Genomic DNA, 63555 nt, shown 5'->3' with positions numbered 1-63555 from the left:
GGGAGAAAAGGCCAAGAGAAATTTTGGCCAAGATCAAACCTCATCAGAGAAAGCTAGAGCTGTGAGAACTGGAGAGGAAGAAAGAATTTGGAAGGAAGTCAAGAGAAATAAGAAAAGTCACTTTAGAAAGTGAATCAGGCCTCAAGGTTTAACACCAAAACTCTGAAGCTTTTGTTGAGAACGAGGGGTAAAATTCTGAAAAGATAAAGAAGGATGAGATGGGAAATTCTGCCTTAACATCTTTAATTTCTATTGGCTGCTTCACATACACTTTCAATAGCCATCTCCCTATCCCAAAATATATTTGCATCAGAGAGACTGAAATAATTCTCAGGGAAGAAGGTTCAAAACTATGGTGTTTTAAGAAACAAGGATCAGCATCGTCCTTACAAAGAGGTCAGGGTGGTTTCTAGTCAAGCTTTCTTTCTAATATTTATATTGTTAATTGTTTTCTGCAAAGCGACATTAAAATTTCCCTTAATTTTCTTCTCCTTTATTTCCAATCAACTCCACAGTTTTTGATCCCCAGCTTATCCCATTATCACTATCCTGTTCTAATTATCTTCCTTACTACCTAAATTACCATACATGAATTCTTTTTCCCCTCCAGGACTTGGCTTCTCATACTTTGATCTGCTAATTGGCTTTTCAATCATCTCACTTTGTTTTCTTTTCTTTTTGATACTTAAAAAGGAATTATTGACTGTAATGACCTGAAAGGTACCAGTTTGATAACACTGGCTCCTGAGACCTGACAGTCAGCCCCATATATGCTGATTCTAAGACAACTAGTATGTCTTCACAGCCAAGAGACAGAACATCTCTACTTCTGGGTATGTGGTTTAGACTCCTTTTCCATAGTTTCTTGCTTCACCGTTGAGCCCTGGTAATTTAAACATCTGTCCCAAAAGACCTCGCCTGAGACTGTCAGCCCACTGCAACCTCTGCACACATTTTTGTGGCTACTGCCTGGACATACTGACTTGAACACGAAACACCATGGAGTCGCATATCACTCAAAACATTCATTGAAAGTAAGCTCCCTGTTTTCTTTCTAAGTGTGGGCTAGGCTCTTCATCTTCCTACTTTTTTTTTTTTTTTTTGTCCTGTTTCTCTCCTTCCTTTAGTCCTTCTTTCAGTTCTGTTTAATCTCCATGCCGGTCTTTCATTCCTTTTAATAATTCATGTTAAACTCCGCAAAGCTCCAGTTTTCTTATTTTACTGACCCTTTTCATTGACCCCTGCTTTCCTTTTTTACAGTTATGTCTACACATTGTCAAAGCAAGTAGGACCACAATACACAGGGTTGTGGGCTAAAGATCAAACCAGTCACTGAGCAGAGAAGTTCATGGTCTTTGGGTAACAAATACCCATACGCACCGCCCTGCTGTACCAGCATTTCAGAATCTAATAATCTTCACTTAACATTCCTGGATTTGCCTAGTGATGACAGTCTCTGTATATTAAGGCTAGTGAATGTCTCTATTGCAAATCACATTTATGATTTTTTTAATGTCTTGAAGACTGTCAGAGGCAGACATCTGAAGGGTGCGATTTCTTGACAGACTGTTTATGTACTAATGTGTAAAATTTCCCTAAAATCTGCTCTGCCATTTCTGTTGCCCGTAGGGTTGAGAAATTCAGTAGTGCCTTATGTTAGTGGTTGTCTAATCGCCTTGAATACAAGTTCTTCCCGTTGCACTGTCATCATGCCATAAAACGGTTCATTGAAGATTCCTAGAAATAGAAAATGAGTTTAAAAAGTAAAAATCACCGCTGGGTTTCCCTCTGCAAAATAAGGATTTAATTTAACAAATTTCAGTGCTTATGTGGAAAATAAAACGTGTGTGTTTGAGGGGCTGTTTTCAAGTGGGAGAAAATTTTGAATCAAAGTCATACGGAAAATGAAGTTTAAAGAATTACTTTGTGAATGTAAAGGTAAAATGTTGCCTTCCCTGCACGAGAGACAGGCTGCCTGGGGAAAAAGAGGAACTATGCTTATCTTTGTGTTGGGTAAGCCTTTTGATAAAGGTGGTACCAAAGGAAGGGGCAGATAAACCCATATGGGAATCCATACGATTACTTTGTGTAATATCTCTAACAAACATTTCTGTTACCCTGACCACTATGAATCCAAGCAAGCTACCTCTAAGAAGCTAATCAAGCAGGGAGAAAGGTGGAATTGAGTAGGCTTGGGTATAATTAAAAATCCTTAGAATAATTATGCTTAATATTTTATTGTGTTCAAATCCTGATGAATTCTGATCACATCAATGTATTATCGTGGAGAAGGCTTTATTTCCAGAAGGGTCCTGTAGGTATTCATGTGTGAGATATGAGCTAACAAATTTCTTATAACCCATTATTGTTCCCTAATGTGAGATTTCAGGGTCTATGGATCTGAACATCTCCTACTAAGGAGATGAGGACTTCCAAAAGTATATGCTGAAGTATTCATTTCAAAACATATTGAAATAGAGCATCAAAACACCAAAATCTTTCATCAAACAGAATGACCATACATCTCTCTCTTGCTGCAACATGGAAAACAAATCCTCTTCTTCCCACCCCTGCACTACATATGTAAGACATATAAACCACTATTTACACATATTCACAGTAATTCATTTCCATGTTATTTTAACCTTACCAAATGCTTGCCTTGAAATATTGGTACAACAACAACAACAACAAAGAGGTATTTAATGAAACGGGTGCATTTTAAAACAAACAAATAAACAAAGGAACAAAAACATGTACAAAGAAGAGCACTGCCGCAGAGGGAATTAGAGATGCGGTGTGCTAAGGAATGGCTTGGAATGGCTTAGAATATCAGAGATATGCCACATTGAAATCAGTCTCATACACCCAGTCAATTAAGTCTAAAGATGTATCAAATTATAGCAAAAAAGATTATTTCTATGTAAAGTACAAACAGATATATTGAAACAGATAAAGTAGCAACCATATCCATAATAGGTGCCTTAAAAATAAAGCTTTCAACACTCACATAACATTGTATGTATATTACATACTGGATATTTTATCACATTAATAACACAGTAATAACTGCTGAACACAGCTCCATGTGAGGAAAAGCAATACAAAAGAAATACATCTACTTATTGTCTCAACAACTTCATATTTTTATCAAAATAAATATTTAAATTTCCTTGAGTAAAAGGTGGCAAATTCTCTTTTAAATTAATTTGCGCATTTAAAAATAAATCCTTACTTTGAAATACATATTTTCCATCACAAAAGAAAAGAGACAATCAAATTAAAACCTGATTATATCATTTCATTGCTATAAAGTCTGAAGAGTACTTAAGATAAACACTAAAGATATCGTTATCAGTATATATTTATGCCATAAGCATAGATGAACAACTACTTCAATTAAACTTAGTTTAGTTAATTTCCTGCAGGCTTATAAAGGGCTCTGAAAGTGCTAAGATTTATTATTTTTTAAATGTAATACAACAAGAAGTAAAACTATATTTTTATACCCCTTAATATACTTTTTTTTTCCTTTTTTTTGTTTTCTCTTCCACTTAACATAGGAAATACTACGAATTAACTGTTTTGGCTGAAGAAACAAATCAGCAAAACAAAATCAATTTTGTGTCTGATACTAGAAGTGTATGTCAGGACCTCTCTATCCTTGAATGTCTTCTTATTCTGTAAATTGAAAGACATGCAGCAACACAGTTTATCTGAAAAGTCAATGGATTTAAGGCAGGAAGACATTTCTAGTCAGTACAGCAAAACATATACTGTGAAACTGAAGACAGATTTTTTTTTTTTTCTGAGTAAAACTACTGTCCTCTGGTTTCAAGAAAGATGTTCTTCAGAGGAAATAGATGGCATGCTATATCTATCAATCAATCAATCATTTGGCTGATCGATGTCTTTCACTCCTTGAAGAAATGACAATACACAAGACTTAGCTGAAGTGGAACAAATGTTCACTTGCTCATCTTTAATGTAAATGTACCTTATGGATTGTTGAACTTTCCAGAGACTACTGCTGTGTTGATTAATTGCTAATGAATGCTAATGAAGGAGTGAGGTGAATATACACAGTGATGTATTTAAGTGATGATTGATTGGATTTAACACTAGCTGTCAGGAGAGTACTTACCACATGCACAACAAGTCCATAAATATGCACAGAACTGTTAGTTGTCTTCCTGAGTGTCTCTCTGGTCTTTTAAGTCGAGCTGTGACAGGGAGACAACTGCCCCCCTAGACTTTTATTGCTGAAGGAAATTCATTCCTTAGGAAGGACATCACCTTTCTATGACAGGTTTTAATTAAGGATTGAAGATCAGCGTGGAGTTGCATGACACAATATCACTTTATACATTCACTTTTAAAGGCAAAAGTCAATTTTTTAGAAAATTTTAATAATAAAGAAAATGCTTAGAGACTGACAAGAGACTCTGTTCATTAAAGCTATGAAATACAGAGGGGACATTAGGATAGACAAAAGAAAGAAATGTCATTTCGAATTTCAGAAAAGCAACATTGTTATTCCTTTATGAGATGGAGGAAAATAAATTGAAGCCGCAAACTTTTTCTGGCAAGTGCCATGCAGCTGGTTAGAAAACTCAGTGGCTAAGAAAAAACAGTGATTGACCAAATAAAGAAAAGTAAGAGATGTGTGTGCCTGACTCAAGTGCACAGGAGGAGAGATTCGGAAATGGAAGGCGTAGCAGAGCAGACCCAGGACCCAGGATGGGGTGAGTCTGTGGGGCTTGTTGCCAGCTTAGAATAAATTGCCCGTGTGGGAAGCAGGAGATATTTGTGTCATTTGGATGACAAATGCTCGGTGTTCAGCTATCAATATCCAAATTTCTATTGTGCTAGGGTCTTTTGAAACACCTTGCATAGCTGAATGTGAATATCTCCCAAACACTAGTCTCTGGTGAATTCAGTACAATGAAAATGACCATTTAAAAAGACCTTTCAAAGTTAAAATTCCTTTCTTTGAAATGATTTGTTTTTCAAAAATAAATATATTCTTCAGACAGTCAAACTGTAAGCTAATCAAACTATTTTCTATAGTCCACAAAAAATAGAATAGATAGGAACAGCTATTTCTAAACACTTTGGAGGCACTCATATATTACCATGGTTATAATTTTCAACCCCCTTTGATTTTCAAGTCCTTAAGTGCTTCCCAGTAGGTATGTAGACCCTCATACAGAGAAATTAAACCTGCTAGTAAACAGTTGACTATTGAAGGTAGTTGCAATATGTTATGATGCAGGAATAAGAGCTGAAATTCTGACATTGTCAGGAGCAATGAAGCAAATTCAAGCATTTCTAATGATTCAGACAGTTAACTTTATATTCAACTTTTCCACTGATGATAATATTCACTGAAATTTGCTTATACGAGGTTGAACTGGAGTGCAAGTTGAGGAGATTGGCCAATACTGATGTTTGCCAAATGGCAAGGGTGATGGTGATGGTGAATTTCCACCTGGATGTCTCTGGAGGTAACCACAGTTCCTCGCTGTGACCTTATTCTAGGGAGGTGTTGTTTGGCAATAGACCACTGAAAAGGCAGACCCAGACCTTTTGCTAACTGAAGGAAAGGAGAGCATCAACTGCCCTTGTATCAGTGCAGAGCTCATTCAGAAAGAGTAAATACATTTCAGTGGTATTTCTATAGGAAAATCTGTGTAGCTGATATGTTAAAATAGTTGGTTTTACCTATTTAGGCAAAATGGACAAATGAGGAAGAGAAAGGCTGTGTATGGCAATATTTGCTTCCAAGTTACTGGCATCTCAAAAGCAGATGACTCAGATCAGCTTGGATAAAAGAATTTAAACAAACAAATGTGAAAGAGAATTGAATTGGAAACTGGTTTAAAAATATCGTCTGGTCACGATCTTGCAATTTGACAAGACAGCCACATGGGAAAAAGCACATACACACACACACACACACAAATTGTCTTAGAGGGAATGTTAAAATATAAATAAATAAATAAAAAATTACAGAGTAATATAAAACAGTTGAGAAAAACAAACAAAAAAAAGCATCTTCATAGTGATTAATGTAAATTAGAAAATATGAATTATATAAAAAATAAGGAAGAATAAAGAACAGAAGTTGTCTAGGGTCACCTAATAAGACCATACAAAGGAGAATTTTAAATATGTTAGGATCAAAACAAATGCTCAAAACTACTGGAAGTGGGGAATTTCTGAATACTGAAATACATTGGGCACATTTCTGTCCCGTATTTGTTAAAAGAGGTGGTCTTACCATATACTGACAGCGAAGTGATTTATGCACCAATGAAAATATGAAAAAAGGAAAATACTAGAGAGCAGCTATTAAAGGTAGATTTTTCAACAGTGACAAACACAACCCATTTGCATGCTAGAGTCCATGTTAGTTAGGCTAGGAGTAGTCTGAATCATCCAGCATATTTTTCAGCATGTTTTGAATACTGAGAAGGACCCCAAGGAATGGAAGAAAGTTTCTGGGATAAAAGGAAAAGAAAGAATATGATGAGATAGACAAATGTAGCTTCTTAGTGAACTGTCAATTCCAAGCAAAAATGCACACATCCATCATTGATACAACTTGGTTAATAAAGGATAACACTAGAACTACTCAGTATAGGTTTAGAAAGACAAAGAAAAAAAAAGAAAAAAAGAAAAAAGGAACTCATCTGCTATTTTTAAATGAGATTACCTAATTGCTTTAAATATATCACATAAACACACTTTTGTAGTGTATTTGTCTGTTTACTGTTACTGTACAACTATTCCAATAAGAACATAGAAAAAGAAAAAAAAGCCCTTAAAAGTTTCAATGATTACGTAGCTTGGAATTTTCCTTACTCATGTGCTTCAAAACACAATTAGGAATGGATACTTGTAGAACAGGTAAACTTGTTAAAGAAATCAAAATCTTTCATTGTAGTACCACTCTACTCATGCATCAGAAAAGGTTTCTGGCATATTCCTGAAGAAATTTCCACGGGCAGAAAAGAAAGTTGAACTTTTGTTGTTGTTTTGTTTTGGAGGCTTTCGCTTTTTTGTTTGTTTGTTTGTTTGTTTTTGATTTTTAATATTGACCCAGGTGGCATCTGCTGAACTCCTGAAGCAAATGTGAGCAGAGACAGCATTTTGTTCTCAGTTCAGTCTTGTCATCAACAGAGCATGTTTTGCTCTGTTCCTGTGCCAGGATTTTGTAGGGACTCTTGCACTTCACCTCTTTCTCCTTCATGATCCTGTCAAACACACCTAACCCAGATTCGCTCAAACACTATGATTGCCCAAGTCATTGTGCAAAAAATATAATGACTAATGGAGGATGGTATGCCTTATGAAGCATTTCATCAAGTAACAGATTTTTTTTTAGACTTTGTTTAGAATTTTTACCTCTTTTTTATTTTTTTCAGTGGCTAAACAAAGACTCTAAAATAGAAAGGACACTTCCTTTGAAACAATTTGTCAAGAACAAGATAGAAAGATGTCTGTATTTGAAATTTTGAGGTTATTCAATGTCCCTAGATTGAAGGTCTAGGTCTGAAAAAGTGAACACAGCACCTGTGATTGGAGGGGGTCATTCAGGCAAGCCTAGGTATCCATGATGCTTTTCCTTGAAATGGGCGGATTTTCAGAGGTACTAATCACATTGGTGCCTGCAGAGTTTCCTCCAGGAGCTGCTAGATACCACCCCTCTGTGAGAACATTGCTCTAAATCTGAAGCATCAAACTGAATAAATAGGATGTCCTGTTTGGACAGGAGACCGTATTTATCTTTACACACACACTCACAGAGACTAATTCCAGCAGTTCAAGAAAAGCACTTGATTGGCTTTCCTTGTTTTATTAATCTTCTCTCAACTTACATGATCACCACCCATGATAGACTCTTCAGGAAATGCCGTTCATGTATTCAGTATAAGCCAGCCTGTGCTGCCGTATATTATTATTATTTTTTTAAATTTTATGCTAACTATACGAAACCAAAGATTTCTCCTGAGCATAATGTGTTTTGGATTTGTGATAGACCCATGTGTCTCATTATTTCACTGATATCTGCCGGAAAGTTGCCAGGCTGCTCTGTCTGGGCCTTGTGTCCATGTCTGGATCTACATGCTGTCAGGTTCTCTGGTTTTAAACATCTCTGTGATACAGCACTTTTCTTAGCTTCTCTGGCATATCTCCAGGAGACAGGCACTGTATTTGAAGGTGAGAAGAATACACACTCCTGAATAATCCTTCAAATGAGCACTCAGGAACAGGAAGAATGAGTCCATCCCACCCACTGTCTTCAGAGAAGTCTGTGTAGGAAGGAACAAAAGCATGTCTAAATTTATTTATTAAAAAAAAAATCAGCCATGTGATGAATTATTTCAAAATCAACTGATGTGACAGCATCAGTAAGGCATTTTCCCTGTACTCATCATTTAGGTGAGATACTCAGCAATATCTCTGTACTAGGGCATAGCTGGGGTTGAAGGACAACTTGAATCATGAATGGACCTTCCCTGGCCTCAGTGATCACACCGGTCCACCAGGAACTGGGTGCAAATGGCCAAGCCATGACATGGGCCTCACCAAGCCACATGACAGCATTTCTCTGCAGTGGTTACCGTCCACATGAAGAATTGCTTTACCATAGCAATCACTTAGGGATGCTGCAGCAGTAGTTGTGCACTGATAATCACTCAAATGGCGTAGCACATTGCCCAGCAATGGCAGAGGGCTCCCTGGTGGCCACCAGCACATCAAGACTGCTTGGAAGGAGGGGAATAGGAGAAGAAAAATGTGTGTGGCACTTCTGCTCTTGACTTGGTATTCCGTCTTCTTCCATAAAATCATTAACAGAAAACTAAGAGCCCAGCAGTCACCCAAGACAGTTTCAACAAAAGGAAAGGGGAAATGTGGAACATTTGCATCCCTACAGCTGGTTGTGATGTTATCTGTTTGATATTAGAGGAAGGTGGACAACCATTTGCAATCTCTGGGTCTGTTAATAAAGATCTGTAGTCATAGAATTCTAAGCATGACAAATCTCCGTTGACTGTCCCCGATTTTGTCAGATGATGTTTTGTATTTACCTAGTGCACATGTCACGATAAGCACTATAGCTACTGTCAAGGACGCAGGACTACCTACTTCTATACTCCCTTTACACTCGTTACCTAATGTACTTTTGACATTGATAGTCCAGTCACAGTACACAGTTCTTGGTAAAAACCCTGAAAATGTCTATATTCACTAGTCTCTGAAGGGAGTCACTGGTTGGAAAAATGGACTAAAATAAATGGAAGAAGATTTCTACTAGAAATAGTCCTCTGATATCTCTTTCCCCAACATGCCCTCTATCACCAAGAATTTGAATGTACCACTGGAGATGTGTTGGCTGGTAACAACACTCAGTGCCTAACTTCTGTTAAATCCACTCACATCATTCACCTGGATCAATAAAGAAATCCTTACGAGGTCTGGCAAAAATAAATAAATAAATAAATAGATAAATAGATAGATAAATATATAAATAAAATGCAAACATGATTGGGAGACAAATATTACTCTTGGCCTGCAGCAGTTCCACCTCAGGATGTGCTCACACAGACTCAGACTGGTCATAACAGATCAGTTTCTAGGTGGATATTTCTGGGAAAAATTCAGGAACTGAAGGAAGCTTTGTATCCAAAATTATCCACATATTAAACCTATGTGTTAAATAATACCTTCATGTGTGAACTTTAGGATGATTTTGTAAAGTAGTTTCTATACATTCAGGCATACTAATTCACTATGTACAGAAATTATTCTATCTTATCCTTCAGGAAGACTCACAGAAGAGGAGGAACAACAGTGTCTTTGTGTCATCTAAGCTCCAAGCTACTAAAGGAATTTGGAAGCTTCTCCCCTAAGTTAGGTGATGTATTCTGATGAGTCTCCTTACTTAGTACCCGTATATTTTGGCCCCAGATTTCTACATCCAATTTAAAAGGAGACAAACCTTTCATTACATCCCTTAAAAAATTAAATATTAAAAGCTGTAGAAATGAGAAGCTGAAATAAATCCCTAAAACATACACTAACAAACAAACATAACTAAACATATATATATATATATATATATTTGTTTCCCTCAACTCACACTTTGACTTCAGTTTCCAAATCAGTGTTCATTGTCAAAATGAATTCATTAGATAACAATGCCTTTAATTTCAGTAGAGCTCTAAGGCGATTAAATTCCAAGTGGTCTGGTGATTATGGAAACCCACACCGTGGTAGTGAAAATGGTTTTAAAGGTGCTAAATATGTGTCATTAAAACATTTAAAATGTCTTAAACTTAGTATCCAAGACTTGAAATACCAGCAATTATCAGTCCTACTTCCAGTTCCTTTAGCCTTTCAATGTACGAATCTGAAGTTTGTCTGTGATCACTGAAAGCCCAGACTTAATACCAAGTTGGGTGACGAACACTTGGCATCTCCATGAAAAATAACCCTTGGTATTTGCCCAGACTCTTGCCCACTGCCCTCCTTTTTTCCATGTTCTGAGACCAACCTTAAAAACTGCCTTCAGCTAGCTCCTGCAGCCTCACTTAATGGTATAGCTAAACCCAAGTAAATGGCCCTTTACGATGATGGGGCTAAATCTGAAGATTTAGAGTCAGCAGCCCCCATTCCCCATTCCCCTGCACTGCTTGGGGGAAGGACTTAGAAGAGGGAGAATGGAGGTAGGTGTTTTTGGTTTCTTTCCTCTGTTTCTCACTTCTCTAGCTTTCTAGTAATAGGCAATACATTTACTGATCTCCCAACTCTGAGTCTGCTTTGTCTGTCACAATAATTTTTGAGTGATCTGCCTGTATTTATCTCAACCCTTGAGCCCTTCTCATTACATTTTCTCTCCATTTCCCTTTGAGGAGGGGGAGTGAGAGAGCGGTTGTGGTGGAGCTCAGCTGCCTACCTGAGTAAAACCACCATATTATCATCTTGCCTTTCTCCACCATGCCAAACTCTTATCTGACTCCTATCCCAAGCCCTAATTCTTGTTTTACTGTGAGAAAACAAACATCTGAGGATAAGACTAAGCATCTGCTCCTGTCTGGAGCCAGTCCCAACATTAGCCCAGTGATCACTGCTGGGTTTTGCTCCTCCAGCCCCTCATTCTGAAAAGTAATCTGAGGTTTAGACTGAATTCATAAGTCTCTGTTAACCCTAAATGTTTAATTTATCTGAGCAACTGCTGCTCTAACCATTGATGACTTTTAAATACAAATTGCTCTCCTTCGTTTTTTGCAGAAAAATAAATAAATAAATAAATCCTTAAATTTTAATTGGACAACCATAATTTGAAACCATACAAGATGTGAGTTACAATATGCGCACAAATGAATCTCAGCTCTTATGCCAGGTTGCACAACTGTGTTGGTCACATTGCAAATGAGGACTGTTTATTTCCTAATATTGATCAATATTGATCACACAGAAGAAACCAAGCCTACTTAAAATGTTAACCAAGTATATTATGTCCAATTCCTTTTTCAAAAGGTTCCCTATCCATTAAAGTTAAATGAGACTTCATCATTAACTTAAAGGAAAACCGATCTCTGACTTAAATTAAAATTGCAGGGCAGAATCAACCACGTTCTGGTACTGTCTTTAATAGTGCTCATCTAATATTTATGTTAGTGCTTCTTTGCTTAGTTTTAGAATTTGGTTTAGTTTAATGACATGTTTCATGTGGGTAAATCAGCTCCTACAGAGCTCAAGGCTGTCTAAAATCCCTCCAGTCTCCAAAACGGGCTGGTTAGAGTGAGCTGTGCTACTGCTGTGCTACATCAGAAACATGCTAGATTTTCAGAATTTGTCCCAAACCCTTAGATTCTTTTTTTTTTTTTTTTCCCTGACATTTCCTAATTCCATTGGATATTGGCCAGCTGTCAGGACTCTTGTAGTCTTCTGGCAATGTGGATTATAAAAAAGTTTTTGCACTACTTGCAGGCTTTAACCCAACCTTACTGGCAGTGTGCAGACCCTGAGGCCTTGTCCCCTCTTTTTAACCCTATTCATGAACCCATCTTTCTACTCACTTTGTACATATGTGACATCTTTTTAAGCTAGATGTTACAACATCAGGTTTGAATCACATGGTTTACTGCTCTTACGGTGATTGTAACCTACTGCCTCTTTCCAATGGATTATGCCTTTTTAGGGATATTGGTGAATCTGAGTATCTCCAAGCTTTAAGGGAGCTTTGGGTCTGGCGATGACTCTGGATCCATCATTGGTGGAAATGAACCATACCTTAATCTCATGGACATAGTGTCACCACAGATTAAGCTTTCCAGATATTTCTGAAGTAAACCAGAAATCCTGTACAGTTTCAATATTTCCTGTTAGAGTACAAAGAATACATACCTGCAGCCACTTCAAAAATTAATTTCAGTCTTTCCTTTAGCTGAGAAAAAAAAATCTTTAACTCTTTTGTAGCAATGCTATTCTTCTTTTGATGATCTTTACAGAGGCCATCACATTATTAATATTTAATCTTGTTCTTAATGTTAATCATATGTTTACTTACCTTTAATTTAATGGAACTATACCTGTACTTAAGCTGCAGAGACACAAAAGAGTTTACAGGATCCGTTGTAGACCTTGGAAATGGAGAACTCAGTGAAACTGAATATAGAAAACTGATGTGATTCAAGCTATTTTTTTTTTTCCCTGCAGCTCAAAACTTGAGATTTCTGCTCTGTTTCAATTACTTCATAATTTATTCCACATTATTTTAAAAACAAAATGGAGCAGGTGAGTCACAAGTAGATGGCATGATATACTTCAGTAGCTTATTCACCCCTGGTCGTGTGAGCCAATCTTACAATGGAAATATCTGTTAAGTTGTGAGAACATTTTGTCTCATCCAAAGAACAGCATGTCTCCTATTAAGGCTTGTTATCCAAAATCAGAGCGGTAAAGAGAAGTCACCAACAATAGTACTTCAAGTGAGTGAGGTTACTGAGATAAAAAAAATGTCGACAGCTGTTCATGAAAAATAATCTAAAATGCATTCAGACCATAATTAATAAAAGGATGAACAGGCACTCTTTCATCACCATGTAAGACTGCACCTTAAAAGGAATATCAGTCTTAAAAATACTCTTCCCAACATGTTATAGGGAAATTGTCTGGCTTTTCTGAGGTTGATAGTTTCTGTCATCATAAAATTTTCTGGCTTGTTAAAGTCAGTCCTTCTGTCCTGCTTCTCACCTACTGTGTCCCTGCTTGTGTTTCAAACCTCGTTGACCACAGTATCAATGGCAAGCTACATTTCCTGTCCTGTAGCTCCACTCCATTTTTCCCTCTTATGGTTTAAAGTATACTTACAAGACAAATTTAAGGTACATTTACAAGACAAAGGCTATCATCTGGCTCTGCAGTTTCCTAGGCTGATTCAATATGTAGCAATACAGACAGGACATTGAGGTGTGCAATAGGTACTCTGCCTTCAGACTAACTTAGCATCATTCACTTCATGCAATTTTAATGTCTGTTATACACAGATGGTCTTTCTAGACCAGTTATTAAGTCCGTTTCAATAGGAGAAACATTATTTGGGAGTACTTTGGATCCTACCATACAGAACCACTATAAATAATGCTATATACTTTTCAAAAAAATCCTCCTAGTAATTAAAGACACAGAGAACAAAACTTTCTCTTTTGACTGGTGTACCTATTCAGGACCAGTTATTCAATATGTTTCTCTCTGTTCTTTTGATCTTCATTTACTTAATCAAAGCCAGCTGTTTTCTCCAAAGAACAGCACAAGAAAGAAATATTGGTTTATTAATCTTTTCCCAAGCTGATGCATTCTTGAGCTGAGCACTGTCTGAACTCGGAATGATTTACATTCTTGTTTATTCCAAAAAGGCTTTGTATTTTCCCATCATTTCCCTCCTACTAGTCCAAAAGATATTCAGAATGGTAAAGGCTTCGTCTACCAAACAGGTGAAGGTAAGCATATTCCTATTCCATTTTCATGATTAGGCTCATTATTTTAACAGCTCTTTTTTTTTTTTTTTGATGAATTCCACAAAGGAAAGAACACAGCAATAAATGTACTGTATTATACTTTTTCCCTACATACATTTTTTTTTAATCACTGAACATAAATCCATTCGCCAGAAGATATAGGACCTAAGTCTGAGATCTTGTAACTTCAAGTAATATCACTGAATTTAGAAAGTTTATGTAATTTAGCAGTTCAGTACCAGAGAGCAGCTTGGCTTAAAATCTATACACAATATGCTGACTTTTCTGCAGCCAGCAATTTTGATGCTTGGTAAAGAGAGAGAGTTTAAGAGCACCAGATATTGCATCACATACTGTAAAATAATTAGGGTATAAAAGGCACTTTTGTGTGCTGATGCTTCTGCAGTAGTTAATCTCCTGGTAGGCTGAGTACTTTTCCTGGAACTCAGGACAGACAGACTTTACACTGACGACTGTTTGATTGCGTGTGTTTTGCTGCTGTAGTCCTCTGGCTCAGCAGGAGTTTTGGATCCAGAGTAAGTGCAGACGAAGTGCAGGGAGCACTGCATCTCTGATGCATCATTCACTGGCATCCTCCTTCTAGATTAGTGTGCAGCTTTGATGTCTGTGAGACAGGACATGACGCATCATCAGCATGGGACAACCATGTGTGGATGATCAGGAGGCTGATCAGGACACATACACATATAGAGGGCTTACACTGAATTTTAACTAGCCAAAGGAAGTTTGTTATATTTAATTCACTGAAAGAGCTGCCTCTCTAGCCTTCCCCCTCATCCCATAGTTGTGCATTTGAAGGAACTCAGTGAGGAGCTGTATGGCCTAACACAGTGTAGCCAAGGAAACTGAGCTGACTTCCTTCAAATCACTGCCACGTGCTCGTTTCTCCCGTTTGAGGAAACAAAACAGTGATGCTTGAGAGGTCTAAAGTCCACTGGTGCAATGGCACATTTCTTGCTTTTGTTTTGTTTTAGCCACTGCCCATATTGCAGGGAGCTCATTTAAAAAATGAGCTTTAAATTCCCAATTTAAGAAATGTCTTTCACTCATCTTATTCTAGATCAGGGTGATCACATCCAGTAAGTCAGTGATGTTCCCCACCTGTACTTCCACTCTGACCCTGACAGGAAGCAACATATATTGCACAGGAGGACCACAGCAGACTGAAAGAGGATACTTCAGTGCTTACAATGGCAAAAACCACCAGTGGTGATTTAGAAATTACCCAGTGGTGTAGATTGTGTGTTCCAGTATAGGGCAGTAAAAATAGGGATTTATCCAGGTAATAATAACACAAGTGGTGTTTCTATTCACTGGTAGATAGTAAGGGTGCAGATTTTCTCCTCGACTGCTAGAAGATCATGAGTCAAGGTGCAGGCTTTCTCCCTTGTACCTGAAGGATTCTTTGTTTACTAACAAATACTTTGGGAAACTTCTGGGCTAAGCTGTCACAACTTCCAGGCCATGGAAAGCTAGGCCTGATGGCAATGCACCTTATTGGCATGTTTTCTGGTTAAATCAAACATTGGGCAGCTAGAGTTGTAAAATGGTCAATAAACCTTTTATAACATCATAAATAAGAATGCTCATGCTGACTGTTTGATTGAAATGGCCACCTATTCCTACCTCATATTCTGTGATCTCTTGGCTCCTGTACTCCTCTCTTTACAGCTACTTTGACTGGATATTTCCTCTCTGCTTATGGAAGGAAACAACTTTTGTAAATGCTATTAGTATGCAAGCTGCTGAATATCTGGAGGTTACTATTCTCAAATGTTGCATACACATCATTTATTATTCTGTGTTTGTGACTTTCAGGTGGGGTTGTAACATGTGATGTACTGGGAACACAGCAAAAAAGTAGCATAATTCAAAGCCATGAATTTGCTTCCTCCTTCCTAATTCCTTCAGTTCAATTTCTGGAAATATTCTATGAATGATTTTTCATTCATGGGCTTGCTCTTAGATCTAGGCAGTTATTTACAGGCACATCTGTGGCACTCATCGCTGGTATTTCAGCAGTCCTGAGAGGAAGACTTGCATTCATTCCCCTGTTGAGCACAAGGCAAACCTAACAACAAGATTTGGTACTTCACCCTTAGTCACAACCTTGGGACTGAAATTCCTTCGGGAGCCCAGGCCCCCGCTGTAGCCAGGGAGGAGGACCATGGGGCTGAGCATGGCTCTAGTCCAGGGATGGGAGGAACATAGTTTGGGGGTCAGGAGGAGCCAGTCGAGATGAGTGCTGCCATGAGCTCCTCTACCCGCTGGTGTTGCACATGGAGGGAGAAGATATCAGTGGGCAGGTCAGCTCAGGGCTTCTTAGGGCTCTGACAGATTTCAGCGTGTGTTTAAAGATGAATGGGCACTACTAAGTGAGGGAACCCCCTGCTCCAGCTCTTGCAGGGGAAACAGGTGGCATTTCTCCCTGTGGTGGTAGGTGCAGGACACTGGCCAGCCCCTGACAGCTGCACAGGGGAGAGCAGTTCTGCTCTCATCTCTGGTTTTGATAAGTTTGAGTTGAATAACGTATGCAACTTAAGTTATGCACCTCCTGTTCCCAGTTTCTGGTGATGTGCAGAAATGCTCGTGTGCATGTATACAAGTATCCAAATGATTTTAAAAGCACCAAATAGATTTTGCGTTTTGTTGTAAGATTTCTCCTGGTGCTTGTATGCCAAATTGCATCCTGGAGTGACATTTTATGACCAAATTATAAAACATTGCACACAAAAATTTCCAATGGAAACACTGGCACAGCCAAACTCTAACAGCACTTCTGAGTTCTGCCCTAATTGCAACAGTGCTGTATAAATCACAGCTTTCTGCCTGTCATTTCTCACGGTCCCAGTGTGAATCCCAGACAGGTCAATGCGTGCCCATACATGATAGGGAGGAAAGTGATGGCACACACCTGAGCTCCCATGTTCTCAGCTGCAGTGATTATTAATGTGAGAAAGCTAGAATGATGGAAAGTGGCCCATGTTCTAGCCAAATTTATAGCTTCTAGCCCCAAAGTCCCTTAGCCTTGACCAGCTGTTGCACACCTGGAAGTGGAATACAGAAATACCCTCCTTCAATTTATCTTTCTTGAACCATTGCGTATGGGACTAAGACAGTGACAGACAGAGCGGTAGGTAACATGATTATAGTCACCCCATGCAAACAATGAGTTTCATGCAGAAACACTTCACTCCACTACCGAAAAGCTTTCCAGACAATCCAATGTCTTAAAACAACATTATACTGACAGTAGAGTTTTGATCCTTTAGGGGTAGTATATGAAGATTTCTTTGTATTTATTTATTTTTATTTTATTTTAAAAGATGACAGGCTAACCAAGGTGAAAGTATTTCCTAACTCTAAAAATATTAAATCAATGTGATAATCATCACTCACAACATGTTTCCTTGAGTACAGGGCATGCATCTACTTCTATGGATCACTTAGTGTTCTGAGTGTTAGCATCCTTCCTGAGATCATCCAAAATAGAAGCATCCAAGTGATTAGAAATATTTATACAATTCTATACCACATTCTTCCCTGAGATTCACAGTGAGGAAAGGTATGAGCAGATTAAAGTGTAAAAAAATAATCCCCTCTTTTGTCTTTCTCTCAGTCACAGCGTATATCATCAACAGATTAATATAATGCTCAGATAAATTCAAAATGATTCTGTCAAATTTATAGTCAAAAGCTAGGGGAAAAATCTGATTCTATTCAAAGCAAATACAAATTTTTTCTTGAAATCAATGAGGCAAGGAGCTCTTTCTAAGCTCTTTCCCATTAACAACACCCTTTTTTTCTAGTTTACATACCCTAGCTGGTACAAAGTGTATTTCACGGATTCAATGAAATACAAATATCCAGCTTGAGCTGAATGACTATGAGGGGACAAAGGATTTTGTCATATGTAACAGGGCAAGAAAATGCTCCTACAGAGAGACATATTTCTGGCTTAACAGCATCAGACTTCAGTGTTCTCTAGAAAAGCAATAGGAGGATCTTTGCAAGAGCAGCAATGTATGATGAGTTAAGCCCATGGTAGACACAGAACTGTCATCGCTCCCCAACATGCCTTCACTGAATGTGTGATGTACCCATGTAGTAACAGCAGTATATCGAAACTTTCCATGCTGTATCTTTGTTCTTGAATGAGAATCATGCCTTCTCTTTCTCCCCTCCCCTCTAATATCCCATAGCATCTCCAAATGTGCTTACAATTATTTCGCTACCCTCGGTAAAAACAGAAGATTTTTGAATGAACTTAATACAAATGTAGAAAAAAGGAGATGTTTTTAATGGATTTTAAGGAATTGCTAGCTGTTTGTTAAAGTTTTTTTCATGCCTCATCTGAGATCTTGAAATCATTTATTTAATAATATGACGGCAATGACTCACATTTTTTCTAATAGAGTTGTTTTCATTTATGTTATATGCAGAAACAGCTCTGTTAATAAAAAACATATATAAATAAAGTAGCTCCAGAAGGGAATGCTGATTTGTATAAGAAAACCCTGGACAATTAGGAACTAATGTCTGTAAAATATTCTGTTGCCACAAGACACACACAAACTGATTGAAGACAGACACTTCTATGAGAGTTTGTTGAGGACTACTTTATAAATAGACGCTCAATAATAGTAGGCCAGATGTTCAAAATAAATTGTCAAGCAAGGTTTCTTGTAACCAAGCTGAGGAAAGCCATCAAAGCAATTGTTTCACAACATCAGATCACATTCTGAGCCTGTTAGCCTATTGTCAAATGATGCTCTTAGGGATGATGAAGTGCTTTCTCCTGTCAGAAGAGCCAATGCCTCTTTTGGTGGAGGGATGAAAATAAAAAATTGGTCTGAGCTTCATTATGAAGATGAATGTAGACAGGGCATTTTGAACCACAACATAGAGACGTGACTATTGCAAGGATTATTGTCATCAGCGAACCGACAGCTCTGCATACTATACTGGTCAGCACATATATTACATTCACCAGCTTACTCATGCATATGCACATTGGGAAGTTGCAAGAGCAACATTTTCCAATGAGGAAAAAAAAGAAATGATGAGATTTTTCCTGCATAAATATAGGCATCTGAAAGTCAGGAGCATAGTCTAAACATCAAGGTTCCTAGTGTAGCCATTGGAGAAACAGCTGCCTCCAAAGGTTCATTTGTCTTCTCCTGAGTTAGGTATGAGTCACTTTCCGATGGTAGTTCTCTCTCTCCACTGACTATAGAGACTAGATACTTTCCGTGATGGGGATATGACATGACCCCAAAAGCCAAAGCTCTGACATGCATCTGTTAATGTAGTTTCCTTTTGGAACACCACAAAAGCACCAAAAGGAATTTGTATCTGAAAAGAGATGTCTTAGAGAACACACTTTTTAAGCGGAGAAAAATCCAGATGTGCTGGGAAAGACTGAATTAAAATAAATGGATTTGGAAGCAACTCTCTCTGCTTTGCTCCTTGTTTCTTGCATGCCAAGTCTTTTCCTCCAGAGTTTCTCTTAGTCCAGCATTTTTTGTGTGTATATGTTTCCAAGTTGAAAAAATATATATGTAAAAATTTTTCTATGAGCTCTTTGGAAAGCTCTGTTTCTCTCCATCACCTTTGAAAGTTGCCCGTGTATGAGCTCTCTGATTTCCTGAGCAGTCTCACAGTCTGGGCTCAATCTGTCCATCTCATGCTGCATTTCAAAACCTTTCTTCATGGGCAGTATTTGGTTGGTCTGCAGGAAGAAAAAGTCTCTGCCTTCCACCAGGGATTCCATCTAACCCAGAGTGAAGCAGCCAAGAAAGGTAAAGCAGTAGCCTTCTTCCCTGGGGCCCTGCTTTTCCTTCTAACATATATAACAAGAGTAAGGTAAGACAAAAAGTCACATTTGATTTACATAGGAAGAATAATTCTACTGCAACTCTTAGCTTTTATGTTGCACGAAATGACAAGCTTTCCATGGGAAAACTGTATAATGTGTGTACGTCTGGTATTTTTCTTCCGGTCTGATAACAATTTCCTCAGGCAACTCTGTAGCATGTAGTGAAAAGTATTTCATTTATTTACTTTAAATCTGTTGCCTGGTAATTCCATTTGATGCTCCTTGAAAAGTACAAGAGTATTGTGGGAAACACTGAATAAACATTCTTCATTCATTATCACCATGCTACTCCTAGTTTTATATATCTCAGTCATATCCCTGTTAAGTCATCTCATTTCCAAACAAGGTCATTGTGGTTTACAAAATGAAAGACATGAGAAGAAGTGAAAAGAATTAGCACAAACCCTGGAATTTCTCTTATTGCTAAAAGCAATCCTGCAGCAAAACAAAGGCAAAATTTTCACTAAATGATATCCATAACTATGAAAATCTGAGCACTTCATGTTTTCTCCGAGTGGCTTAGACTTAAAAACTCTTCCAAAGGGAAGTTAGAAAAGTTTTACGTACCACTATTAATAATAAATAAATAAATAAGTGCTATATACTGCAGTTGACTAAATGCTATTGTTCTTTTTCAGCATTATCTTTTTTGCCATATGTTTAGAGTCACTGGGACTGCAGCACTGTGAATAGCAGCCACACAAGCTATCAATTAACTGTTTCTGAATGCCTCCATATTCTTGCTATACATCACTGTGGCTCCTCTAACCTTTGCAAGATGTTTTCTTCAGTCTTTTTCTCTACAGCATTCTGATGCTATTGATAACTTAAAGTCTAACTGTTATAGTGGCACCATGAGAACATAATCATGGCCTCTAACCCCAGGCCCTGTACAGATCCAGGAGGTATGGATATGGAATTGCTCTCAACCACATATAATTTAAAAATGAAGATGAAATATTTCAAAAACACTCAAAAGTGGGATTCATCTCAATTAGTTCCAAATGTCTCAGCTGCAGATGTTGTCATCTGAGCTAGTTACCTCCAGCTTTCTTTACAGCCAATGAAGGAAAACAGACACCACTAGATATCAGCCTGTTGGATCAGATCTGGCAATGCCTTGTTTCCTTCAATCCACAACAGAGCAAGTCAAGATGAGCTGTTGCACACACACCTGTATCTACAGATGTCTGCATCTGGTCAGATGTAACCCACAGGACACAATGGGGGGCAATGATCTCAATATGGTTACAGCAAATTAGGATTTACAGGAGAAAAAAACAAACAAACAAGCAAAAAACACACCCTCATAGTGGCTCTGTGCATGCTTTAGAGGCGAGACATTCATTAGCTTAAGTTAGATGAAAGTCAGTTAAAATGTCAGTGTACTCACAGAGATGTAAGATGATGGTATCTATACCAGAGTATTAAGTGTCTGAGATCCCAAAGGAAGATTACAACTCATTGAAGAGCAGCATGGTAGTATTGTACCAATGGCTAAGAAAAGCAGTTGTGAGAAGTTTGAAGAGCAAGAAAGAGAGATTAAGAAGTTTATTTTACCTGTGTTTAGCTTGGCCTGCTTGTTGGACAAGAAAAGGTTTTCCTTTAGACATAAAGAAATAGATATGAAGTAAAGACATAAATGGAAGACATATCTTTTTGACACAGACACACTGGTTGATCTTGTATTTGCAAATGAGACACAGAAGAAAGTGAGAAGAATCAAATCAGAAACATAATAAAGAATACGACATTACTGAGCACCACTCCTCTCTCCCCCATAATCAGGGAGGAGAGCAAAAACATCTTTCAGAGGACTTTCTGTACAAGCAGTTAGGAAGAAAGTAGAAAGAAAAAAACCTCAGTGAGGCCAAAAAAAAAATAGAAAAAAGAAAAGGATGAGTTTTCCAAAAGCTTGTGCTCATTTGTGTTCAAGTTCAAGGCAGCCAGGTTGGTGAGGGAAGGAGGGCAATGCCACTCTGCATTGGGAGCTGAGAGGGTACCGGGGTCAAAATGAGCAGGGGTTGGAGGGACAGAGTGGTGTTAAGCTGAGACTTGTGTAAATCTGATTGTGAAGTGATGGAAAAAGAGACAGAGCATACCGAGAAGCTAAGCAACAGACTAAGGAAGGGAATGAGCACAGGCACAGGCTGCCCAGAGGCTGTGGGGTCTCCTCCTTGGAGACCTTCAGAAGCCGCCTGGACGTGGTGCTGGGCAACCTGCTCTGGGTGTCCCTGCTTGGGCACGGGTGGTCTCCAGAGGGCCCTGCCAGCCTCAGCCACTCTGGGATCTGTGGGTGGGATGAGATGGAATAATTGGAACAAAGGGAGGAGTAAGGGGAAAGGGCAAAAGGTGACAGTCTATATTATGGACAGGGAAGGGGAAAAAGAAAGGAAGGTCAAGGTATATTTTATATTTGTATTTATATATTGAATATATACTTTTTCCTTCACAGGGAGATGCTGCAAATTGCAGTGTAGACAGAAAGAAATAAATGCAAGCATGGGGATGGGTGTAGAAAAGTGAGTGCTAGGTGGTGAAAAGGCAGCTGCTATTACAGGTGTAGGCACAGTGGAAATAGCAATTTATCTCTGAAAATGACAGACAAGTGATTGTCTGAGGTGATATCTAGAACAAAGTAAGCAACGGTGCTTTACTAGCCATTTTTAAAGGTCACCTTGTAATTTTAACTGTGATACCTTGAGACAGATGAAATGCATTTATAATTTGATGATTCAGAAGGAAACTAAAAGGGCAACCCTAATTTACCGTTCATTTGAGCACCAAAGGAAGCATCAACAAAGCTGTATTATTATGTTTTAAAGTGGCAAAAATATGGTCACAAAACTTCCATTAACTGAGTTGTAGACTAGGCTGGTACTTTGAACTTCCTGATTATAGGTTTTTAGAAAGTCAGGGCTAAAATCTAAACAGACACACCACATATTCCTGTGATTGACGAAAGCATATCTAGTACTTACAAAAATGCTTACATACTTTAATAGTATAAAACGCTGTTAAAAACATTTTTTATTTTTAAAAACTCTTTCAGAAAATGTTCAAATCCTGGCATCCCATAAATGCAGAATTTTCTGTTGTTTCCTTCAGTAAAATAATAAAGAGCAGAGCTATACCACCAAAACTATTCTAACAGTGCTGGCTTCAGCATAACCATCTTGGGTCCCAGCTGGCGAAAGGCTCTTTGGAACCAGGTTGAGACACTCACTCTGTGAGAAAAGCAGATTTAAGTCCCTTTTCTGTCTGATTTAGAGGGGTAATTCTGGGTGACTAATGGATGATTTTGGCTGAGTACCCTCCAGCATTTCCTGAAGGGCTTGTCTACCTTTAGTCAGGCTAGGAACATTTCTTTGAATTTCAAAATGTTCAAAATGGCTTGATAATAACTAAGCTACAAACTGATGGATCGCATATAGAAGGCTCGGCTTATTTATTTTTTCATTTACAGATAAGACCTTAGAGATTTTATTTTTTGCCTTGTGAAGATGAAAACCCTATTGCCTTTCAGTACAAAACTTTAGGAGTTATGTAGAATCCCTAACTAGAAGCAAGATAGAAATGCACATGTAATTAATTCAGAACCTTTCTTAAAGACATGCAAAAGAGAAGTACAAATCTCACAATCTAAACAAAATCTTCTTCCTTTCAAAAAAGTACATTCATAGTTTCCATTCTGGTCAGCAACTTTAGACAGCTGGAGCCCACAGCTAAGAAAAAATACATTTCTTATAATTGTATAAATTAGAACAGGAATGATTGTAATTGCCCACATTCTCTACCAAGATGTTTCTACAGGTTTAAATTAGGAGACTTTACAGGCTTGGGAGGGCAAATTTTTGCAGTTTAGGAAAATAGTAATTAAGTTTTGGACATTGCAGAAAAAAAATAAAAATTAAATGAACAAAAAGGTTGTTTGTTTATTTGTTTGTTTGTTTTTAAGTATAACACAATTTGACAAGTCAGGCACATAGAAGCTATCAATTTTCTGTAGTGTGAAAAATAAAATTTATGAATAATCTTCTAAGCAACATCTGCATTGAACATACTTGTAAGTTACCTAAAAGGTTAAGAATCTAAAGGCTGACTTGATTTATGCCTGTTACTGATAAGTGACTAAAAATGCTTCTCTATCACTTAACTTGATTTATTCAGATGTCTGAAGGTGTTATGGAAGGAAGAAAGGGCATCATTATTTCTATTTTGCAGCTGAGGAAGCAGAAGAAAGCAGAAGCATTGCAACATGTCCACCTTCATGGGGAAGGTACTGGGGGATTCATGGAGAAAAATCTGCTCCTGGCTCTCCAGCTAACGCTGTCCCCAGAACAGTTGGATTTTGCTGGAACTGAATAACTGCTGAGTAGTGCATTCACAACTATGCACAAAAAATACGGTTCCTGATTTGATTCAGCTGCATGCCTGCCCTTTTTTGTTAGTCTTATTTCAATCTATTTTTTTTTTCTGCATATGAATGTTGGTGAAGAAAACTGATATAGAGGAATACACATATTCATGCAGGAATAGGAGTATGAAAAAGTGTACTCATCTTCTGTTTATTATTCATGATTCACTATTCATCATTCACTTTTTTCTCTATTCATAAAGTTTCAGGCATCCAATCAGGAGTGGAGACCAGGATGAATAATGGAAATACACAGTTCACAGATAATACTTGGGCTGTAATTTGTACTGGCAAATGATCTGATGAACATTTATAAATAAGTGAAACATAGTATTTTGGTGGCACAAAAGATTTTGCCCTCAAACAAGGTAGAAGAGAGATGAACTTGTTTATGGCTAAGGGCTCTAAACAAATAACCTGAGCAGATAGCAACCTCATCTGATATATCCTGACTTATCCCAGTAAGATCAAAGGCCATTAAGCTATGGAAACCACTTTGTTCTATGAAGAGGCAGGTGTATCATTTTAAGTGCCATCTTTGGGGAAACACGGACCAGTATCCACAACTGGATTGAGGGGACTTTGGGCCCAGATCCAACAAGCCCAGTGGAAACTTCACCTCTGCTGAATAAGTGATTCCTGCCAGATTGTTTTTCTGAAGAAAAGAGCTTCATGTCACATTTACTGTCTTGAAAATCAAGGGGATTACTGTCTGTGGTGTGTACTCCACACCTAGTTGTCCAAGGAAGGGCCGCTCTTCATCTTCCCAGATGCTATGTTTGATCTGAGGTGTTCAATACTGCAACATTTATTCAGGGGCTAATAACTTTTGGAGGACAGCCCTTAGGACCTTAGAGGAAACAGAGATGAAAAATTATGTTGTATGGGATGGTGTATTCTGGTTTTCCACCCAAGCTGCAATAAGCTAGTGCATCCTAATCTGGGGGTTTTAGCAAATTCCTGGAAGAGTTTCAAGCATAACTCAGGTTGTTCCTTTGTCTATATTTGTTAGGAGATGCAATGAGCTGAATTTTGGTTTATGTTTACAGCTCCTTCCACTTTGAGGATTTCCATTATGTCCATCCAGTGAAATCAATAATGAATAATCAAATCAGGAAACTTCCCAGTGAGAAAGGCTGGAGGTGAGAAGGGACCAGTGTTAGAAGCTGAACAAAGAATGAGGTTATTGCACAGCAGCCGGGGCTGTTTGTTTGCTGTAGCTGGCAAAATTAATTCAAGAATCATGCTAAAATCATTGCCTGGCATTTTTTATATTTCCTTATTTTCTCAGTTTTTTCAGGTTGGTCAGCAAATTAGCTGTCAGCCTTCTCTGAGAGGTTAATTAGAGGAGACTACTCAGGACACTTCACAGGAGTGTGCACACACTGCCTGGTAGGAATCTAACAGATGTATTAGAAGCTCAGAAACCTCTGTTTTCCTGACTGGGGAATCTTTTTCTCTGCAGGACCCAAGTTCAGGCAGAGGTCGGATCCATGTTTCCTCCCCATGAGGATCAAAGTCTGCTGAGACTGAGCAATGCTTGGAGTGAATATCAGAGCCTCAGCTTATGGTGATAGAAACTGGAGAGGTTATGCAGCTCCATGCAATGTTATTGATTTCCAGAGTAAGAAATTACTGTTCCTAAGGTTTAAATTTTATTCTTTCCTCTGATGTTTGAAATTGGTTTGTCTTTTAAGCTATACTAACACTTGACATGTAATATAAGATGATTTTGTTGTCACTAGCCAACAAATGTTTGACCTCAACAGAGAATGTAAATTTGAAGCACAAAGCTATAGAATTATGTCTCAGTCCTCGCATTTGTTTTGGCTGTGACCAGTATGAAAATGGCTCCAAATCCAGCTTAGTCATTCCTTGCAGAAGGACTGAAAAAGAGCCAGTCAGACTTCTGCACAAAATTTTGTGTGGGCTTTAGATCAGGAAGCATTTACCCAGCCAGGGAACCCAGAATAATAACGTGAAATGTGATTTAACTGTTAAGTCACAGCCAAAGAAGAATACAAACCTACGTATATTCAGGCCTTACTGTTCAGTACTTGCTGCTAGTTCCAACCTGTTTCCCTCTTTCCCTTCACAGGCAGCTAATGGCATTAATATAACTGAAAACTCATCTTGGGAACAAGAGCACAATTAGAAAATCTCATTCTGACACAGATTCCTTTGCTTTAGTAGATCTTACTGACTCCCTAAAACAAAGTTCCTGGTGATCCTGGTATTAAATTTCACCTTTGGTGTGTTAATTCATGTACACTGAGAGGGAAAAAGGGCAGGCTTTGGGGAGCAAAAAGTGTCATGTTAACTGTGCCATTAATGCAGTTAGCCTCTGAAACCCTGTGCTAGCTCCAAGGAAGTCCAACTCCTTTCTTTTGCTGCTGACAACATACTCAGACATGAGGAGGAAAACTTGTATCTCCACACTGAATAGTTCAGTTAATCTTCCTTACTCTGAGGGTGGTGAGGCCTTGGCACAGGCTGCCCAGAGAAGCTCTGGATGCCCCATCCATGGAGGTGCTCAAGGCCAGGCTGGATGGGGCTTTGGGCAACCTGGGCTGGTGGGAGGTGTCCCTGCCCATGGCAGGGGGTTGGAACTGGGTGGGCTTTAATGTCCCTTCCAACCCAAATGATTCTGTGATTCTATGACTCTAATCTGAATTACCAAGAAGTGATGCATTAGAGACACTCCTGAGGCAATGAGGAAACCTTCCACCCCATTCAGTTCTAAGACCAAGATTGCATTAATTTATTTACTTACATTCAAGTTAATTAAAGGAGATCTCTTGCAAATTCCCCATGAGATACATCAGTGGCTCATCGAACTACATGATATTTCTACTGCAAATAATGATTTGCAGATGCAGTAATTCTTCGCAGTACACATCTTTACTGCAGTCCGTTACACTACCACCTGGTACAAGAGGATATTTAATTCATGGCACTGAAGTCCTTTATGGTACCCCTGCTTTTTAATTTCTATGCAACTTCTTTAGCATTTTTGTTTCTCATTAAAAAGAGATGATAAGTAAAACCTTGACTAGATTTAAACAAGTGCCTTAAAAGTTACCCCATTGCATTTTCTTTCATCTCTTTGTAGGACAAACTTAAGATAATAGACCATAGGCACTCCTGTGCTCATCTGAGATCCCCCATAGCTCCATCAACCCTTCTTGAAGGAACAGCAGCTGCAGACTCCTCTGAGCACCCCACACCCCTCCAAGTGGTTGCTGAGAAATTTTCCCTTTCCTACTAATTTTTGTAGGAGCTGAGGTAACTGCTTCATCAGACTTTGCCTCAATTAAATTCATCATCAAAGAGTCTAATCTAGATCACTTTCATTCATTGAGTTCAGTGAATGGTGCATGGAGGAGATACAACTTCCAGGCAAAATTTCTTCCTGTGGGCAAAAACCACCACCTGGAGTGCTGTTGATAACTTCTTGGGTATATTGTTCCAGTTCAGGCCTGCCAGTGATGCTTCTCTTGGCTTTAATATGGGCACAGGCAGCTGCCTTTGTGCCAAGCCACATTTTCTATGTACATGTAAGCAGCATAGTCACAGACTTTTTTTTTCCTTTTTTTTTTTTTCTTTTTTTCTTTTTCAGTGCCCTTATATCACAGCAGCTCTCAGCATCACCACGTAACTGGATGCTGAGCTGAAATCTGTGGTGCCAGGGCCCACAGACTGGTATTTTGCCATAACATCCCACTCCACGAGAGCTCTCAGACTGGATGCATAGGTGGAATAAGAGATGATTTCTTTATGTATGAGCGTAGTGATTAATGTTTACCTGACAAGAAATTTTGGTGCTTTCCATTCTCTGGAACAGGTCCAAATTGAGAGTGTGTGAAAGCCTGAAGACGGATCGGTAAAGAAGATAATGTGGGCTCAGGTTCTCTCCAACAAAGAGGAAATTTGAAAATGGTTTTCCTTGATGTCAGGCTACTGAGTGGAAGGTGAGAACTGAGGTGGGTCCTCTTGTTGGTCTTAGTACAAAAAGAGTGCCTACCTGCACATGGGCTCCTCTCTCTCCTTGCATTTACCTACTTGTAAAGCTATGCAGAGTAATGATATTTCTGCTTAGCCTCTGTTAGGTTCATCACTCCAAGCTCTTTGGTAAAAACTAATAAACAAACAAACAAACAAAAACAAACAACAAACAACAAAAAAACACCCTTTTGAAAAATCCTATTTGTAAAGTAGAAGAGAAGTAGTTTCCTCAGTGTAGAAAATTTGTTGTAATTTTTCCTTCCTTCTCAAATCCTGTGCAATGTTACCTGGCAGTAGCTCCCTGTTTCGCCTGCAACATTCTGTGTGTTTCAGGGTAGTCACTCTGGGATGTCTGGTGGTTCACTGGTACCATGAAGCCAGCTAAAACATCCCCCTCTTCACCCTCTCCTTCCATATTCACCTGATGAACTTCCTTTTTATAGCAGTATTTCTTGTTTCTGGGTACATGGTCTTGTCTCAGGCAATCAAAAATAATTATAAATTCCATACAAAAATCAGGGAAAGATCTGTTTTCCCTGTTGCTCTCAAGAATTATGCAAAAATTCACTGGCCTTTGGGGGAGAAGATGCTGCTAAATCTAATCTAATCTAATATCTGAGTTTGGAAAGAACTCTGAAACCAGGCAAATGTTAATATCTGCCAGGATTTTTATCACAGTTTATGCTATAAAATTGCTGCACACTAATTCGCCTTCCCTCCCTCCCCCCTAACTTCCCTCTCCCAGCCCTATTTGTGCCATATAGAGCACAGTATCATATCTTGCTCCATTTGCAGCCAGGTGCTTTATAAAAGGGAGATTTGCACCAAGTGGGCACCAAGAGTTCAGTGCATCCTGAGCCACTCTGAGACCAGTGGGATTACTCTAGATTGACCCAGACAACTGGTGTCATAATTTTGGTAGTTCCAAACTGTGTTGCAAGTTACAGAATTTTTGTTGTTGTTGTTGTTGTTTTGTTTTGTTTTGTTTTTTGGCTGGGCTTTTATACCCTTTCCTTGCTGTGGCAAGAAACTACACGAGTGAGAGTAGACTTTGATCCCTGCTGAGACACTAGCTGAACATAAATACATAAGCAATATTGAAAAGAAAAGAAACCATGAAAAGTGTAAATAAAGGATGGTGAAAAAGCCCAGCTCACTCATTTTTTCTGCTCTGTATCTGTGGCTACAGTTATTTCCCTGGGGACGAAGACAGTGAAGGAATGCAAGGCTCATCATTTCTCTTCTTTCCAGAGAGACCACATGAGAATGAGATGAGCAGATGACCATCCCTGTAAGTTAGAAACAAGACTTATGCTATTTAAAGGGGAGGAGGAAAGAAAAAAAAATAACAGGAAGGAAAACAGAACAAATGGTTTCCTTTAAAGGCTTTTTTAAACAAAGGAGACACACTATTTTAAATTATGAGTTATACTTAAAAATAGGTTACTTCTTATCCAGTGAATGTACAAGAAGAAGAGAGACATAAGCTCTCAATTCTTCCTTGCGTTATTCCTCTGGGATCTGAAATTAGTTTTATAAATTACTTTCACTTTCTTGCTTCATAAGCTCAGTGGTTTGGCACATATAGACAAAGGAGATGTGAACATTTGCAGAAAACCTGTTGCAGAATATGAGGCAACTGGATCTGTGCAAGGGCATTCAAAGCAAAGAGGGCTATGCAGGAGACTTGGGTGTTGCAAAGCTGAGGGATGATCTTGAACTGCTTGAACAGTTCTTGTGAAAGTGTGAGCTGATTCTCTTCCTGAAGAAGCAAGAAAAATCAGTTTTTCCTTTTAAGCCTTTAAGAAAGTAATTTCTGTTGCTGTACTTTGTCGTGTCTGTTCTACTCTAACCATTCTCCACCAGAAAGCTGTCTACCAAAGAGAGAGATTGAGTTTGGATTCCCTCAAACAAAGAAAGGAACTGAACCTGAAGAAAGGACATGATGCTAAGCCTTCCACATCTGCTGTGAATGAATCACTTGCTGGGCCCTTACATAAATCTAACCTGCCCTCATTCAGTCACTTCCACAGAAAACAGAAGTTATGACTGCTTTTTGTGAAGAATCCAATCTGGCTTGTGTACACACACACACACATGCGTGTTCACGTATGTGTGTATGTGTGACACTGTGAGAAACACTACTGAATCCAGCACTTCAGAGAGACTTAACGTAAGGAATTCATTACTCATAGATCCTTTCAGCCTCAAGCACAGTGATGGTTGGTATCAGCATATGGTAGAAACATGGTTCTCAGTACAAAAAATACCAAAATTATTAGATGGTAGAAATATCATTTGACTGTGATGCTAAGCCTCGTGCCCCCTCTGTGCTGTCCTGTGTGGGCTGCCCTAGCCCTGATCTGCACTGCTTGGTCACACTGAGCACATCTACCTCCGTGTTCCCCACAGAGTTGTTTTGTCCTTTCTCCTGATTAGGGTCAAACAACATTTCAGCTGCTTCTGAAGCCACTTTCTCCCCCAGCACTCAGATGGGCGAGCACATAATGGGGTCAGTAAGGATCACCAAGGACGAGCCCTATTTGGGGAGAGAAGTTCACATGCACTCCTGGAGATGGAGTCTCCGTGTGCCCAGTCAGTTCATCTGGATAAAAGGGAAGTTAGCAAGGAGAGAGGGATCCCTGCTTCCAGCCACAAGGAATCCTGCTAATCCCATAGAGGGATGGGTTTCTTTGGTATTACAAAAGATTCAGTTCTTTTTGTCTACTACACAGGCAGAAGCTAAGTCTTGAGCTTTGCTGCTTCTTAGATTAGGTACAAATCAGAGTCTCATTGATAGACATGTTGCTGTCTAAATTCTGCCAGAGTCCTAATGGATCATAAATCTATTTTGACTGTGGTCTTGATGGGACTCTCATGTCATAGTCTCTTACTTGACTTTTCATAACAATGTCTGGCAACTCTCAAAAACTCTCAATCTGCATATGCTTTCTATATGGGATACAAATGCTTTGAATACAAGTAAAAATCCCTTCCATTGTACCTGACTGGCTCTTTTATTTTTATCACACATAACTCTTGTCTTTCCTCATTTCTCTTACCTAAGCTGTGCAGTGTATCTCCTCACTTTGTTTGGGTGTCTCATCAGACACAAATCATGTTCCAGTCAAGGTATTTATTAATCTTTGATGTCTTCTGGCTTCATCCTTTCTTCTCTGGAGTTTTTGTTGTTGTTGCTGTTTGTTTGTTTGTTGGGGGGACAAGGGTGAAGTGGGGGAGGGGTTGTCATTTACGGTATCATGGAGTCCTTCAGACGCCTCAGTTGCCTGTATCCCTCAGAATCAGGAAGAGCTCCTCCCCTCACTTTACAGACTTTATAGAGATTTGATGCTCAAAGAGATTAACTGATCTGTGCAAGATCCACAAGAAAAGCATGTGGTAGAAACATTTATCAGATGTCCAGCAAAGCTGAGCAGTCAGGGGCTTAAAAAAACACCATCCTCTCTCAAAGGATGTACTATTTATCTTCCAAAAGAAGTCTTTTTTACTTCTTTCTCCCTTGTTCAGACACCCAGATATTTTTGTCTGGCATAAACACAGTGTGCACTATCATACTGTCACCTGTAATTTCTGGTTAAAGCATAATTTTCCCTAGTTCCACGGCTGCCCATTCTGAAGTTTCTTAAAACTGTCCTTGAAACTGGTTGATGTTAGGAACAGACTATTGGACTAGATATCTGTTCTGGTAGAGTAAGAAAACTCTGCCACATCTACTAACAGCACAATTGCTTGTTGATTCCCTCTCCAAGAGTTTTGGGTTCACATTCAATCCAAAATCCCTAACAATTGGCAACTGGACTGATGTAGTAAGCCAGATTTTACAGTAGAGTTCTGGGCCTGACATTAGTTAATAAATATTTTTGTTAAAGACTTAGATGGTGACATGAGGAGTTCATATAGCAAACTCTTCAAACTCCAAATGACTTTGATAAATTAAATAAATAAATAAATAAATAAAAATACCCTGGAATAAACAGGATGCAGTTTAATAGGGTAAGTAAAACACATGTAGCCATAATCAGATGTGTGCTTAAAGGAGAAGAATGTGAGCTGGACTGCAGGTCTGCAGAAAAGACGGTGAATTCCAGCCAGAACAAATACAAACACAAAAATATGCTAGACATGTGAAACAATTATTTTGTTATTGTCCCTATTTTTGATCTACTCATCTTGAATATTGTGTCACATTTTGTGGACTGTCCCCCAGAAAAAAAATATTGTTCAATCAAAAAGAGTCTGCAGGAAACCAACCTGAATGATCAGTAGTTCAGCAAACACTACCCATGTGGAAAAAATGAACAGACCTGGGTTGCTTCTTCTGGGTTGCTGGCAGGGGTCACCATTTCCAAGGTCCACCAAACTAGTCCTTCCTCCAACTCTTACCGCATTACTCCCTGTAATTAACTGACTACACTCTCTTCAGACTTAAATACCATTCCTCCCTGGATTCAATGCCTCTATTCAAGTTACCTGGAAAACTATCATGCCTTCTCTGAAAAGCATTTCAGAATGCTCGAAACATTAATTTAACAAGAATGAACACATCTACTTACATGAGAATGAAGTCTATCACAAATCCAAACTAATATTGCTTAGCAATATTTTAAGCTCCTTGCAGGAGTGGAAGTTCTGTTCTGGCATTTGTCCATCTCAAATCATCCAAAAGGCCTTCAGTGAATAATGACACAGAATAGCTTTCACCTATTTGCCCTCAGAACATTTTCTTATTATTTTGGAAATTATATAGGATTAATTTTTGATTTCCAAACCTAATAAAGTCCAGGGACATGAGCATTAGCATAAGCTTATGGGGCCTAACATTTTATTACTCACACAAAGCTTTTCTGGATGAGACTTGTAAAAACAAAGTCTGTTCTCTCATAAGTTAAAGGGCTGGTAGCACACTGAGAGAGGCTGGAGATACCTGAGATATTGCTTCAATTTCTATTACCCTGAAAACACTTCCTCCCCTGCCCCCCATGGAAAAGTCTGATTAAAGAAGGAGTCCTTGGCTAAGCTCAAAACAATCTCTGAAAACCTATAAATCTTTATTAAATTCTTTGCTAAAACTCAGCTGAGGAGGAACGGAGACATACTTTGTTCTGGGTATGTTTTTGCTACAAAATACTCGGGGGCCTATAATAAGAACAGAGCTCATCTGTTGCTAATGATTTGGAGGAAGGGCTTTTCCACATTGCGGGATAATATTAAGGGCACTGTGCTACAGTAGTAGCATTATACTTCATCTGCATCTTAGCTGAGGCCAGACATTTGATATGTATGTAAAACACCACTTACATATGGTGCTGCAGCTCATGGCTCCTGGGCCGCATTCAGCCCATGGGACACGTCCATCTGGCCTGCAGCCTTGGCGCTGAGAAATTGCATCCATGTGGGAGCAGCAGGCAGGCCTGAAGGAAAGCTGTTAGTCGTTTTCTGAAGGGTCAGATGCTGAAGACCTTGGGGAACTGCTGCCACCTTCACTTGGCCTATGAGTAGGGTCAAAACTGAAGTCTCAACTTGCTATAAAAAGGCAGGGTCCAGTCTGCATTTGGTGATGGAGTAGAGGTGGAGAAGCTGGTTTGGGAAGTGCTACTTGGGCACTGTAGACCTCTCCCTCCCTCTAGTGGTTTGCCTACATATAGAAATTCTTGTGAATCTACTGTTGCCTCTCTGCTAGAGGACTTGACCCAGAGGTTCAAGTATTTCCAGGCTCAGTTTTGCATCGTTGAAGTAGAGGTCTAGGGTTAAATACCTACTATGAGCCTCAACACTGCAAGAGGTCCTTGCAGCTTTGAGCTAAACAACTGTGGCCCTTGAAGTTCCCAGGAGCTCCTGGGCAGCCTTAGTGTGAATCCCATAGTAATACGGTGTGTCATATTAATTGTCCCTGTTGACAACATGGCATTACAGATTCCTAAGACTTAGAGGCTCTTGAGGTTCTTTGGGTTGTTGTGGCTGTTTTTATAAGATCAAGGGATCCTTGCCAGAAATCTCTGCTAGCATCTAACAGCATTGTTAAGAATACTACCCAAATCAATAAATTACACAATTTCTATGATATATTTAATATAGAGACTAGGGTAGTTATTGTGTCAAGCTTACATAGGAGTTAAGGTCTTCACAAAGGAATGATGTAATCAAGGGAAAAATAATACAGTGTAGAAACCCAGACAGAGGGAGAAAAAGGGCTTCTGATGTGAGATGTTACAAGTTTGTTTGATTTCACAGCTTGGTTTGTATGCTGCATCTGTCAAGGTATTTGCACTTGGCAAGTGAATTGCTCTTTTGTTTTTTGTTTTCAAGGTCAATGACTTCAAAGCTGATTTGGGAAATATTAGAGAGAGAAAGAATGCAAAGAGGGGGAAAAATAAAGCAATGGGGAAGACAGGGAAGGATGGAAAAAAGGAAGAAACTAAAATACCAGTTTCAAAAATACACAGAACAAAATGTGTCTCCATTCCTTTTTAGCTGAGAGCATGGTAAGTGTGAGCACCTTGTAGAAGACAGGCAGTGCCCAGAACCACTGTATGAATGATGTGATAGTACTACCACAAAGCAGGTGTGTGTAAGAACTGCTCTTCCTACTGCTCAAAAATGCTATATTCTTGAGAATGAAATTCTCATGTGGCAGAAGTCAACAAGAGTTTGCCATTGATTTTTGTGTACTCTTATTTCATCCTTCTTACTTAGCCTCACAAAGTGCTACACTGATAAAGATGTGTCCCCTCTCCTATCTCACGTGACTGGTCAAAAAGAAGTCTGCCATGGATGTTCTTGGCTGTTTTTGGCTGCAGCTGTGATGCCTCCCTGAAGTAAAAACTGGAACCTGCCACCTTGTTGTGGTTTAATCTGGCCAGCAGCCACATACCACACAGCCGTTCACTCACCCTCCCCCCTCCCTCTGTGGGTTGGGGGAGAGAATCGGGAAAAAAGTTAAGCCTGTGGGCTGAGATAAAGACAGTTTATTAGGACAGAAAAGAAAGGAAGATAATAATAATAATGATAATAGTACTACTAATAATAATGTGTACAAAACTAGTGATGCACAATGCAATTGCTCACCACCCTCTGACTGATGCCCAGCCTATCCCTGAGCAGCCAGTTCCTCCACCCCGGGCCAGCTACCTCATATTAATTGTCCAGCATGACACCATAAGGTATGGAATACCCCTTTGGCCAGTTTGGGTCAGCTGTCCTGGGTCTGTCCCCTCCCAGCTCCTCCTGTACCCCCAGCCTGCTCGCTGGCAGGACAGAGCAAGAAGCTGAAAAGTCCTTGGCTTAGTGTAAGCACTGCTCTGCAACAATTAAAACATCAGCACGGTATTCTCATCCTAAATCCCAAAGGCAGCACCATACGAGCTACTAGGGGGGAAACTAACTATCTTAGCTGAAACCATGACACACCTACTGCTCTACCAGCTTCTTTTCAACAGGAACTGTTTTACTCATTACAAAGCAATACATGTAAAATATGGTGACTGAAATTCTCCAGCGGAAATGTTAGTGCACTGGGAAAATGTGACAGATCCTGTGAGTCAGGCCCTTAAGGCAAACAGTAGAAGTACCACTTAAAAGTTTTTTTTCAAATTCTAAATCTCTTTGAGCATAAACTGAACCAACGGAGAAGTATTACATCAAAACACTACAAAGAAAACAAAGTACTTCAGTGTTTCAAGTATACCAGAGTAAAAGCAGCCCAACAGCTTGATCAAATCTGATAGACACCATTACCTTTGTTACAGCCGTAGAAAGCACAATTCAGATGTTGCTTTCATCTCTCCCACCTCTTTGTAAAGCTCCCAAAATAACCGTAGAGAGTGAGAAGCACAACGTGTTTTTCCTCCTGCCAGGCTAGCTAGGCTGAATCACAAACATACAGGAATGTCCTCCTTTTTGAAGGAGAATGAAGCTATTTGCCCTGCAATACAGAAGGGAAATTGAGGCATATGGGAGGCCATATGACTAGTCCAACATCACCAAGAAAGTCTGGGGTGAAGCTTGAAAGATGATTCTTATATATCCTGGGCTTGTACCTTAGCCACGTCACTCTCCTTCCAAACTGACTGTGTTATAAGTGCCACTGATCCATTGCAAACAGTTTCTCAGGAAGCAAATGTTTGTTTGCTCTACCCAAAGTGTGAAATGCACTCAGTGTTACCATGTATGAACTGAGAGTCAATTAGATGTGAATGGGAACCTAAGTTCTAGACAACTTTGACTCCTGAATTTTAGGAACATATTTGTCACTTCAAGGCTTACGAGAAAGTCTTAACCCTCATCTTCTGCTGCATGCTGTAGCTGCTATTGGATAGTAAGAGAATACAAGAAAGAGGACAAATATAGACTTATCCTTTCCTGGTTTATTCTCCCATTATTCAGCATGAGTACTTAGTCATTTAAAAATTTCCTTCGTACAATAAATTTAACACGTATCATTTACATGATATCAAAGCTGATATCAGATCAGTGATTTTTGCATTTGCATGTATTTTAATTTCCTAATTGGCTGACAATAGATGTCTGATTATTTCCTGCATCTGCAAAATGTCATATAACCTTAAATGTTAATATCTGATATTTATTGGAAGCATTTCACAGTTAGTATTTGCATGATGCTTTCATTTTGGACTTAATTTCCTTTTATAATCTAGAGTTAAAAATTGAATTTTGTACTCTTCAATATAAATCCAGGAATTCAGAGTTCATCCTGTAGCCATAATGCTCACAGAAATGTCTTGGATCAAAAAGGCTGTTGTTTCCTGTCATATTCAGACACCCAAATTGTTCACTGTTCAATTTCTGGAAGCATTAAAGCCTTGTATTTACCTGTAGGTCAGGCAGCTGCAAATCTGAACTGTGCCCATGTTGAAACATCTCTTTTAAAAGTAGGAGGTGATTTGGACTAATTTGTCCGTGGCCTCTTGAGCTCAGACTACCACTTGAGTCCAATTATATGCTCTGTCTTTGTGCTACTGACCTACAATCTACAGGGAGCTGAACTGAGAGCATCTCGTCTGCTTTCCCGAAGGATTTTGGGATAATGATTTTGAATGTTTAGTGTGACATGAAGCCAATGATTACATCTTCAGTATTTTGATTTATGAGCAATATTAGGCAGGAACAGAGAGAGAACCCTGTTGTAAAGGTATTTTTAATCATGCCAATTTTACGCAGTGGAAGGAAACAGACTCAAGAGCCATTAGTGATGATTAGGATCTGCATTACAAAGTAGGTGGTGTACACATACAATATTTCCTATGCAGTTCCACATCTCTTTTTGCCTGGGAGGTTAATTTTTTAACTTACCTATATAGGATTTATTAATAGAGATTATCATGTTTCAATAATTAAAGGCTGAAATAAACATTTTAAATTTAAAAGAATTCAAAAAGTTATGCCTTTTATCACAGAAGCCATTGTTTCAAACATAGAATTGGGCAAAAGAAAAAGAAAAAACTGGTAAAGTGGAAAAGATGTTCTTTCTTCAGTAAGACTTACTTTATACAGAGTTTTCTTCACTGCCAGACATGAAGTCCTGGCTACATGCTGGAAAAGAAACTTCCGTAGGTGGGGTGATGGGAGCCTTCTCTTTGGCTCACTTCTGATAGGACTCTGGGACAAAGTCAATTGCGATTTGTGTGGTCATTTCCCAAGCCAGGAAAGCTAGAATAGCAACTAGGAACAGTCCAGGTTACACATTTTTCCTGGGTTTCAACAGGCAGCCCAGCCTGAGGGCAGGCAGGGAATGCATCTTTGCATGTTATAACCCTCCCTTAGAGTTCATTGCAATCCATCTTCTCACGGCTAAATCATCCTCACGGTAGTCTAGTCCCACCAGCTTCTTAAAATCTGTGATTGAATCATTTTGGCAATTTCAGAAATCCTGGAGGCATGCAAAGTCACACAGTTACCAATGTCAACCCTGAAGTGACTCAACATTTTGACTTCTTTTTAAAATTTTGTTTTATTTTTTATTAATTAAAGTATTTCTTCTCTGTGTTGCTCAGCTTTCACATTTGATATGGATGTCTGAAAAGAGAATAAAGCATAAATGATGCCCAAACGGATTTCATTAATAAACTCATAAGAATTTTGAGCTTCTCTTGGTTTAATATCATATTTGAATATATTTTAAACGATTTATCTTAGAATATTTTCTAGATGTGAAAAAAAAAAAGAGGAAAATATGTTCCTTTTTTGTCTTCTTCAAGGTTAGTTATTAAGGTGAATTGTACATAATATGAGACAATGCAGCAGCACCCTCACAGTTATTAATGGGAAATAAATATGGATTACAGATGTGCTGTCTCATTGCAAAATAAAGTGGGTGATTTATAAGTTGTCAGTTATCACTTTGAAATACCAGTCCTTACAGAGCATCTGAACTGGATTTATTCTGAAGGAATGATATGGAGCAGAAGGTTTTACAGCTTGCTGTTGTTCTCCTTAAAAGCACTGAGACAAAACAGTGTATGCTATAAATCACACGCTGTATACCAAACATTGTTTACATGTTTTCAAGTGAGTTGCTAAACTAGTACAAAAGAGACAAAATTCCTGTTGGTTCTTGATGGAGATACTTTAGGAATTATATTCTAGTTTCTCTTAGGGGAGTATATTCATAAATCAATTTGTGGTTTAATCCCTACAGAGAACGTATTTCTTCTAAGAACCTTGTCTGTGTCTTTGTGTTTGAAGACGAATGTAATTGATTTTACAAGACTGATCTTTTGATCAGATTAGTTTATTGGATTAGCCCTTTATCATCACTAGGATTTATTTGTTTTCCGTGATGTATTTATTTAGATATTTTATAAAGGATTTTTTTTATATACTGCACGGCTGTGACTTCAAAATTAGAACTTCCAATTAGTTTTTTGTTTTTTTAATGAATGAATGAAAATTTTAATACATGACAAATGAAAAGTTGGTTAAAGTTCACTGAGAGCCAAACTCTGTTTTGTCACCTGTGAGAGGGCTGAAAGCGATCAATCAGATCGGATTTCCAAGGAATAATCCATGCTGCCTGCATGGGAAGCCTGATGTGAGTAGCAGTCCTGAGGACCCCCTAAAGCTGCTGGCTTCACCCAGGGAGGCTTCTCTCCAAGGGATGCAAGATGACACTATAGATTTTAAGGAAGACAAAATCCTGATGAGAATCACCCTGAGGTACCTTCAGCAAGTCAGCTAAGTGTAGTACGAAATAACTCTGTGATTTCAAGGTCATGTGGACAAATCGTGCCTTTTTTCTTTCATTCTGCCCATACCTTATGCATGCATTTGTTTTTATAGTCTGCTTTGGATGTTGGGAATTAATACTTCCATCTGCCTTTTACCTTAACCTGACTTGCATTAGGGTTTAGTTTACATAAAGGCATTTTTCTTCAAAAGGAAGGCAAATCAGAAAAATAGGGAACTGTGATAACGTAAGAAGCATGCTGTATCCACATTGCTGTTCAGCTGTGCCCACACAGATGTGCACAAACCATTTAAGAACTGGTATTTTAGGGGTAACAAAGGGAAGTATCTGTTGGTAACCAGAGAGAACCAGGAAGACTCATCAGAGTGCAGTGAGGAGGCGGGGAGCTCACAGAGGACTCCTCAGGGCTTTGGGGCAAATCTCTGTATATCAAGCAATTTCCACTGCTGTTCATGCAGCTATTTGTATGAAGAGAGCTGGCACTGACAATGTTTAGCATCCCTGTGAATCAGGATACTTATTTAGGTGCTTAACACAACAGACACCTTCTGGCACATGCTCTGGAAAAAAATAGTAAAAGACGCTGGATGACTTTCTAGATTTATGCTGGCCTGCTTCAAACAGCTTTAACTATTTGCCCATGGATTTGGATGTTACTACACTTTGACCTGGAGTGTATGGTAGCATCATGCAGTATGTTCTTGACATACTGCTTTCTTTCACATCAATGGGTTATAGTTATTAATGGTTGAGATATATTAATAAATCAAATAGTTGGCTATGGATCCAGCCATGAAACTCAATATCCTGCTAGCTTGTGAAAATCTCATTTAGAAGAAAGAGTGGCTAACCCTAGAAAAGACCACCACATTTACCACATTTACCTTTTTTTTTTTTTCTTCTGTTTAAATGCAGACACATAGGGGTGAGCTAAAAACCACCATTACCTCTATCACAGAATTACAGAGTCACAGAGTCACAGAGTCACAGAGTCACAGAATCAAAGAATGGTTGAGATTGGAAGAGAACTCTGGAGGTCAACACCGCTTTTTAGGCAAGACCACCTACAGCAGGTGCTCAGGACCATGTCCAGAAGGCTCTTGAAGATCTCCAAGGAGACTTCACAACCTCTCTGGGCAACCTGTGCCAGTGCTTCGTCACCCACATAATAAAGAAGTGCTTCCTGATGTTGAGACAGAATCTCCAGTGTTCCAGTTTGTGCCCATTACCTCTGGTCCTGGCATCAGGCACCACTGAAAAGAAAAGAATCTGGCTCCATCTTCTTTGCACCTTCTCTTCAGATATTTGTACACATTGATGAGATCTTCCCGAGATGCCTCTTTTCCAGGTTAAGAGCACTACTGCTTCTTAGGCCACTAAAAGAGTACAACAAACAACCCAGTCTTTGTGAAACCAGAAAAGCAGGTAAAATATTTTAATTTTTGAAACAAATATATATGGTTTATAAAGAAACACTGAGTGGTGACCCTTGTACTGAAGTTAGTCTTTTATTTCCCACACCTATGTTATAGGAAACACTTCAGAAATGGAAGGACGAGCATTTCAAAGTTTGAGTTCTGTTTAAGAAGTGGTTTTGTGGATTGGGGGTGGCCTTTCTTATTTCCATTTTCTTCCTCTATTGGAGAGTTACTCATTGTTCTTATCTGTGAAGTCAATTAGAAGAATTGCTAGACAGAGGTGTTAGAAAGATTCATGGAATCTCTCTCTACTACAAAGCAGGTTAAAAGCAAATCCAGATAAAATATTTCATGCTCATTTTGGCTGAGGTTATTTTTGATCAGATCTGTGTCTCTAGGACAAAAAATGAAGTTAAAATTTAATAGACTTTGTCAGGAAAAAAAGACTGTTTTGGTCAAGTATTCTGATTTCCTACATAGGAATTTTACAGTGTTACCCAGCAGCTCCTACATCAGCTTGGTTTTTCTTTCTTGGTTGGTCCAGAGCATTTATTTAAAAATCATAATTTTAAGATGATGGAGAATTAGGCTGCTGAAGTTATATTAGCATCTATACCAGATGAAATGTGCAGTTAAAATAAAGATCCCCACGCTGAAATGGTCTGTAAAACCAGAATGCATTACCTACACATATAATGAACTGAGCTCATAGTCCAAGTCATCCAACTGAAATTACTGGGATCACTCATGAGGCAAAATAGGACAATTCAGAAGGAATAAAAACATCAGTGTCTAGCCCAGTGTGAATCATAAACTTGTTTATATTCATACTTGTCTATGCTCTCTTGTTGTAAATACAACTTACTAAAAGTCTCAGAGAAAATAAAATACAAGCAATGGTAGAATGAACAAACCTCTTATTGCAAGCTCTAGCATCAGCATGTTTATACTGTTACATAGCATTGGAGAAACTAAAATATGTTCAGAAATGTTTCAAGAAAACTGTTCTTGACAAAGCAGATTTCTAAGAGAAAGAAAAGCTTCATATGTAAAAATATTCCTTTTGTTATTTTCCTAAGAAAAAGATGCATTTTACTATGAGATATTTGCTTTAAGTGTAAACTAATTACAATAAACAAGCTAAATTAAATTGTTTGAAGCCACTGTAAAATCATGGATTATTTTTCTTTTGTATTCCTCCCTGTTGTTGTGAAGCAAGTATGTTCATTTGTATGATAGAGTTGTTATGTTCACCTTTGAAGCAGAGAATTTAAAAAGTCTTAAATGTTAGAGGCTGATCATGTGGGATTTAGTCATATAATCCCTCATCTTTCAAAAGTAGAATTGTTTCTTCTGTTATCAGAGAACCTATATTCATTCTTTCTGCAATCTAATTGCTTCGTTGTTAGAAAAAATAAATAAATAAAAAATCCTGATAGTCACCAGGTAGTTTTTCTTTTCAATCAGAAAGCTGTGAAAACATAAAGCAGAAACCAAACAAACAACTGGAAATTGATAGAATTTTTGCAAGTATGAAAAATAGATGCATTGATTAATTGTATTTTCTCCAGCAAGCCCAATAATTAACTTCATTTTAAAATTAAAGAGGCAGGAAAATGTAAAGAAAAGAGAAAAGAAGTCTAAAAAACTGTCTTTACCATGAAATATGCATCTCTTTCAAATCTTTCACATGCCATGTTTGAAGCAGGTTGCAAGCATCAAATCATATTAAGTTTGTCTTACTCTAATGCAATGTGAAAGATACTGCCTGAAGTAATGCATTACAACATGACTTGTTAGATGTGGGAAATTTTAAAAGAAAGCAATTTGCTGATAGAAATAACAATAAAAATTAAACAATGACTGGTTTGCATAAAAATGCAATATTTTCATGGTGTATCTGAGGTCACAAGAGACACTTTGGTCTGAGAAAAGGATTAGTTTCTCATCTGCTGGGAAATGACTAAGGTAGGTAAAGATACTCTGCACAGTAGTTGTCTTCTGCAAAGGCAGTGGTTTGAGCAGCCACTGCATACAAACAAATATTTCCATCACTGCAGTGGTCAACATGGTCAATCTTATTGGAAAAGTAATGTGTGGAAGCTGTACATGCAAGTAAACACCATAAATCTCTACTGCTTGTGGTCATGAGATCCTCAAGGCCCATTGTTGAAGAGCCCCTGTGCCTTACCATAAACTGCAGTTTAGGAACATGTGGGTGTTCTCACTGAGACTTTGGTTGTAGTCGTTTTCCCTCTTGCTTTGCCCATTGCAGGTGTTACCCTACGGACCACAGCAGTGGACAAAATTCTGGATCCTCATAAAACCACATACACCATCAGCTGCACATGGGGTGTGCCATGAGAGAAAGGGCTCCCTTCACTTGCATGAACCAGTAGGTCTCTCCAGGATGAAGGCTGGGCACACAGACAAAATGTTAGTGACCACAGGAGTTCAGGCTTGTAGAAGTGAAGCTATACCCGTTGCTCTTCCTGACAGCGCCAGCTGGCAGCTCCGGCCTGCACCACTGTCACCTGCACAGAGAGTAAACAAAGAAGACATGCAATAAGCCTGAGTGGGGCATGCAGCTGCACAAATTCCATGTGGTTAGTGCAGGCTGAAAGGAGTTTTATATAAACTGTTGAGATAACCCAGTGCAAGGGAGACACAAGCCATACGGTGGGAGATGAAAGGACAAAGGCAAAAGGACTGAACGGGGAGGGGAATGGGAGCAGAAGCTTGGTGATGTTTATGGTAGGAAGAGGGATGGGAAGGGCAAGAGTTAGAGTGGCAAGCATAAACAACGCCAAAATAAAGGGCAAGATCCTCTTTGTTTTCCCAGATGAGAACGGCGATGACAAAATAATTCACAGCACAGTATTGCTGTGAGCCACAGCAGATATAGCAAGGCTGTCTTTGTGTCAGAGAGAGTCTCACATCAGTTTTCCATGGTGGTCGGACTCTGTATCTAGGTGTTATGCAATTCGTGTGCACACATACTCACAGTAGTAAGTTCAATCAGGCTGAATAAAGCTGTGAGCATAAGAAAACAGTATGCTTAGCTGTCTGCAACTGTCTGTGAAGGGGTGCCCATGGCTAAAGGGCAGCAAGGAATTGAAAGAGGAATTCCTGGTCTTCAACAAATACAATCCTATATTTGCTATCCGGATGTGCTCACATTCATGGCTCCAGTCACTGCCAAAGTTTTCAGAGCAGGAGGACGTTGCCATATTGTGTCACCCAAGGAAGTGACCATGCTGTCTGTCACATACTTCCCAGTGAGGTGATTGTTCTTACACACAACTATAAAATACCAGAAAGATGTATAAACCAGAAAGGACTTCTCTTCTTCAATCTGAATGTAATAAATCACTGTGGAAAATTAAAACATATATTAATAGCACATGAAACCAATAACTATTTGCAAAAAAACTGAATAAATTATCACACATTAAAAAAATAATAATAAAAAAAAATGACAGTGCATTTAAGAAAAGGCAAGCTGGGAATAGAAAGAGTTAGACTTCAAGGACAATCTGCCAAGCAGCAAATACATTTGCATATGTGGTGTCTGAAACAGGAGCATGAAAGTGGAAGACAAGGATCAGCAAGTCCAGCCATGGTCATTGGCAGGCACATCACAACATTGGTCTCTGCTCTTTGCAGCCCACAAACCACTTCTTTGCTCCCTGTTACCAGTTGCTGGGCTACAGGAAGAGAGCAAATGCCACAAGTAAGTCAAAGGAAGACAGTAGGAGGTGGATAAAAATTATGACTAGCCTCATGCCCTGCAGTGGCAGTTCAGTCCTGCAGTTCTTCTTAAGCCACAATTTTCCCTGCTTTACTGGACATTTAGATCCTTGGCTCTGAACCTCAGTTCCCTCTCCTTCTGTGTCCTATATAAGAAAAGGAGAATTTACTAACATCTTTTGCTAAAATCCTTGGGATAGCAGTGAGAGAAATAGAAAGAGATGCACGTGTGTATCTGTCTCCATAGGTTACATCCTCAATTCTTCATATTTATGGGGATGGCCAGGGATTAGGAGGAGCGTATACATGGTTGAGTTCCAGTAATGGATTATTTTATTCTTAAAAAGTATAGTCTGAGGACAATATTAATCTCTTATGTAAAACTGCATCACTTTAATGATGTATTGTCAGGGATGAATTTGGGTCTACTCATTTAAATTAGATCCAAGTGACTAGAAAACCCCATGAGCAATTTTAAATAGAAAATAAGAACTGGTAAATAAAAACATCTGGTAGATGATTAAGTTTCACATATTGAGCTTTTATTAGGAGTAGCTGATGTAACTCTAAGGGAGAGCTTGCATGTAAGCAGTGTTCATTTACATATGGTGCCTGACCAAGAGTGGTAAAGAAATGCAAGCAGGCAGAAAGCCACTGTGAGAATTCTTCAACAGTGGGCTTGAAATATGCTTCCTCTTTATTCCTCCTCTTTCAACTGTGGTGTGACTGCAATTTTCAGGAAATTCTCCCCACCCTTTTATACATGAGGCCTTCAAATTACACATCTACATTGTCTTTGTACAAATCAGTTGGTAGAGAGAGGAGAGAGAACATGGCAGACCTCTGTGTTTTCATCAGAAGATCCTTGGGAAGAGCTGGACATCTCTGACCTACCACACACTCACACACTGCAGGTACTGCATCTGTGTTATATGTCAGCTTGAGCAGGAGACTTGTTCCCAACTAGAGGTGACTGAGCATGACGGCTAGAGAACACATAGTGAGGTACTCTCCTAATGAAAAAACTACCAAGAACAGTTTTGATCCATGAAGAAGCCAAAAAAAAAAAAAGAAAAAGGAAAGAAAGAAATTTCTAGCCTTTTAGCCAACAAGACAACTCAGCAAGTGACCTGAGAGAATCTTTATTATTCTTTTAATGTGAACAAAGACCCTGGACTATGCCCAGAGGTGTGGTAAACTGCCAGCACTCTTGATACCTCTATGTTAATTTATTCAGCCTTAACTTAACATATACTCTTGATATTCCTAATTACGGAACTCATATAGCCATACAAACATGATTTGCTTTATTAATGTTCTGCACAACATCACAAAGCAAGAGTCATTAATCCTGGTGAAATGTGAGGGATCTGGATTATGCAGTGCTCCCACCAGTGAAAGCCAGGCTTTGTGTGCCTGCACTGTGGGTGCATGGGGGTGAAGGAAGTTCAAGGCCGCGGCATCATATCACAGCAGGACGGGGACTTCTGCCTCCTTGGACCTCCAGAAAAACACATCAGGAAAAAGAAAAGCCTCATGTGCCTTTCCCTTCCCCTCTTGCACTAACACAAGGGCATGAAGGATAAGAACGTGCTGTGGTTGCCTCTCCTGAGATGCACTCACACTGCAACACATGAGGGATTTTCAGGCTCTCATAGACCTAGAGAGCACTGGTGACACCATCACTGAAGCTATATGAAAGCTGAGCCAAACACCAGTCTCAGCTTCGTGTCAGTAGCTTGCGCCCTAAAGCAAGGAATAAAGCAAACCTGCCCGGAGCACCTTGTGCCACAGCTGCAGCAGTGACCACGACGACGAGAAGACTTCACCAAGTGGTGCTGCAGAATCAGCCAGCTCCCATCTTCCAAGGTTTGCCTGCACAAGGAACCTTCTACAGAAACATTTGTGGGAGAGGTATCTTGCTTTTACCAAAAAGGGACATAATGTCATTTCAGTAGTGCAGTCAAAGTCAGGGAGAGGCCAACGTTTGCGATCAGTTTCCTTCCTTGTCTTTGTCTAGCAGTGCAAACTAACAGCTTCACTTTTGCATTGACCTTTCTCAAACAGGACGCCTGAAAGACTTCTCGCTGCGCGTGTTCTTGATTAGTTTTCTTTTTAGGCTTTTATCCTCCAAAGTCTTATTTAAACCAATAGTGATATTAATTAAAACAGGACTGCCTTACTTGCATGAGTAAGAACTGCTCAGAGATTTATCAGATTGTGTCCAAGATCCAAAATAGATAAGAATATCTAAGCCAAGGGTTTGTGGACTTTAACACTTTCCCTACTTTTAAGCAACTAAATCACACCATAAATAAAATAGACTAACAGGATAATTAAACAGCCTGAATGTAGCAAGGGGGAATATTTCAATAACAAATATTGCTACCCATATACCTCAACAGAATGTGCTAAAGTAAACAAAATGATAGCATAATTATAGTCGTTCCAGTTATGTTAATTAGGCTATATATACGCTTCATTGATAAGCAACTGTGGTGCAAAGAATTGCTGTAAGCCTGATATTTCCTCAGTTAGCAGCTTTGTTGTGCATATGCTGCTGTTATGATCTCGGTTACATTAATGCAGAGCAAGAAAAATAAAACCACCCCCAAAAATAATAGTAATAATAATGGTATGCATCATGGCAAGTATAGTGCAAGGTTCAAGCTGAACAGCCCATTGTGATTTTTCTCACGCTGCATTCAGATTTAGAGAGAAGATTGCCAGCAACTCTTCCCAAGACAACATCCCAATAAACTCAAATGCACAGCAAACATCACAGCTAGTTGTGCTCCACAGAGGGAGCCCTTTACACCTGTGTTTTGCTGACTCCATAGCTATAATTTCTCAACACTCTGCAAGGTGTTGTTTTGGATTACAGCTGGTCAGAATTTAACATTATGTCTTTTTCTCCAGCGTCTTCACCCCCCCCCCCCCCCCCCAGTGTAATATTTCACAAAAAGGTGTGGGTTTGATTTGTGGTTCCCCCCCCCCCCCCCCCCAACAATATTACCTTTTGTGGGGAAAAATAATCTTTTAATTGAAAGAAATATGGCTTTGCACAGTTTTGATAAATATTTACAGAGAAATAAAAAAAATCAGAAACCAAAAGGAGAAGAAAACACTGCATAAAACAAAAAAAATAGGCTCAAGTGCTCAACAATTTTGACAAAACATTTTATAGCAAAAAAAAAAAGGCTTCTTTTTAAAACAAACAAACAATTTTAAGTGGGTCACTCTTTAAGTACCCTAGAATCTTTAGCTGTTTAAATCTTAAGCATGACCCATTATTTCTTTATTGTTTAAAGGTCTGAATTTTTGAACACTTCTGATGGCTGAAAAAATCTTGGCTGTTTTTAAAGGTGTTCCTACATCATCAAGATTTTACTGCTAGATTGGTTAACCTGGGAGAGATGTTTATACAAGTAGTTGGGGTTTTTATACATGTAGCTTGGGCATATCTCTACTGCTTAGTACAGGATAGAATAAAGATCCTGCAAACAGCCCCATCAGCACTGTGCTAACATTACAGTATTCCCAGGTCTCACACCAACTTCAGTGCATGTTGCAATGGTGTGCAGTGGAGAGGCTCCTGCCTCTGGTTATGGCATCTCTCCTGCAGTGCTGCTCTGCAATGTGTGGACACCTCTTTACTGGCAGGTTAGCACCAAGATTGTAGGTGAATAGAAAATACAATGCAGGATTACATTAGAATATAGGTACTGTAATGAAATTGGAGAAGCCAAAATACCAAACTGTCCTCTTTTTAAGTTACTGTTTGTGCAAAGCAGGGTATGTTTTTACCCAGACAAGGCATCCAGAGGTTAGTCTCCTGTCTCCGCCCTTCTGGTAAGAGTCACGACCTCTGTGTCTTGGCCTTCTACATCACCACAGTAAATTGGTTTGGAGAAGAATCTGCTGCTTGCCTCATTGCTACAGTCTTACCACCAAGATTTAAAAACACATGCCAAACATTAAAAGCTTTATGAGACTGGTTAAAAAATTCCCGCCCCCCTCCCCCCCCAAAATGTAATAATTTTTATTCATGGCCCATTTTTTATTTTCTTCAGCTGCTGATGTGGCTAATTCAGGCTAACTGGTGTTTCTTCATGGAATGGCAGTGCCCTGTTTGCTCAGTTCTAAGCCCCCTTGCTGCAAGGCAAGGTTTGCAGGACAGGAAAAAAACATGGCAAAATGTCCCCAAAAGCAGATACATAAAGCAATATTCAGAAACACTTGTCTCAATGCTATAAGCATCAAATAAAAATAATTACAAGTGCAAATGAAAACATACATTTGTAAATCTCCCCCCCCCGCAAATCTGCATGGTTTGAAATATTCAAAAAATAATGTAATATTTCATATCAAATACCTAGAAAAAACAACACTAATGATCATATCAAAACCCTATGTCCCAGATTTTTCACTTTAAGAAGTAGTTCAAAAAATACAGATTTAAACGCTAAGTCCAGAAATAATGAAAGATCTCCAAATCTACAAATAAAGAGGTCCAGTCGTGCAAGTTACTCAACATCTCCTAAGATTTGCTGAATACAAAAACAAATTTCGAGAGGCATTCAGTAATTCCTTTCCCCAACTGCACGCCTGGAAATGTGAATCATAATTAAATGTGCATGTGGTATTTTTCACAATATGTTGTGTTTGTGGTTTTAATTATCATCATAAGCACCACAGTTAATCTGTAGTTCAACATGTGAAAACGTTTATATAGTTTTACATGATGGTTTGGTAACACATACAAACATTTAGGTTTAAAGGAATGATGAGGGTTGGGTCCTCATCGTTTTATGAAGTCTGACGTCAGCCATCTGGAGACCCTTCCCAGCTCTTTCGCCACCTGTGACTTGGCCACCCACTTTTTCCTTCTGACCTCACCTCCTCTAGCCAGCAAGAGAAAGAAATCCTTCTCTGCTGAAGCACAGAAGAGAACCAAAGATAAGAGCCGCTCAGAAAAGAGGGTTTGTATGGTGCTGAGTCTACCAGAGATCAATAAGCACTAAGGAGTAATTCTGAAATGGCAGTGTTCTTGGTCAAATGTCAATGCCAAGCACAAGCCAACCTGGTCACCAGCCCCAGGCATGCCCAAATGCCATGAAACATGCTCTTCACCTCCATCCACAAGGCAGTGACAGTGTGAGAGCATACAGCTGATTATTACTTTACAAAAGGGACTTGCTAAAGATATAAAAATTAGGATGTTCTGAGTGGCTGTGCTACAGTAGGGAGAATGATGAGATGTCAACAGGCCCTGTGAACAACAGTGACTGGGCTCCTACAGCTCCAGGACAAATGATGAGAGACTACTACTTCATGCTTTTGGCACTGGGACTGCCCCTCAGGCTAACCTTCAGGACCAGGTCTTGTTCCGCCCCCCCCCCCCCCCCCCCCCCCCCCCCCCCCCAACCATTTTTTTCAAGGAGGCAAACCCAATTACTCATACTGAACCTGTGGGGTCTGTTCCCTGTCCAATGAGGTGGAAACAAGGGTATTCGTCTGCCTTCATTTCTGCCTTCAAAACTGCCCACAGAACAGCAACCGGAAATTATATAGGACAAATCTTCATAAAGCTTATGAATGAGTTCCTAGAAAAGCTGCTGTTTTCTAAGCTTAAAAACACCTTGGCATTGGCATTTAAATTTTTATTCAAGAACATCTTTCCTATTGACAACAGACATAGTAGAAATACATTCGGACTTCAGTTACTTTTGCAAACTGTTAAACTGTCAGTGGTCTTCTAGATAAACTGGTTACAAATTGTGGGGAAAGATATTAAAGGAAAGAGCAATAACAAATAAAATGCAGGTACAAAAATGCAGGTACAGAAAACAATTAATGGAGTGGTAGTTTTTCTTTTAGCAAGGAGTTGTGAGAAGTTTTGAAGCCATCAGCTACACACGCACGGTCAACCTGATTATTTGTACTTGAGTACAAATAGTTTAAAGATGATGAGGTATAATTTTTTGACCACAAAGCAGAGGTTTGAGGGAATCCTTGTTCTTCCTTCTTAAAATTGTTATTTTCCATTTTTCTTTGAAGCTGTTGGGATTAGTACCTTGTGTGTGAGGTAGCCAGCAATAATCTATGTCACACCAATTTGGCATAAAAAGTAACCCCACAATCTAGGTGACACAGAGGAATTAACAAATTGCTTAATATCCCTGTGTCCATTCCAACATCTCTCTAAAGTACAGATCACACATAAGACCTTAAAAAGAGGTTGATCACATGTAAAGAATTTCTCCTACACTATTCATGCAGACACAGGGAAATCAAACCACTTCCTCTGGCATCACAAGCCCAATGAACAGCACCAGAGTTATGCAGGAGGCAACATAAATCCAAATGTTCATAGAATTCTGCAGAACAAACCACAAGGGTGCAGTTTAAACATCTGTGTATATGTATCAACCCAACATTAGTCTTCAACGTGCTAAAACACGAACATATTCACACAAACCCAGACTATATGAAAACACATCAAGTTCATTCTGCTTCCAGATAATTATACAATATTTAAGAACTGTTTCTCATCATATTTTATCAGTACTCCTTGGTGAAAATGCAATAAATAAAGAATGCACTACTACTGTGCATGTGTATGTGCTCAAAACAACTACATTGTAATTCAAAGACAAAAAAAAAGAAGACTATTTATCCCTGCTGATTCCTTCATGGCAAATATGGACACATCCATGCTATTTCTCATCACAGTTTATTCTCGGTTCCTCTTTCACTGCAGCCAACAGGCTATTTATTGAGTTCACTGTAACAATTACATTCTGTTTATGGGTCTATTTAAGGTGCTCCTGTATACACCTTTTTGTTGCCTTGTTTTTTGCTGATAGATAAATGAAGTCATAGTCCAGCAGAGACTAAAGTTATTATCATCACAAAAACTGTCCCTTTCATTCAGCAGTTTCACTTGGACTAGGACAAACAATACATGGAAACTAGTGAAAGGAGCACAATGCAAAGGCTCCAACAGGAAAACCACGTGGAACTTTCTGGGACATTTTAAAGCTCCTAGATACTCACAGTCATCTCTCAGCAATTATTGCCCAGCAGCAGAGATGACAGAAGGGCATGTGTGCCAGTGAGTGCTCCCAATCACCTCCACAGCCATGTACCTTTGCTAGGCATTTCAGCACGCCAACTGCAGGGAGCAGTAGCCTCCAAGGCCTGGACACATATTCCCTCCCACCATAGAGCAGCAGTCCTGACACAGATAAACCAGAGTGAGGAAGCAAGGGGAAGTTATATCCATCCACATACCCATCAGCACATTGAGGGGACAGAGGCAATGACTGGAGGAATAGAAACTCAGCAGAGGAGTAAGTGCAATTACCTTTTAGGCTTTCCCAACAAGATGCATCAGAAGACCTTTAAGGAAGACCTCTCTCCTTGGAGACTTTTCCTACGTAATTTGTGAGTACTTATTTTCTTAGAGATCAGAGAATTACTCACACCCCAATGTGGCTGGCAGATACCCAACTGTTCTTACCTTCTCTTTCAAAGAACTATGAGTAGAGGGTGTTTCACTAATTAAAGTTATGGCAACATCTCCCAGATTATGCACAGTTCTGTCTGCAGTGCTGTGTCTGGATATGACGTTACCAGGCATCTTGCATTATTTCTTCCTTAAGACCGTGAACAATAGCTTGCAATATAACTGTATTTCATAAAGAAACTCCCACAAGGTAGAGTAACTCAACCATCAGAACAGCTAAAGAATAGATAAGAATAGGCAGTGGGTCTGTCTGTCACCCTGACACTTCAAAAATAAATTCCACATTGCTATAAATGTGTTAGAGAACAACAGAATAATGGATTCTTGTTAAGTCATTTCTTCTTGCCTCTTTAGGAGAGAAGGTAAGAGTATTTTCTTGTTGATTGAACAGAGCTAGAGTAAAACTGGTCCATCTATAGTGGTACCATCTTGTGTTTCACAGCTAATATTCTCTGGCCTAGAGATGATATTCATTGTCCATTTATACTAGCATCACTAAAAAAAATGTTTGCAATACTATTTAATTGGTGTTCTTTCCAGTTTCTTATTTCAGGTTTAATTCAAAACAAAACAATCTGAGTTGAACCAAAGACTCATGAATTTATACAGGCTTAAGGCAGTACAAAAGATGATCAGAAACCAAAAATCCCTTATCTTCTAGGAATGATTTCGATACAAGTAATTGCCTGTTGTGCAACTGTTAGAAAATTTTGCTATTTGTGATAAAGAGAAAATAAAGAACATTGTTGATGTGAGAAAACTGAGCAACATCCTGAAAGGGCTGACAAAGAACTTGATTTGCTCTAGCTTTAAGCAGATAGGGGAATAAGGCATGTTCAGTACCATTCCATCTAAACAGTGAAGGGCTGTTGTATACGTCTTTGTTCTGGCCCTTATTTACAGTATTATTCATGTTCAATGAATATAGTTTATCAGCCATGTTCAAATAGATTTAAATTTCAGACTACAAACAAGTTCTTAAAAAGATTAAACTTCTAAATTCAAGCTGCAGAAAATGCAGAAAAATGTTGCTGCTGTCAAAGCTCATGTAAGAATTCTTCATGGGCAATCTTACAAGGAGTATACCATCTCCTGAAACAACATGAAACAGATGCTGAACTACTTGAGGCTTAGTTCCTTGAGGCATTTTTTGTACTGTAAAGTAGCATATCCAGATGTCACTACCTGGAAGGCCTTCAGCATGCATTGTACTAAACATAACATGAAGATGACCAAACATTATTCAGAGCTGAAGACTAAACACAGAAAAAAAAAAAAAAGTGATTCACTATTAGTTTAGCGTGGTTGACTGTCCAGAATCACTAGTATTTGGAGCATGACCTTCAGTATATTACACTAATACATCTGAAAAGAGGAGTGGGGCTCCAGAATACAATAAAAAGAAAAATACTGGAACAGAAAACCTCATCAGGAAAAGCGTTATATCTAAGTGCTAAAGAGGTGCTAGCTCCAAGATATCTGTTTTTCTCCTTTGTGTTGCTGCTATTGACTTAATCCCTCTATATCTACTATATTCAGTCCTTTTCAACCATCATTTACCCTTTTTCAGTAAAAGTCATTAATATCTTATAACTTGACCTTTCTGTGAATGTCAGATTGTCAGCATCAACAAACTAAATTCATCCCCTGTTCCTTGCTTTTCCTTCCATTATAAGGGTTTGTTTTTCTCCCCTCTTTGCTCTCTCCCTCATTTGTCCCATTTTTCACTAACTGACAGCACTGCTAGCATCAGACCTGATTTGGTTCCTGCATGGTTTTGACAGAATATTTCAGGATCCTATCGACTTTCTCTAATGTTAATTTGTTCTCTCCTTCTTGGCTTATCTTCCTACCTTAACAATGCTCCACCTCCAAGATAACCACTTTCCAGACCTCCCATCCCAGCAAGCAGCTAAGCCCCACACAGCCGTTCACTCAGTCCTCCAAAGCCCCACAGTGGGATGGGGGATATAATTGAAAAACAAACAAAAAAATGTCATGGGTTGAGATAAAGACAGCTTAATAGGACAGAAAAGGAAGGGAAAATAACAGCAATAGAGATAATAGGATATACCAATCAAGTAAGGCAGAATGCAATTTCTCACCACCCACCCATCAATGCCCAGCCACTCCCCAAGAAGGAGCCCCCTGCCCCTGGCCAACTCCCCCAGTTTTATTGTTCTGCATGACACCATAAGTTGTGGGATATCCCTTTGGCCAGTTTGGGTCAGGTGTCCTGGTTCTGTCCCAGCTCCTTGTGCACCCCCAGCCTCCTCATTGGCAGGGCAGCACAAGAATCTAAAACAGTCCTTGGCTTAGTGTAAGCACTGCTCTGCAACAACTAAACCATCAGTGTATTATCAGCATTGTTCTCATCCTAAATTCAAAACACAGCAACATACTAGGTACCAGGAGGAAAATTAACTTTATCCCAGCCAAAACCAGGACAGTTCCTCAAACCAAATCATCCATTCTTCTGAGAGTCCCACTTCTCCCTGTCCCCATGAGAACCTGCCAACTTCCTCCAACAGAATAAAGGAAAAAAAAAAAAGACAGGGCTCTCCTCCTCCCTTCTTGCCTTTCCATGTTGACTTCAATATGCATTGAAATAAAACTGGCTTGGGATTACACGTGTTTTTTGATGAAAAAATGAAGAAAAAATAACTATAATAGCTCAAATGGTTAGTAGCGTTCAGGCCCAGATTCTGAAAAAACTCATGTGAACTACATTAAGCCTACCAGTTGAGGAGTTGAAGGCAAATAATTAAACATCATGGTTTCTAGAAGTATTTGCAGAATTAGGGCCACCCAAGACTGACAAATGAAAATAGAAAACAACTAAACTGTAATTAGCTTTGAGATCCATTGTTTTGGGGCTCACTCCAAAAAGGTCTAACATCAAAATACTTTTTGAGTGCCAATGTTTTCCAAGGTCTTGTCCTTAATGTTATATTAAGCGGGTTTATTTGCATTTAATTTTCTTTATTTCATTTTCTACTTTGACTGGGTCTGTGCATATTTGTTTGTTTGGAGAATAAAATAAATTGCTTTAGAATGATGTTGTTTACACAATTCAATTAGCTTTGAAATTCATGATTCATTTAAAAGGATGGAAACAGAAGGAGCAAGTTTCTTCTCTTCTTTCTGGTCTTCACCAGATAGAATCAGCTTTTTCTTCATCTTTCAAGACCCAGCTTGAATGGTACCAACCCAGTGAATCTGCCTAAACTTCACAACAGCAAGCTTTCTTTCACAAACCAAACTATAATTTAAAGGAACTGTAGAAAATTGATATTTTCTGTGAAAAATTCTCCTCCTGCAAATTCTTTTTTGGAATTTAATCTCCAATCCATTTGTTGTTGTTGTTCAACTAATAGCATACCATGTGAGTATTGTACAAATTATTCTCTTGAAAAGGATCCCAAAAGCATCCCTAAATGCTTTGCGATCATCTTTAAAAAATAAAATAAAATAAAAGTGGAAGGGGCAAAAAATAATCTTTCAATATTCTAAAATCTTAGTTAAGGATATAGATGCTCCTTACTAGTTTAAAGTTCAGGTGGTTGTTGTATTTATATACCATCTATTCAAATAGATTGTAGTTAATTAAAAAAAAAAAAAAGGAAAATTTATTCTTTCTAAGCCAACCTTATTAAGAGTTTGCCAGACTTTACAAGAAGTATCTACTGTGCAATACCAAAACATGAATCAAAACTTGCAGGGCCTCAGAGGAAGACCACTGAATAAGAACACAATGAGTTATCTGTGGTAAGGATCCCTAGGAGTTCTTGTTTGTCAGAACAGAGGTTTGTAACACAGACCAGTAACCACTTTCCAACACAGACCAGTATAGTACATGGATTTGCACCTCCTGCATATCACAACCTCTGCACAGGCCAATTCCCGCTAACTTATTTTTTTCCAAACCATGTAGAAAACACTCCTAAATCAAATCCATGCTAAAGGCTCAAAAGCAAGATTCAGTTATATGTGTAGCAGAAATCAGGGTTAATATCAGAGGAGCACACACCACCTTAACTATAGTGATGCTTTAATAAATGACACTTCTAAAATACAGCAACTGAATTCTACCAGTGTTATTAGTAAGCTGTCTCCTGTACTGAAGGAATGAACAAGGACAATATTGTTACTTATAATTCAGAGCTAGCTTGTATGAAAAGGACATGTGGCATCAGGAAAATGTAATTAATTTGGTGGTGTAAGCCTTCATAAATTATCAAGTATTCCCAATAGCAGTCCTGCAAAACTTACAGAGAACATGAGCTGCCTTTAAATTACTTAGTTTGCTTGCTACCAGAATTCTTTTAAGGTGGTTAGATACTGACACGGTATTAAAAATGCTTAAACTACTGCAATGGCTGACATACCGAGCCACCTTTAATTAAGACCATAATGTTCCTGTGGGCCATACATAAGACAGTAATCTGTGTCCAGAGGCTGTCACTCTCTTCTCTAATGGACTACAGCACACCAAAATTAATTATAGGGGAAAGGTTGCTGCTCCAACTGGGACTGGAGTCTCAAGATTCAAAAGCAAATGTTTTGCTGTTGATCAAAATGAGCAGCTCCTTTTGCAACAGCAAGTGCAGTTTCTGTCACATTGCACTTAACCCTCACTTCCAGCAATAAAAATCAACAAATTTCTTACCTGAGGGGAAATTTTTATATTCTTATTTATTAATTCGTTTGATCATTATGATGCCATCACATCTGAGCACAATTTTGCCTGTCAAAAATGGGGAAAAAAACTTGAATTGAAGAATTAGAGTAGAAAAATTAGATCAGAACCCCATCCACAATATTCTTGTATGTCTATGGCAACAAAGTCAGACTACTGATAAACAAAGATTTCAAAAGCATTTTTCATTGCTATTTGCTTATTTTTTTTAACAAATTAACTTAGAATATGATAATGCTTTCTATGTTTGACTTCAGCAAATATTCAATGGTAAATGATTTTACAGGTGGGGATGCTTGCAGACACAACAGATTTTAAGCAAACACTATAAAATATTACTTAAAAGAGAATTTCAAATCATGGATGCTATTGCGTAGTGCCAGAGACTTAACTTTTTGGTTCTCTGAACCAAAGCAATAGTCTAGGACAGAAAAAGAAGAACCATTCCTGATGCAGATAACTCTCTGTTAAATTACTTACATTTAACAAAGAATCTTGTGTTATGAGCTTACTGTGTAGATTTCATATCTCACCATCAAACTCACTGAAATAATTTGCTAGGTTAAAAGATATCTGCATAGTTTTGACACTATGTTTCTGTTCCTGCCCATAAGAGGAAAGAGGGAGAGGCAAACGTGTGTTATTGCAAATATTTAAACTGAAACAAGGGTTTACAGAGAGAGAAGAAAAAGACATAACCAAAGTAGCAAGCTTGAAGACAAATTACTGACCAAAATGAAGAGACAGCAGTGATGGTCTCAACACAGCCTGGTCCATGTGATTTTTTTCAACAGATGACCATCAAAATTCAGATGTACACTACCAGAATGTATCTGCAGGCCCCCCTCCTCCAGCCTCAGAATATACACAGCTCCCAAGACCCCCAGGGGAAATCTTTCAAGCAGCACTGTTCCCTATTTCAGTAACACCTGAGATGATTAAATGAACAATGAAACTCAGCTGTAAATGTGCAGCAAGGTTACAGTCTGCAATCTGAATAGTATTAGAAGGAATGAAATAAAAATGGAATCAATGTTCACAAGGATAATGTAAATCAGATGCAAATAAGCTTCCATTTTATTTGTCTTTTCTTTCTTTTTTTTTTTTTTTTCTTTCTAATAGTGGCACAGTTAATTGATCAGATGCTCAAACCTTTTTTTTTTTAAACTCAATGCCTCTATTATTCCAGAAGATTTCCTGGGGGATAGAGCCATAGCAAGTTCCCATTCCCATGAATAAAATAAACCCATGTCTTTGCCTATGAATGACTGCAAAATATAAGCCAGAATAAAATAAATGAATATAAAATGACAAAAATCCTCCTCTTATAACCAAAATAAGTAAATAAATAAATAAATAAACTAAATCGCAGAAGCAGGCATTTGTCTCTATCAGGGCCTTCTTCATGAAAGCAGTGCTGGTGTGGGCAGCATCAAAGCATGCTGTAATGAAGTATTTTTGTAAAAGCTCGTTGCCTGTGATTTTCAAGTCACATAAGCATATGTCATATATGTGCTGGTGATCCATGTACCATGTATCCTCATTTTCTCTGTCCAAAGTGGCTGAAATACCTTTACTAATCATTAGCCTTTAAAGAACAATCTAAACACTCTATGCTAGCAGCTTTTTGGCCCTAAGAGCCTGGAGCATGCAGGTTTCAGGTTTGGTTCTGCCACTGAGTGGGTTGTGCTGACCTGATTAAACACCTTAATGTTATTAAATCAACCTCGTGGTCTGCTATATGGAAATATTACACAATACATTCTTTTCTGAGCTGCACTATAATTTACCTCTCTAACACGAGACCAGACCTTATAAAAGATACCCATCATACATCAACCTACCTGTTTAGTCTATAACCCTGAAAATAACAGACAACAAATAATAATAATAATAATAATAATAATAAAATAAAAGCCCTAAAGACCTACAGACTTTTCTAATGTCTCTGTAGCATCAGTCTTACTTCAGTGTACTTCAGTCTTACTAAAAATATTCTTCAACCTCCCCCAGGCCAGCGTTACACAAGGCACTGCCAGTCTCCAGAAGCAGGCTTTAAGATTGCTGATGAGTGTATGCATCTCTGTAGATCTCCCAATACATGACAAGCAATCTTTCTCATACCTTCATTTCCAAAATTAACACATCCTTTGACTGTAAAGTGATTTTCAATAAGTGAAGAAACTAACACTCAGCAAGGTTGCTGTACATTTCTTTTCTCATCTGACATGTCTGAGATACTAACATGATGACATCGCCAGACCTTCTTGTCCATCTTGACTGCTGACTTGGAATATAGGCAGACACAACTGTGCAGCAAACATTGCCCTTCTGTCTCAATAATTTCTCAATAAATTCTGTCTCAATTTTTATTCCTACTATTAAAAATTTCTTGGTAATGTGTAACCTGTTTTAGGACAGACACAAAATCAGGCTTGATGGTTCCATGATGTTTTTTTTACATTCAGCTTGCTTGAACAGTTTGACGCCAGCACAAGTACTTTAAGAATGCCCTGAAATCCTTTCATAGAGCTTGTCAGATCAATATCAATAACCAGCAGGAAAGATGTTTGGACTGAGACAACTGGAAGCAAATCTGTTATGTTACTGCTTTAGTCTTTGAAGAAAAGTGTACAGCCAAGCTGGAAGCCAGGAGAGAGAACAGGAACTTCAAAGAAGTTCAAAGGAACTTCTCTTCACTCTCACTACTGTTCTTTGCTCAGCAGAAGTTCATACACTTAGCTTTTAGCTATGTGTTTCTGCCAGAATAATCTACTCTGATGCAGACAGTGAAATGTACACTGGTAACATCATATGAAGGACTGGTCATTGTCTACTATATACACAATTAAGTACCAAAGTAAATCAAAAGTCTCCGGTAAGCAATAATGCACTCTTTGTGGCTTCTCAGTAGTTTGAATAAGAAAAAAATACTCCCAGATTTCTACATATCAAGCCTTTTTGGGACTTGGATCTTCATATGTTAGTCCCTGTTGAGTGAACAAGGTAATGAATAGAAAGGACCGCTGGTCTATTTTATTAGTGTCCCAAGTGTATAAATATACCTTAAAATTGCCTTGTTCTTAGCTCTGAATAGCTGAATGTCCCATTGCAGTTAATTTGTGCCTAATGGATTGTTCAAAGCATGACTGCAGTCTCTCTGATTAACCCTCAATATCGGGGAATAGCAAAGAAAGTGTGAGCAGAGGCACCAAAAAGGCATGTATGCAACGGTAGTTCAGGTAGCTGGCATCAGCAGGGAGGCATTCCTGCTGGCCAGCCCTTTAAAGAGGATGTGTGGCTGAACATGGTTGGCCAGGAGCAGAAACAAGACCATTTAGGTCTGCTGGAGCCACACTTTCAGGACCACAGAAGCAGCAAAGAGGCAGCTCCTTCCTCTGGATCATTCTCTGCATAGAACCCCTTTCTTTTGTGTTGCAGGTCTGTTCCTTCTACATTTCCAAACCCTTTGCAACACCTGATCCACTCAGATTCCCAGACCCGATTTCTTCCTCCAGACATTTTTTTTTTTCTTTAACACAAACAGCAAGGACAAAAGGTCCCTTTTGAAACTCAAAAGGTTGTTATGAGATTTAATCGAGGCACAAAGAGACTGTGCTGCTCTAAGGAGGGAAGTTAGAGTGGAAGAGGGACCTACCACCCATTATAACTAACATCCTATTTCTTTGTCATTATCTCTTAATTATCTTGTCTTGTTTATTTAAACAACAAGGCAATTAAGAAACATTGTCAATGGAACAGAACTCTGGCAGAGGCGAATGGTCTCTGCTGTGAGATAAATGCCAAGATACTTAACAGGCAGCAGCATAACAAGAGAGTGTTTATTTCCAAACATTGGGCAATGACTGCTGGAAAACGTGTGCCGTTGTTACTCCAGGATATCTTACTGTCCTTTGCTGTAATCATTAATTGCCTACTGCTGCGATGTCCCTTGGTACTTTCTTCAGATGCGACTTTACCTAATGAATATACCTGAAATATTGCATTACCACATACTTTTGCATTAACAAAAGGATGCTATAAATACTGAATGCTACAAACCAGAAAGAGTTCAGGAAATAGCAACTGGAATTAGCACTGGACTTATGGGAAGTAGCTAAATATAATTTCAGTAGGAGATGACTTAGGGGACAGGCAGGATGGAGCAAAAGCACTGTCCTGTTTCATCAGACCAACAATCCATCTCATCCAGTGACTGTACTCTGACAGCAGCCAACAGCAAATAATTCAAGGCTCATAATATCTTTACACCAGATAATAATAGAACAGTATGTCTGTAGAAGAAGTTACTGCCTAAGATCTGGAATTGGTGGTGTTTTCTGTCCTGAAGTAGCAAGGGTGATTTATCATTTCATTGTTTATTCTGGTACAATTATGGAAGCCTTTGTTGTCTGCATGCACAGTTTATTGATTTTTGAATACTATTCATTTGTCTGTCCTTGCCTCAAATAAGATTGGAAATTTGCACCTACTAGCTATGAAAATAAAACCAATCAGTTTTGGTAAGCAGGGACTGGTTGTGGGAAAGGAGCTGGTAGGAGTGAAGCAACTCAATAGGCTGGTGGGAAGGGGGTAGGTCGGGAAGCTGAGGGACTATGGGAGAAAAACAGTTGGGAGCAATTGGGAGCTCCTACACTGAGTATTTCAGACACACAGACAGAGGACTACCTTCTACCCCTTCATCACTCCCACTGTCTGCTCTACTTTTGGAAGTGTCCCTCCCAAGGAAAGGTCTTCTCTGCTGTCGTGGCATAATGCATTTTATGGCAAAGATTGAACAGAATGGCCTGGAAATACCATTTCCAATTGTTATTAATGGTACTAAAGTCAGATTTTGTGTTTATCTTCCTTCTTTCTGTATAGCCTTCTATAACTTCTATACAGCAGAAATAATAACAGATGACCCTGTGGGGAAGTGCTTAAAAAGAAAAAAAAATGCATTTATTTACTTACTGATATATTTAGGTGTTTACTATTCCTTGTCTATTCTTTGTTGCTATCCAGAACAGAAAGTCCACTGCTGGCCACCGTCACTTAGGTTTTCAGTTTCAAGTCTAGAAAATGCAATTGCAAATATTGTGTCCATTTTGGAGTGGAACAAGAAAGCAAGAAATGAGTTGAAGAATCTGGGAGTTACCAAATAAGAAATAAAGTTTGTTCTTTAATGTCGGTTTGATATTCTCTTGTAATTGTTATGTATTCTCTTTTTCAATTGCCTTTTCTCAGTGATTCCAAATGCAAGGGTAATACTTGTAAGTTGCACAGTTTACTAAAACAAACACCTCCACCACCTTTTTTCTGCTCTGCTGGATGTGCTCGATTGCTTGATTATCTGAAGATCATGTCCGGTTACAATTATCATCACTTATTAAATCAAGTTTGACACAGAAAAATAATGAAATGCTTAAATCAAGGCATTCTACTTTGTCACACACTTGGGTCTGCTGGCAAGTCTATGGAACAGTTGTTAATATTGAAAATGAGATGAAAGATATTCTAAATTTATCTCCCCAGCATTTTCATTCAACATAATAATGGACGCTTGACAGTAACACATTGTTGTTGAGCCAGTGAGAATCATTTCTGAAATGAAATGAGCACACACCATCAAAAGTAGTCTCACAGAAACCTGGAATCATTCAGCATGGAATAGATAAATGTTCATTCACCTGGGAGCTGTATTTTGGCTGCCTTATGGCTCAAATAAAAATGAACAATTTTCAAATGAATATAAAAATCATACTTAAAAGATTTCAAATGGAAACTATATATGTATTTTCCAGCATCCATATATAAATTAATATGTACCATCTGGGTTACATCTGGTGATATTAAAGTGTTGTCTCATGAGCAGAATAGGTGTGAGAACCATGAGGCAAAGCTGAGCAGTTCTGGCACTTAAACTGCAAAGGAGACAACACTCATATGTAGCACCAGAAGTATATTGCCCTTGTCCCTCCACTGCTGCTGCTTTTAAATCCATTTCCCTTCTTCTCTCCCATATTATTGCCTATAAATTTTCATATATTACTAAGAACTAAGAACTACTTAGAGCATCTCCATAATCCAGGCTGCCATTTCCTCTAGGTCCGGGTTCAGCTTTTGCCGTAGGTTTTCAGTAAGTTGTTTTTTTTTTGTTGTTGTTTTTTTTCCAGCAGTCACATTTTAAGTGAAACATGTCAGTCTTTCATTTTCCCTGGTGCTCCCACAATGAACTTCATCCTTTTCTCACCTTTCTCTAAAAATTCTACTGCAAAAAGCATACTTTGGTCTGGTTGCCTTCAGTCTCTCTCTTCCCAAAAAGTTCTGGTAGCTTGCTGGTATTCCACCTTTCTCTATTATTTTAAAAACTACTCCCCATCTGTCCCTCTCCTCACCCTCACCTTCTTCTCTTTCCTTAAATTGTCTATTTCTCCCAAAGAGTGTGTGTTGCCACTTCCTTTGTTATCCTGGTTTGTCTGAACCCATAACCATGGAGGTTCTTAGGGATCTCAAAGAGCATTTGTTTGGCAGTTATAGTTGTCTAATAAAGCACCCCTGCCGAAGAAGTTCTCAAAA

At 38.8% G+C, this 63555-nt stretch overlaps 2 long non-coding RNA genes across 2 annotated transcripts; one reads left to right on the top strand and one right to left on the bottom strand.

Annotated features, from left to right (window-relative positions):
* Positions 1 to 28107: 28107 nt before the first annotated feature.
* Positions 28108 to 40575, top strand: LOC106030682 (uncharacterized). The gene is made up of 3 exons (XR_001203890.3): positions 28108 to 28320; positions 29544 to 29645; positions 40494 to 40575. It is a non-coding gene; the product is annotated as an uncharacterized lncRNA (long non-coding RNA).
* Positions 40576 to 42583: 2008 nt separating this feature from the next.
* LOC136789777 (uncharacterized) lies at positions 42584 to 57809 on the bottom strand. The gene is made up of 3 exons (XR_010828703.1): positions 57708 to 57809; positions 56947 to 57024; positions 42584 to 43530 (listed from the first exon to the last, which is right to left on the bottom strand). It is a non-coding gene; the product is annotated as an uncharacterized lncRNA (long non-coding RNA).
* Between the last annotated feature and the right edge of the window lie 5746 nt (positions 57810 to 63555).

Source organism: Anser cygnoides, chromosome 2 (genome assembly GCF_040182565.1).
Source record: "Anser cygnoides isolate HZ-2024a breed goose chromosome 2, Taihu_goose_T2T_genome, whole genome shotgun sequence".
Taxonomy (NCBI): Eukaryota; Metazoa; Chordata; class Aves; order Anseriformes; family Anatidae; genus Anser; species Anser cygnoides.
Note: the sequence above shows the minus strand (reverse complement) of the source record. Positions and strands in the feature narration are given on the sequence as shown.